The following is a 71,893-nucleotide window of genomic DNA, read 5'->3' as shown; positions in this document are numbered from 1 at the left end:
TCTGCGGGTGCTGCTTGATTCTGAGTGGGCTCTTTGTCTTGCTGGACGCCCCCTCTGTCTCCTCACGCAATTGGCGACATCCTGGTCCCTCCTGGGCCACAGCAGCATCCAAAAACCCTAACCGCGACCTTTGCAGCTAGCAAGGCTTGTTTGCGGTCTTTCTGCACGACTCTTCACGACGTGGGACATCCATCCTCCAAAGGGGAAGTTTCTAGCCCTTGTCGTTCATGCAGAATCCACAGCTTCTACCATCCGGTGGCAGCTTCTTTGCACCCACAGCTGGCGTTTCCTGGGCATCTGCCCACTCCCGACTTGATCGTGACTCTTGGACTTGGTCCCCTTGCTCCACAGGTACTCTCGTCTGGAAATCCATCGTTGTTGCATTGCTGGTGTTGGTCTTCCTTGCAGAATTCTCCTATCACGACTTCTGTGCTCTTTGGGGAACTTAGGTGCACTTTGCACCCACTTTTCAGGGTCTTGGGGTGGGCTATTTTTCTAACCCTCACTGTTTCCTTACAGTCCCAGCGACCCTCTATAAGGTCGCATAGGTTTGGGGTCCATTCGTGGTTCGCATTCCACTTCTAGAGTATATGGTTTGTGTTGCCCCTATCCCTATGTGCCCCCATTGCATTCTATTGTGACTATACATTGTTTGCACTGTTTTCTATTGCTATTACTGCATATTTTGGTATTGTGTACATATATCTTGTGTATATTTGCTATCCTCATACTGAGGGTACTCACTGAGATACTTTGGCATATTGTCATAAAAATAAAGTACCTTTATTTTTAGTATATCTGTGTATTGTGTTTTCTTATGATATTGTGCATATGACACTAGTGGTACTGAAGGAGCTTCACTCGTCTCCTAGTTCAGCCTAAGCTGCTCTGCTAAGCTACCTTTTCTATCAGCCTAAGCTACTAGACACCCCTCTACACTAATAAGGGATACCTGGGCCTCGTGCAAAGTGTAATTACCCCTTGGTACCCACTACAAGCCAGTCCAGCCTCCTACATTGGTTGTGCAGCGGTGGGATAAGTACTTGCAACTACTTACCACTTTGTCATATTGTACTTTTCATAAGAGAAAAATATACAAAACAAGTTCAGTGTATGTACACCTAACCAAAAAGTTTTGCTTTTCTCCTCTCACTTCTTTACTAAGTGCTGAAGAGTACCTCTAAAACTTTCATAAAGTTCTTCAAAAGTAAAAAAAGATTTTTTTTCTGTTCTTTAACCCCTTCTGTGCCGCGGACATAGTGGTTACGTCCTGCGGCACAGTGCTGCTGTGCCGAGGACGTAACCACTACGTCCTGGGCACACAGCCCAGAGGGAGCGCTCTCGCTCCCTCTGTGTGCTTCTCCCCACCCCCCAAAGTCAGGGATGGAAGAGGAAGCCCTTCCCCTTCCACCCCCGACCCCCCCACCCCCCCATAATGACGTCAGCGCGCGATCGCGCGCTGACTTCATTATGGGATTCTCGCCGCACAGGAAGCCATTTGCTTCCTGTGCGGCGACCGGAGAAGAGGTGAGTTCCTCTTCCCGGTGGGTGGGGGATTGGGGCTAAAGAGGCACCGGGGAAAAGGAAAGGCTTTTCCTTTCCCCCGGTGTCTCTTTGAGCATTCCTGCTGCCCGATCGCATTGCGATTGGGCAGCAGGAATGCCCACTAGACACCAGGGATTGTTTTTTCAAAACTTTATTTTGTGATTTTGTCTTGCGGGGAGCGGCCCCTTGGGCAAGGGTCGCTCCCCTTTAGGGGGCAATTACTTAGGCCATTTCTGCCCCCCTTGGGGGCAGATCTGGCTACTTTTTAGCCAGATCTGCCCCCAAGGGGGGCAGAAAACACTAGATCACCAGGGATTTATATTGTTATGTGTATTTATGTGGGGGGGGTGCCCCCTTGGGCAAGGGGCGCCCCCCCCCAAGGGGGCAGAGAACTGTTGGCCTTTTCTGCCCCCCTTGGGGGCAGATCGGCCTATTTTGTTTAGGTCCATCTGCCCCCAAGGGGGGCAGAAGCCACTTAGGCACCAGGGATTGTGTGTGTAGTGGATGGGGGGGCGCCCCCTTGGGCAAGGGTCGCTCCCCTTTGGGGGGCATGTCTTTTAGGGCCATTTCTGCCCCCCTTGAGGACAGATCAGCCTATTATTTTTAGGCTGATCTGCCCCAAGGGGGGCAGAAACCACTAGAACGCCAGGGATTTTTTTTTATGTGTTTATTTTTGTGGGGGGGCGTCCCCTTGGGCACGGGGCGCCCCCCCAAGGGGGGCATTGACCTGTTGGCCATTTCTGCCCCCCCTGGGGGCAGATGGGCCTATTTTTGTAGGCCCACCCGCCCCCAAGGGGGGCAGAAGCCACTTAGACACCAGGGATAGTGTGTGTGTGTGTGTGTGTGTGTTAGTGGATGGGGGGGGGGCCTTGGGCAAGGGTCGCCCCCCACTTTGGGGGCACATGTACCCAAGCCATTTCTGCACCCCTTGGAGACAGATCAGATTTTGTTTGTTTATTTTTGTTTGAGGGCTGTCCCCTTTGGCAAGGGTCGCTCTCCATGGGGACACACTACTAAAGGTATTTTCTGGCTTCCTTGGGGTAGACAGGCCTATTTTATTAGTAGGCCCATCTGCCCCTATGGCAGAATCCACTTAGGCACCAATTTCTAAATGTTTGATGGTGGGGTGTTTGTCAACTGAAGAAGTCTTTGCATTTGTGATAAAAAATGTTTTCCTCCTTTTTGTTCTAGTTCAAAGCTTTTGCTTTATTTGCTGTGGCTCCTTGAGGTTTTGGCGGTGGTTGACCTGCAGTTTGCACAGTTGCATGTTTTAGGTAAGTAAAAACAATTTACTCCAAAGGAGTATTGTTGCCATGCATGAATGACATGTTTGTAGGGGGTGTACTAAATGCAGGATTGTGTGTGAAATTGTCCTTAGGTTTGTGCACAATGATATTTGTTTTGTCTTATTTCTAATTTGCCTTTCTTTCTTTATTTTTAGTGGGATATCATTGGTGATTGCTGTGTAGTTGCTGGTGAATCAAGCTTTTTCAGGCAAGTGAGCGGTATAGTTTTTGAGTTTATAACTCTTACTAACAAAGCTACACTTTGTTACTTGTCTTACACAGTGCTGGTTGTTGGTGGTGAATTTGTCCAGTTAATTTTAGCAGGAGAGATCATGGCCAGCCGTAGGATGACTGCTCAGCAGGTGGTTGGTATGCTTTTTGAGTCACAGTCTGATCATGACTATGAGACGGACTCTGCATCTGAGGAGGAAGTCAGAGATTCTGGCAGTGTTGTTTCTGTTGGAGGGGAATCTTCTGATGATGAAGCCACACTCAGTGCAGATGAAGGGCCTGTTTTAGAGGAGGACATTGATGTGCCAATAGTGCAGCAACCTGGGGCTGAAAGGTTTCCCGTTATAAGACCTGATGTCTGGGTTGCCCCAAACATGGAGCAGCCAGAGTTGCCTGCCTTTACTGGTCTCCCGGGGTGTAACGCCAATACAGAGAACTTTATGCCTATCAATTTCTTTGAGTTATTCATGGATGATGTGTTTTTGGAAGAGATTGTGGAGCAGACTAATTTGTATGCGGAGCAGCATTTGAGGGACAACGCTGCTAGACTTAGGCCACACTCTAGAGCTGCCCAGTGGATTCCCACAAATTTGGAGGAGTTAAAAAAGTTTTTGGGTTTGACTTTTTTGATGGGGTTGATAAGGAAGCCGTCACTGGCTTCTTCTTGGTCTACTAGTCCCTTGATGGCAACAGCTATATTTCCAGCGACCATGAGTCGTAATCGGTATTTGCTTCTTCTTAGGATGCTGAATTTTGTTGACAATGCATTAGCCTTGCCACTAGATCACCCAGATTCTGACCGTCTTTTTAAGATTAGGCCTGTCCTTGATCATTTTGTAGATCGGTTTTCGGAGGTCTATGTTCCAGGCAAAGAGTTAAGTGTGGACGAGTCTTTGGTCCTCTTCAAGGGTCGTTTGGTTTTTAGGCAGTACATTCCTAGCAAAAGGGCACGATATGGAATTAAATTGTATATGCTGTCTGAAAGTAGGACAGGATATGTGTATAGTTTCCGTGTGTACACTGGTAGGGATTCCAATATTGACCCCCCTGGTTGTCCTCCCACTTTTGGAGTTACTGAGAAAATTGTGTGGGATCTTGGTAGACGACTGTTCAACAAAGGTCACCATTTGTATGTAGATAACTTCTACACTGGTGTGCAATTGTTCAAGGAATTGTTTAGAGTGGACACAGTTGCTTGTGGCACAATCCGTTCTAACCGGAAAGGCTATCCAAGGGAGCTTGTCTGTAAAAAACTTGAGAGAGGACAGTGCTGTGCCTTGCGGAACGAGGAGCGGCTAGCTTTGAAATTTTCAGACAAGAGGGATGTCTACATGCTAAGTACCATCCATGATGAGAGTACTTCCCCTGTGACTGTTTGGGGCCAGGTTGCTGAAGTGCGCAAACCTGTGTGCATTTTAGATTATAATAAGCACATGGGAGGTGTAGATAGAGTTGACCAGAGGTTGGAACCTTATACTGCTATTCGTAAGCCTTACGTTTGGTATAAGAAGTTAGCACTTCACCTCTTCCACTTAGCAACCTTCGATGCTTTTATTGTGTTTAGGGATAGGTCTCCGAAGTCAAAGATGACATTTGTGAAATTTCAGGAGTCAGTGATAGAGAGCCTTATTGTGGTGGAACAGGCCAGAGTTCCTAGAGAAGCAGTGGTGGAGGATGTGGCTAGATTGAAAGATCGCCACTTTGCTGAGCACATTCCTCCCACACCCAAAAAAGACTTTCCAGCTAAGAAATGTAGAGTGTGTTTTCGAAGAGGTATCCGGAGGGAGACTCGAATGTACTGCCCAGTTTGTCCTTCAAAGCCTGGGCTGTGTGTCGGTGCTTGTTTTAAGAATTACCACACCCAGAAGAATTTCTGGGAACAACCATGAGTGTAAACTCATGTCTGTTTTGTATTTTCATGTGTTTAGTTTCATGGTTAGCGTTTCTGTCATGTTCTTAGTTAGAGCTTTTGTGTTTGTAGTTTTGTAATTCTTTCTACTTAGTTAGGGGTTCCTCTGTTAAAAAAAAAAAAATGATGCCATTGTGGGTGGAGTGGGGCTTGGCTGAGAGTGTACATATTGACTTGCTGTTGGCTACTGCAACACACTGCCAGCCAAAAACCAGTCCACACACTCCGATCAGCTGGTGTGATTGTTGTATCAGGCATGTGGGTGTATGTAAGTGATGGGCCCTTGAGTGGCGCTGTCTGTCGATGTGAGTGTTGTAATGTGCTGGGCCCGTGGCTGGCGGTGTGAATGGCCTTGTGTGTGTCATGTATGAAAGTTGTGTGAATGGACTGTAAAGCGGTTGGTGCCTTGTCGCGGCTTTACAGCTCACGAGCTGTGAGCCATTGGTTCAGTTTTTTGCCTTTCAGTTACTAACAGTGCATTTCATTTTTGTGAAAGCTCTTGTTAGTAAAATTTGATCCACTGAACCACCACTCACCCTCGTGCCAAATCCAACCAGTATGTGTGGTAAAAATGACAAAACCTGCTCCGCTGTAATCAGGCGTCGCAGCACACCTGTGACACGCTAGGTGCCTCAGGTGGGACCCCGATGATGAAGCATGCCACCAACTTGGTTGGTGGGTGAGGGGTCTTTTTCACATAACCTAAGTGTGTTTCTTTTCAAAATTTTAGTGTTTGGCACATCACGGACGTATGTGGGCACATCAAAACGATATATTACAAAACTACCTGTGTTTGGGGGGGGAGAGGGCACCTATGTTTTTGGTCCTGTGTGCGGCCTTCATCTAGGGAAACCTACTAAACCCAGACATTTTTTAAAACTAGACACCCCAAGGAGTCCAGGGAGGTGTGGCTTGCGTGGATCCCCCAACATTTTCTTACCCAGACTCCTCTGTAAACCTCAAAATGTGCTTAAAAAAGCATATTTTCCTTACTTTTCTTCGTAGGATCACCACTCCAGCACAAAATTCCTACTCCCCAGTGTTCCCCTCAGCCTCCCAAGTAAAATGACACCTCACTTATGTGGGTCCCCAAAGCAGAGTCAGTCTAAAGATGTATAAAAGAATATGTCCTTATAAACTTGCTGTGCTATCCCCTCTATCTCTACAAGTTTTGGGCGTTATTCTGTTGCAGGCACCTGGCCCACCCACACAAGTGAGGTATCATTTTTATCGGGAGACTTGGGGGAACGGTGGGTGGAAGGAAATTTGTGGCTCCACTCAGATTCCAGAACTTTCTGTCACCGAAATGTGTGGAAAATGTGTTTTTTTAGACAGAATTTGAGGTTTGCAAAGGATTCTGGGTAACAGAACCTGGTTCGAGCCACACAAGTCACCCCATCTTGGATTCCCCTAGGTCTCTAGTTTTCAAAAATGCACAGGTTTGGTAGGTTTCCCTAGGTGCCTGCTGAGCTAGAGGCAAAAATCTACAGGTAGGCACTGTTTTCAATGAAAAAATGTGATGTGTCCACGTTGCGTTTTGGGGTGTCTCCTGTCACGGGCGCTAGGCCTACCCACACAAGTGAGGTATCATTTTTATCGGGAGACGTGGGGGAACGCTGGGTGGAAGGAAATTTGTGGCTCCACTCAGATTCCAGAACTTTCTGTCACCGAAATGTGTGGAAAATGCGTTTTTTTAGACAGAATTTGAGGTTTGCAAAGGATTCTGGGTAACAGAACCTGGTCTGAGCCACACAAGTCACCCCATCTTGGATTCCCCTAGGTCTCTAGTTTTCAGAAATGCACAGGTTTGGTAGGTTTCCCTAGGCGGCGGCTGAGCTACAGGCCAAAATCTACAGGTAGGCACTTTGAAAAAAACACCTCTGTTTTCCTTCAAAAATTTGGCTGTGTCCACGTTGCGCTTTGGGGCATTTCCTGTCACGGGCGCTAGGCCTACCCACACAAGTGAGGTATCATTTTTATCGGGAGACGAGGGGGAACGCTGGGTGGAAGGAAATTCGTGGCTCCTCTCAGTTTCCAGAACTTTCTGCCACAGAAATGTGAGGAACATGTGTTTTTTTAGCCAAATTTTGAGGTTTGCAAAGGATTCTGGGTAACAGAACCTGGTCCAAGCCACACAAGTCACCCCATCTTGGATTCCCCTAGGTCTCTAGTTTTCAGAAATGCACAGGTTTGGTAGGTTTCCCTAGGTGGCGGCTGAGCTACAAGCCAAAATCTACAGGTAGGCACTTTGCAAAAAACACCTCTGTTTTCCTTCACAAATTTGGATGTGTCCACGTTGCGGTTTGGGGCGTTTTCTGTCGCGGGCGCTAGGTCTACCCACACAAGTGAGGTATCATTTTTATCGGGAGACGTGGGGGAACGCTGGGTGGAAGGAAATTTGTGGCTCCTCTCAGATTCCAGAACTTTCTGCCACAGAAATGTTAGGAACATGTGTTTTTTTAGCCAAATTTTGAGGTTTGCAAAGGATTCTGGGAAACAGAACCTGGTCCGAGCCACACAAGTCACCCCATCTTGGATTCCCCTAGGTCTCTAGTTTTCAGAAATGCACAGGTTTGGTAGGTTTCCCTAGGTGGCGGCTGAGCTACAGGCCAAAATCTACAGGTAGGCACTTTGCAAAAAACACCTCTGTTTTCCTTCAAAAATGTGGCTGTGTCCATGTTGCGCTTTGGGGCATTTCCTGTCACGGGCGCTAGGCCTACCCACACAAGTGAGGTATCATTTTTATCGGGAGACGTGGGGGAACGCTGGGTGGAAGGAAATTCGTTGCTCCTCTCAGATTCCAGAACTTTCTGCCACAGAAATGTGAGGAACGTGTTTTTTTAGCCAAATTTTGAGGTTTGCAAAGGATTCTGGGTAACAGAACCTGGTCCGAGCCACACAAGTCACCCCATCTTGGATTCCCCTAGGTCTCTAGTTTTCAGAAATGCACAGGTTTGGTAGGTTTCCCTAGGTGGCGGCTGAGCTACAAGCCAAAATCTACAGGTAGGCACTTTGCAAAAAACACCTCTGTTTCCCTTCAAAAATTTGGCTGTGTCCACGTTGCGCTTTGGGGCATTTCCTGTCACGGGCGCTAGGCCTACCCACACAAGTGAGGTATCATTTTTATCGGGAGATGTGGGGGAACACTGGGTGGAAGGAAATTCGTGGCTCCTCTCAGATTCCAGAACTTTCTGCCACAGAAATGTGAGGAACATGTGTTTTTTTAGCCAAATTTTGAGGTTTGCAAAGGATTCTGGGTAACAGAACCTGGTCCAAGCCACACAAGTCACCCCATCTTGGATTCCCCTAGGTCTCTAGTTTTCAGAAATGCACAGGTTTGGTAGGTTTCCCTAGGTGGCGGCTGAGCTACAAGCCAAAATCTACAGGTAGGCACTTTGCAAAAAACACCTCTGTTTTCCTTCACAAATTTGGATGAGTCCACGTTGCGGTTTGAGGCGTTTTCTGTCGCGGGCGCTAGGCCTACCCACACAAGTGAGGTATCATTTTTATCGGGAGACGTGGGGGAACGCTGGGTGGAAGGACATTTGTGGCTCCTCTCAGATTCCAGAACTTTCTGCCACAGAAATGTGAGGAACATGTATTTGTTTAGCCAAATTTTGAGGTTTGCAAAGGATTCTGGGTAACAGAACCTGGTCCAAGCCACACAAGTCACCCCATCTTGGATTCCCCTAGGTCTCTAGTTTTCAGAAATGCACAGGTTTGGTAGGTTTCCCTCGGTGGCGGCTGAGCTACAGGCCAAAATCTACAGGTAGGCACTTTGCAAAAAACACCTCTGTTTTCCTTCAAAAATTTGGCTGTGTCCACTTTGCGCTTTGGGGCATTTCCTGTCACGGGCGCTAGGCCTACCCACACAAGTGAGGTATCATTTTTATCGGGAGACGTGGGGGAACGCTGGGTTGAAGGGAATTTGTGGCTCCTCTCAGATTCCAGAACTTTCTGCCACAGAAATGTTAGGAACATGTGTTTTTTTAGCCAAATTTTGAGGTTTGCAAAGGATTCTGGGTAACAGAACCTGGTCCAAGCCACACAAGTCACCCCATCTTGGATTCCCCTAGGTCTCTAGTTTTCAGAAATGCACAGGTTTGGTAGGTTTCCCTAGGTGGCGGCTGAGCTACAGGCCAAAATCTACAGGTAGGCACTTTGCAAAAAACACCTCTGTTTTCCTTCAAAGATTTGGCTGTGTCCACGTTGCGCTTTGGGGCATTTCCTGTCACGGGCGCTAGGCCTACCCACACAAGCGAGGTATCATTTTTATCGGGAGACGTGGGGGAACGCTGGGTGGAAGGAAATTTGTGGCTCCTCTCAGATTCCAGAACTTTCTGCCACAGAAATGTTAGGAACATGTGTTTTTTTAGCCAAATTTTGAGGTTTGCAAAGGATTCTGGGTAACAGAACCTGGTCCGAGCCACATAAGTCACCCCATCTTGGATTCCCCTAGGTCTCTAGTTTTCAGAAATGCACAGGTTTGGTAGGTTTCCCTAGGTGGCGTCTGAGCTACAGGCCAAAATCTACAGGTAGGCACTTTGCAAAAAACACCTCTGTTTTCCTTCAAAAATTTGGCTGTGTCCACGTTGCGCTTTGGGGCATTTCCTGTCACAGGCGCTAGGCCTACCCACACAAGTGAGGTATAATTTTTATCGGGAGACGTGGGGGAACGCTGGGTGGAAGGAAATTCGTGGCTCCTCTCAGATTCCAGAACTTTCTACCACAGAAATGTGAGGAACATGTGTTTTTTTAGCCAAATTTTGAGGTTTGCAAAGGATTCTGGGTAACAGAACCTGGTCCGAGCCACACAAGTCACCCCATCTTGGATTCCCCTAGGTCTCTAGTTTTCAGAAATGCACAGGTTTGGTAGGTTTCCCTAGGTGGCGGCTGAGCTACAAGCCAAAATCTACAGGTAGGCACTTTGCAAAAAACACCTTTGTTTTCCTTCACAAATTTGGATGTGTCCACGTTGCGGTTTGGGGCGTTTTCTGTCACGGGCGCTAGGCCTACCCACACAAGTGAGGTATCATTTTTATCGGGAGACGTGGGGGAACACTGGGTGGAAGGAAATTCGTGGCTCCTCTCAGATTCCAGAACTTTCTGCCACAGAAATGTGAGGAACATGTGTTTTTTTAGCCAAATTTTGAGGTTTGCAAAGGATTCTGGGTAACAGAACCTGGCCCGAGCCACACAAGTCACCCCATCTTGGATTCCCCTAGGTCTCTAGTTTTCAGAAATGCACAGGTTTGGTAGGTTTCCCTAGGTGGCGGCTGAGCTACAAGCCAAAATCTACAGGTAGGCACTTTGCAAAAAACACCTCTGTTTTCCTTCACATATTTGGATGTGTCCACGTTGCGGTTTGGGGCGTTTCCTGTCGCGGGCGCTACGCCTACCCACACAAGTGAGGTATCATTTTTATCGGGAGACGTGGGGGAACGCTGGGTGGAAGGAAATGTGTGGCTCCTCTCAGATTCCAGAACTTTCTGCCACAGAAATGTTAGGAACATGTGTTTTTTTAGCCAAATTTTGAGGTTTGCAAAGGATTCTGGGTAACAGAACCTGGCCCGAGCCACACAAGTCACCCCATCTTGGATTCCCCTAGGTCTCTAGTTTTCAGAAATGCACAGGTTTGGTAGGTTTCCCTAGGTGGCGGCTGAGCTACAAGCCAAAATCTACAGGTAGGCACTTTGCAAAAAACACCTCTGTTTTCCTTCAAAAATTTGGCTGTGTCCACGTTGCGCTTTGGGGCATTTCCTGTCACGGGCGCTAGGCCTACCCACACAAGTGAGGTATCATTTTTATCGGGAGACGTGGGGGAACGCTGGGTGGAAGGAAATTCGTGGCTCCTCTCAGATTCCAGAACTTTCTACCACAGAAATGTGAGGAACATGTGTTTTTTTAGCCAAATTTTGAGGTTTGCAAAGGATTCTGGGTAACAGAACCTGGTCCGAGCCACACAAGTCACCCCATCTTGGATTCCCCTAGGTCTCTAGTTTTCAGAAATGCACAGGTTTGGTAGGTTTCCCTAGGTGGCGGCTGAGCTACAAGCCAAAATCTACAGGTAGGCACTTTGCAAAAAACACCTTTGTTTTCCTTCACAAATGTGGATGTGTCCACGTTGCGGTTTGGGGCGTTTTCTGTCACGGGCGCTAGGCCTACCCACACAAGTGAGGTATCATTTTTATCGGGAGACGTGGGGGAACACTGGGTGGAAGGAAATTCGTGGCTCCTCTCAGATTCCAGAACTTTCTGCCACAGAAATGTGAGGAACATGTGTTTTTTTAGCCAAATTTTGAGGTTTGCAAAGGATTCTGGGTAACAGAACCTGGCCCGAGCCACACAAGTCACCCCATCTTGGATTCCCCTAGGTCTCTAGTTTTCAGAAATGCACAGGTTTGGTAGGTTTCCCTAGGTGGCGGCTGAGCTACAAGCCAAAATCTACAGGTAGGCACTTTGCAAAAAACACCTCTGTTTTCCTTCACATATTTGGATGTGTCCACGTTGCGGTTTGGGGCGTTTCCTGTCGCGGGCGCTACGCCTACCCACACAAGTGAGGTATCATTTTTATCGGGAGACGTGGGGGAACGCTGGGTGGAAGGAAATGTGTGGCTCCTCTCAGATTCCAGAACTTTCTGCCACAGAAATGTTAGGAACATGTGTTTTTTTAGCCAAATTTTGAGGTTTGCAAAGGATTCCGGGTAACAGAACCTAGTCCGAGCCACACAAGTCACCCCATCTTGGATTCCCCTAGGTATCTAGTTTTCAGAAATGCACAGGTTTGGTAGGTTTCCCTAGGTGGCGGCTGAGCTACAAGCCAAAATCTACAGGTAGGCCCTTTGCAAAAAACACCTCTGTTTTCCTTCACAAATTTGGATGTGTCCACGTTGCGGTTTGGGGCGTTTTCTGTCGCGGGCGCTAGGCCTACCCACACAAGTGAGGTATCATTTTTATCGGGAGACGTGGGGGAACGCTGGGTGGAAGGAAATTTGTGGCTCCTCTCAGATTCCAGAACTTTCCGCCACAGAAATGTTAGGAACATGTGTTTTTTAGCCAAATTTTGAGGTTTGCAAAGGATTCTGGGTAACAGAACCTGGTCCGAGCCACACAAGTCACCCCATCTTGGATTCCCCTAGGTCTCTAGTTTTCAGAAATGCACAGGTTTGGTAGGTTTCCCTAGGTGGCGGCTGAGCTACAGGCCAAAATCTACAGGTAGGCACTTTGCAAAAAACACCTCTGTTTTCCTTCAAAAATTTGGCTGTGTCCACGTTGCGCTTTGGGGCATTTCCTGTCACGGGCGCTAGGCCTACCCACACAAGTGAGGTATCATTTTTATCGGGAGACGTGGGGAAACGCTGGGTGGAAGGAAATTCGTGGCTCCTCTCAGATTCCAGAACTTTCTGCCACAGAAATATGAGGAACATGTGTTTTTTTAGCCAAATTTTGAGGTTTGCAAAGGATTCTGGGTAACAGAACCTTGTCCGAGCCACACAAGTCACCCCATCTTGGATTCCCCTAGGTCTCTAGTTTTCAGAAATGCACAGGTTTGGTAGGTTTCCCTAGGTGGCGGCTGAGCTACAGGCCAAAATCTACAGGTAGGCACTTTGCAAAAAACACCTCTGTTTTCCTTCAAAAATTTGGCAGTGTCCACGTTGCGCTTTGGGGCATTTCCTGTCACGGGCGCTAGGCCTACCCACACAAGTGAGGTATCATTTTTATCGTGAGACGTGAGGGAACGCTGGGTGGAAGGAAATTCGTGGCTCCTCTCAGATTCCAGGACGTTCTGCCACAGAAATGTGAGGAACATGAGTTTTTTTAGCCAAATTTTGAGGTTTGCAAGGGATTCTGGGTAACAGAACCTAGTCCGAGCCACACAAGTCACCCCATCTTGGATTCCCCTAGGTCTCTAGTTTTCAGAAATGCACAGGTTTGGTAGGTTTCCCTAGGTGGCGGCTGAGCTACAAGTCAAAATCTACAGGTAGGCGCTTTGCAAAAAACACCTCTGTTTTCCTTCACAAATTTGGATGTGTCCACGTTGTGTTTTGGGGCATATCCTGTCGCAGGCGCTAGGCCTACCCACACAAGTGAGGTATCATTTTTATCGGGAGACTTGGGGGAACATAGAATAGCAAAACAAGTGTTATTGCCCCTTGTCTTTCTCTACATTTTTTCCTTCCAAATGTAAGACAGTGTGTAAAAAAGACGTCTATTTGAGAAATGCCCTGTAATTCGCATGCTAGTATGGGCACCCCGGAATTCAGAGATGTGCAAATAACCACTGCTTCTCAACACCTTTTCTTGTGCCCATTTTGGAAATACAAAGGTTTTCTTGATAGCTATTTTTTACTCTTTATATTTCAGCAAATGAATTGCTGTATACCCGGCATAGATTGAAAACCCACTGCAGGGTGCAGGTCATTTATTGGCTCTGGGTACCTAGAGTTCTTGATGAACCTATATGCCCTATATATCCCTGCAACCAGAAGAGTCCAGCAGACGTAACGGTATATTGCTTTCGAAAATCTGACATTGCTGGAAAAAGTTACAGAGTAAAACGTAGAGAAAAATTTATGTTTTTTTCACCTCAATTTCAATATTTTTCTTTTTCAGTTGTTATTTTCTGTAGGAAACCCTTGTAGGATCTACACAAATTACCCCTTGCTGAATTCAGATTTTTGTCTACTTTTCAAAAATGTTGCGGTTTCTGCGTTGGTTTCATGCCCATTTCTGTCACTGACTGGAAGGAGGCTGAAAGCACAAAAAATCGTAAAAATGGGGTATGTCCCCGTAAAATGCCAAAATTGTGTTGAAAAATTGGGTTTTCTGATTCAAGTCTGCCTGTTCCTGAAAGCTGGGAAGCTGGTGATTTTATCACCGCAAACCTTTTGTTGATGCCCTTTTCAGGGAAAAAACCACAAGCCTTCTTCTGCAGCCCATTTTTCCCTTTTTTTGAAAAAAACTAAATTTTCACTGTTTTTTGGCTAATTTCTTGGCCCCCTTCTGGGGAACCCACAAAGTCTGGGTACCTCTAGAATCCCTAGGATGTTGGAAAAAAAGGACGCAAATTTGGCGTGGGTAGCTTATGTGAACAAAAAGTTATGAGGGCCTAAGCGCGAACTGCTCCAAATAGCCAAAAAAAGGCTCGGCACAGGAGGGGGAAAAGGGCTGGCAGCGAAGGGGTTAAAAATTTCTGAAACTTTTTCTTCCTTTTTCTGTCCCTTAAACTATTGTCTATCATGTCTGGTACAGGCCAAACTCTTGATCTGGCCAGCATAGCTTATGACAACCTTAGCTGGAAAGAAGCAAGGAGTCTCTGCATAGATAGAGGTTTAGGGGTAGGGAAGAATCCCTCAAAACAACTGTTAGTTAATATGCTCATGGAACAAGATAAGACCTTAGTTGGCACTTCTGGTGAGAAATTAGCTGATGGTTCCCACTCTGATTCTGGGGCACCCCCAGTAAAAGATTTGGAAGGGAACCTTCCCAACCTGACCCGTAGCAGGCCACCTAGCATAGCTGGTACTAATGTGACTTCACATCACAGTAAGAGTGTTACTTCTCATCACAGTAGGAGTGTTACTTCTGTAGGCCAGAATGTTAGACTGCCATCTGTTAGGGAAAGGTCTCCCTCTGTTCATTCTCACCATTCTTCTGTGTCAAGGCATGCCCAACCCACCCACCCTGATGACAGAGTGTTAGAAAGGGAGCTCAATAGATTGAGAGTGGAAGAATCCAGGCTGAAGCTCAAAAAGCAACAGCTGGATTTAGATAGGCAAGCCTTTGATTTAGAAAAAGAAAGACAGAGGTTGGGGTTAGGACCCCATGGTGGCAGCAGCAGTATTCCAAATAGTCATCCTGCAAAAGAGCATGATTCTAGGAATCTGCACAATATAGTTCCCCCTTACAAGGTGGGGAATGCCATTACCAAGTGGTTTGCTGCACTTGAGAGGGCCTGTGTTGTACAGGAGGTCCCTCAAAGGCAGTGGGCTACTATCCTATGGCTATCTTTCAGTGGAAAGGGTAGGGATAGGCTCCTTACTGTTAAGGAAAGTGATGGCAATAATTTTACAGTTCTTAAGAATGCACTCCTTGATGGTTATGGCTTAACCACTGAACAGTACAGGATGAAGTTCAGAGAAACCAAAAAGGAGTCTTCACAAGACTGGGTAGACTTTGTTGACCATTCAGTGAAGGCCTTGGAGGGGTGGTTACATGGCAGTAAAGTTTCTGACTATGAAAGCCTGTATAACTCAATCCTGAGAGAGCATATTCTTAATAATTGTTTGTCTGATTTGTTACACCAGTACCTGGTAGACTCTGATCTGACCTCTCCCCAAGAATTGGGAAAGAAGGCAGACAAATGGGTCAGAACAAAGGTGAACAGAAAAGTTCATACAGGGGGTGACAATGATGGCAAGAAGAAGGATGGTAAGTCTTCTGACAAGGGTGGGGACAAATCTAAAAATGAGTCTTCATCAGGCCCACAAAAACACTCTGGTGGGGGTGGTGGGCCCGAATCCTCTTCAAATCAAAACAAGGAAAAGAAACCATGGTGCTATTTATGTAAAATAAAAGGCTATAGGACAACTGATTCCAGTTGCCCAAAGAAAAGCGCCAAGCCTCCTACCACTACAACCCCTGCTGCTACACCTAGTGCCCCTAGTAATAGCAGTGGTGGTGGGAGCAAACCTACTAATAGCCAAACCAAGGGAGTAGCTGGGCTCACTTTTGGTAACTTAGTTGGGGTTGGTCTTGTTAGGGAGACCACAGAGGCTGTGTTAGTCTCTGAGGGGGCTATTGATTTAGCCACCTTGGTTGCTTGTCCCCTTAATATGGATAAGTACAAGCAACTTCCCCTAATAAATGGTGTTGAGGTTCAGGCCTACAGGGACACAGGTGCCAGTGTTACAATGGTAATAGAGAAACTGGTCCACCCTGAACAACACCTACTTGGTCACCAGTACCAAGTGACTGATGCTCATAACAACACCCTTAGCCACCCCATGGCTGTTGTGAATCTCAACTGGGGGGGGGGTGGGGGTTACTGGTCCAAAGAAAGTTGTGGTTGCCTCAGATTTACCTGTAGACTGTCTACTAGGGAATGATTTAGAGACATCAGCTTGGGCAGAAGTGGAGTTGGAGGCTCATGCAGCAATGCTGGGCATTCCAGGGCATATTTTTGCTTTAACTAGGGCTCAGGCCCAAAAGCAAAAAGGACAGGGTGACTTGGATCCTGGAAGAATGGACCAAGTGCTCCCTAAAGCTAGGGTTAGTAAAGGTAAAACACTAACTACTATCCCTCCCTCTACAGTGGATTCAACTTCTGAGGAAGAAGAATTTCCACCCTGTGCAGAACCTACACCAGAGGAGCTGTAAGCAGACACTGCTCAGCTTTTGGGTGAAGGGGGGCCTGCCAGGGAGGAGCTGAGTGTGGCACAGCATACCTGTCCCACACTAGAGGGTCTAAGACAGCAAGCTGTCAAACAAGCAAATGGGGATGTCAGTGACTCTCACAGATTTTACTGGGAGGACAACCTTTTGTATACTGAAGCAAGGGATCCAAAACCTGGAGCTGCCAGGAGATTGGTGATTCCTCAGGAATACAGAAAGTTCCTCCTAACTCTAGCCCACGACATTCCCTTAGCTGGACATTTGGGGCAAATGAAAACTTGAGACAGACTTGTCCCCTTGTTTCATTGGCCTAGAATGTCAGAGGACACAAAGGAATTTTGTAAGTCCTGTGAAACCTGTCAAGCCAGTGGCAAGACAGGTGGCACCCCAAAGGCACCCCTTATTCCACTGCCTGTTTTTGGGGTTCCCTGTGAAAGGGTAGGGGTTGACATAGTTGGCCCCCTTGACCCTCCTACTGCTTCAGGCAATAGGTTTATCTTGGTGGTAGTGGACCATGCCACCAGATATCCTGAAGCAATTCCTCTAAGGACCACTACAGCTCCTGCAGTGGCAAAGGCCCTCCTGGGAATCTTTTCCAGGGTGGGCTTCCCAAAAGAGGTGGTATCAGACAGGGGAAGCAATTTCATGTCTGCTTACTTAAAGGCCATGTGGAAGGAATGTGGTGTGACATACAAGTTCACCACAGCCTATCATCCACAAACAAATGGACTGGTTGAGAGGTTTAATAAAACTCTCAAAGGAATGATAAAGGGACTCCCTGACAAACTCCGCAGGAGATGGGATGTCCTGTTACCTTGCCTCCTTTTTGCTTACAGGGAGGTACCCCAAAAAGGAGTGGGCTTCAGCCCCTTTGAACTCCTATTTGGACACCCTGTAAGAGGTCCTCTAACACTTGTGAAGGAGGATTGGGAACAACCTTTAAAAGCTCCTAAGCAAGACATAGTGGACTATGTACTTGGCCTAAGATCTAGGATGGCTGAGTACATGAAAAAGGCCAGTAAAAACCTTCAGGCCAGCCAAGAGCTCCAAAAGCAATGGCATGACCAGAAGGCTGTTCTGGTTCAGTACCAACCAGGGCAGAAAGTGTGGGTCTTGGAGCCTGTGGCCCCAAGAGCACTCCAAGACAAATGGAGTGGACCCCACATTATTGTTGAGAAAAAGGGTGAAGTCACCTACTTAGTTGATTTAGGCACTGCCAGGAGTCCCCTTAGGGTGCTCCATGTCAATCGCCTGAAACCCTACTATGACAGGGCTGATCTCACGCTGCTCATGGCAACAGATGAGGGACAGGAAGAAGAGAGTGACCCTCTCCCTGATCTCTTCTCTTCCACAGAACAAGATGCTCTAGTGGAAGGTGTAGTTTTGGCAGATTGTCTTACTGCTGAGGAGAAAGACTACTGCATAAATCTCCTGGGTCAGTTTTCTGAACTCTTTTTACTGTGCCAGGCACCACTTCTTGGTGTGAGCACACTATAGATACTGGAGACAGCTTGCCTGTCAAAAGTAAGATCTATAGGCAGCCTGACCATGTCAGAGACTGCATAAAACAAGAGGTGCAGAAAATGCTTGAACTGGGAGTGGTTGAGCACTCTGAAAGTCCATGGGCCTCTCCTGTGGTACATGTACCAAAACCTCATTCCAAAGATGGTAAAAGGGAAATGAGATTTTGTGTTGACTACAGAGGTCTCAACCAGGTAACCAAAACTGATGCTCACCCTATACCCAGGGCAGATGAGCTAATAGATACACTGGCATCTGCCAAGTATCTAAGCACCTTTGATTTGACTGCAGGGTATTGGCAGATCAAGTTATCAGAGGATGCAAAAGCAAAAACTGCATTTTCAACCATTGGAGGGCACTACCAATTCACAGTAATGCCTTTTGGATTGAAAAACGCACCTGCCACTTTTCAAAGGTTGGTGAACACAGTCCTGCAAGGACTGGAAGCTTTTAGTGCAGCATATCTAGATGATATAGCTGTCTTTAGCTCCAGCTGGGATGATCACCTGGTCCACCTATGGAAAGTTTTGGAGGCCCTGCAAAAGGCAGGCCTCACTATCAAGGCTTCAAAGTGCCAGATAGGGCAGGGGAAAGTGGTTTATCTGGGACACCTGGTAGGTGGGGAACAGATTGCACCACTTCAGGGGAAAATCCAAACTATTATAGATTGGGTTCCCCCTACAACTCAGACTCAAGTGAGAGCCTTCTTAGGCCTCACTGGGTACTACAGGAGGTTCATAAAGAACTATGGCTCTATTGCAGCCCCTCTTAATGACCTCACATCTAAGAAAATGCCTAAAAAGGTATTATGGACAGCAAACTGTCAGAAAGCTTTTGAGGAGCTGAAGCAGGCCATGTGCTCTGCATCTGTCCTGAAAAGCCCCTGTTACTCCAAAAAATTAATTGCCCAAACTGATGCATCTGAATTAGGGGTAGGGGCAGTCTTATCACAACTTAATTCTGAGGGCCAGGATCAACCTGTTGCTTTTATCAGCAGGAGGTTGACCCCTAGAGAAAAGCATTGGTCTGCCATAGAGAGGGAGGCCTTTGCTGTGGTCTGGGCACTGAAGAAGTTGAGGCCATACCTGTTTGGCACTCACTTCATTGTTCAGACAGACAACAAACCTCTACTTTGGCTAAAACAAATGAAAGGTGAAAATCCTAAATTGTTGAGGTGGTCCATATCCCTACAGGGAATGGACTATACAGTGGAACATAGACCTGGGAGTACCCACTCCAATGCAGATATTTCCACTTAGACAATGAAGACTCATCAGGTCATGGCTAGTCTTATTGTCCTTCGTTTGGGGGGGGGGGGGGGGGGGGGTTGTGTAGGAAAGTACCATCTTGCCTGGCATGTTACCCCCATATTTCACTGTATATATGTTGTTTTAGTTGTATGTGTCACTGGGACCCTGCCAGCCAGGGCCCCAGTGCTCATAAGTGTGCCCTGTATGTGTTACCTGTGTTATGACTAACTGTCTCACTGAGGCTCTGCTATCCAGAACCTCAGTGGTTATGCTCTCTCATTTCTTTCCAAATTGTCACTAACAGGCTAGTGACCAATTTCACTAATTTACATTGGCATACTGGAACACCCTTATAATTCCCTAGTATATGATACTGAGGTACCCAGGGTATTGGGGTTCCAGGAGATCCCTATGGGCTGCAGCATTTCTTGTGCCACCCATAGGGAGAGCTGACAATTCTTACACAGGCTTGCCAGTGCAGCCTGAGTGAAATAACGTTCATGTTATTTCACAGCCATTTACCACTGCACTTAAGTAACTTATAAGTCACCTATATGTCTAACCTTTACCTGGTAAAGGTTGGGTGCTAAGTTACTTAGTGTGTGGGCACCCTGGCACTAGCCAAGGTGCTCCCACATTGTTCAGGGCAAATTCCCCGGACTTTGTGAGTACGGGGACACCATTACACGCGTGCACTATACATATGTCACGACATATGTATAGCGTCACAATGGTAACTCCGAACATGGCCATGTAACATGTCTAAGATCATGGAATTGTCACCCCAATGCCATTCTGGCATTGGGGAGACAATTCCATGACCCCCCCGAGTCTCCAGCTCAGACCCGGGTACTGCCAAACTACCTTTCCCCGGGTTTCACTGCAGCTGCTGCTGCTGCCAACCCCTCAGACAGGTTTCTGCCCTCCTGGGGTCCAGCCAGCCTTGGCCCAGGAAGGCAGAACAAAGGACTTCCTCAGAGAGAGGGTGTTACACCCTCTCCCTTTGGAAAAAGGTGTCAGGGCTGGGGAGGCACCAAAGAACTGCATCACCGGTCCTCTGGGTCTCCTCTCAGCACGACGAGCGAGGTCCTTTGAACTCAGCAACTCTGTCCAAGTGACTCCCACAGTCCAATGACTCTTCAGTCCAAGTTTGGTGGAGGTAAGTCCTTGCCTCCCCACGCTAGACTGCATTGCTGCGAACCGTGTGTTTTGCAGCTACTCCGGCTCCTGTACACTCTTCGAGGATTTCCTTTGTGCACAGCCAAGCCTGGGTCCCCGGCACTCTAACCTGCAGTGCACGACCTCCTGAGTTGTCCTCCGGCGTCGTTGGACCCTCTTTTGTGACTTCAGGTGAGCTCCGGTTCACTCCACTTTGTAGTGCCTGTTCCGGCACTTCTGCGGGTGCTGCTTGCTTCTGAGTTGGCTCTTTGTCTTGCTGGACGCCCCCTCTGTCTCCTCACGCAATTGGCGACATCCTGGTCCCTCCTGGGCCACAGCAGCATCCAAAAACCCTAACCGCGACCTTTGCAGCTAGCAAGGCTTGTTTACGGTCTTTCTGCACGGAAACACCTCTGCACGACTCTTCACGACGTGGGACATCCATCCTCCAAAGGGGAAGTTTGTAGCCCTTGTCGTTCATGCAGAATCCACAGCTTCTACCATCCGGTGGCAGCTTCTTTGCACCCACAGCTGGCATTTCCTGGGCATCTGCCCACTCCCGACTTGATCGTGACTCTTGGACTTGGTCCCCTTGTTCCACAGGTACTCTCGTCGTGAAATCCATCGTTGTTGCATTGCTGGTGTTGGTCTTCCCTGCAGAATTCCTCTATCACGACTTCTGTGCTCTTTGGGGAACTTAGGTGCACTTTGCACCCACTTTTCAGGGTCTTGGGGTGGGCTATTTTTCTAACCCTCACTGTTTCCTTACAGTCCCAGCGACCCTCTACAAGGTCGCATAGGTTTGGGGTCCATTCGTGGTTCGCATTCAACTTCTAGAGTATATGGTTTGTGTTGCCCCTATCCCTATGTGCCTCCATTGCATTCTATTGTGACTATACATTGTTTGCACTGTTTTCTATTGCTATTACTGCATATTTTGGTATTGTGTACATATATCTTGTGTATATTTGCTATCCTCATACTGAGGGTACTCACTGAGATACTTTGGCATATTGTCATAAAAATAAAGTACCTTTATTTTTAGTATATCTGTGTATTGTGTTTTCTTATGATATTGTGCATATGACACTAGTGGTACTGTAGGAGCTTCACTCGTCTCCTAGTTCAGCCTAAGCTGCTCTGCTAAGCTACCTTTTCTATCAGCCTAAGCTGCTAGACACCCCTCTCCACTAATAAGGGATACCTGGGCCTGGTGCAAAGTGTAAGTACCCCTTGGTACCCACTACAAGCCAGTCCAGCCTCCTACAGTGCCATGTCTAGTAGAGTAGTGTTAAAGGTTGAGATCTTCATATATAATTAACTTCCTTAAGAATCGTGGCAAGTGTGTCTGTTTCTGCCCTTGAAAACAGTGGAACACCTTCAGCCATATTTCCAACACCTGTATTGAAGTATGAAAGTTTACGGTTAGCCTCTAATCTGACATGTATATTTTGCTCCACAACAAGTTAAACTCTGATTTAACTTAAAAAGAGAACAAATAAAAACATTTAGTGTTGCAAAACAAGCATTGGCAAAATCAATAGATCTCACATATGCAGGGGTGGGTCCTCCGTTAGGTCGGAGGAGCATCGCCCCCGCCAGCAGCAGCAGCCAAACCTCTACAATACAGCAATAATGAACTATGTTTATTATTGTTGTAGTGCAGAAGGGGTGGGGCCACGGGCCCTGACGAGCACAGAGGGGGAATACTCAGTACTCCCCCTCAGTACGCATGTATGTTTAGCCGGCCGTCTCAGGCTGGGCAAACATACATGCGCACTAAGCTCTGTCCAATCCAGCAAAGCAGTGCTGGGTTGGAGAGAACAGGCAGACTCTCGCAGTCTGCCTAGGAGCACCCTGGCTTGGCACTCCCCCAAATCTGAACACTTGTGTCATGATGGTAACGTTTAGATTGGCCGCAGAGCAGGCTAGGAGCCTGTGCCTGTTGCCAAGGAAAGAGGTGATGCTTGGTGGTGGTGATGGCGGCAGCGCATTCAGGTAAGTTTTTTTTCTTCAATTATTAATTTTTCTTCACCCCCGCACCAGCCGCCCCCGCCACGCACTGCTCCTGCACATATGTAAACTATATTGATTTAGAAGGAGTGGAGTGGCATTGTGTTGCATGGCACTGTGTGGAGTGGAGTGTAGAGGAGTGAAATTTTATTAAGTGGACTTATGTTATGTTGCATGAAGTAGAGTGCACTGACTGAAGTGGAGTGCCTTGGCTTGGGGGAAGTGTCATTTTGTGGCCTGGAGTGTAGTGTATTGTCATTTAGTGGACTGGCATGGTTTGAAGTAGCATTGTGCAACATGTAAAAGAGTAGCATTGTGTGGATTAGAGTAGTGTGGTACATTGCGGGGTGGAGTGGCACTGTGTGGCTTGGAGTGTACTGGAGTGGCATTAAGTGGTGTGGAGTTGCACTTAGAGGAGTGGAGTACGGTGCCATTGTGTAGAACAGGGGGCCTTTAAACTGGGAGGTGGGTTCCCCTGGGGGGCCTCAAATGATCCCAGGGAGGTGAGGCACCAGGCTATGGCCAAGAGAAGCATTATGCTGAGAACCGTGCTGTGTCTTAAGCTGAAGAAAATGAGCAGTACATGCCTGACCAGAATAGTATGGTTGGCATCATGTATTTGATTGCATTTTTTATAACTGTAACACAAGTTATCTGCAATATTTAAAAAAGTTTAAACATTGCACATTTAATAGAATAATTGTGAAAAAATTGGTGTGGGTGTGTGTGTCTGTGTGGGTGTATGTGTGTGTGTGGGCCTGGGGTTAAAAAGTTTGAAGATCAATGGTGTAGGGTAGAGTGGCTTAGTGCTAGTGGAGTGGAGTTGGTATTGTGTGGTGTGGTATTAAGAGCGGTGTAATTGTGTGGTGTAGGGTGGCATTGTGTGGCTTGGAGTATAGTGGCATGGAGTGTAGTCATATTATGTGGTGTGAGGTGTGAAGTGGTGAGGCACTGAGTATAGTGAAGTGGCACTGTGTGGCTTGCAGTTGCATTGAGTGGAGTGGAGCCATACTGGAACCCACAGATATACATGGACTTATGAGAAAAAGATGAATAGCAATATTCCGGCCATAGACACAGAGGAGTACACCAAGTACAAAAGAGGACTACATGTTGGAATTTGAATAAGACACTATTAAGTCAATGCAACAGCAGCAGGACAACAATAAAAGGGCAAAATAAAATGCAAAGAGTGCAAAAGAAACACACAGACCCACCAGCCAAGACATAACCGACAACAAGCATCGAATGACAGTGCCTAGGGGCAGAGTTGAGCAATGAAAAGGGCAACTGCAGACCAAAAACGGTGGTAGGAGATGGTGGGGCAGAGAAGGAGCCCTGCTAAACAATAAATAACAAGGCATCAACTGGACTAGCAAGAACAGCTAAGGTCACACAACCAAGGGCAAAAAGAGGCCTACCTCTCTATGTGAAGAAAGTTACATAAACACAAACCAGGCTTGGCTACTATTGAGTCTCCAACAAGGTAAGTGCAAGAAATGCATCCCTGCAAGAGTGAGATACACACTAATGAAATATACTATCATGAGGTGTGAATAAACTGTCATACAGCATGAGCATTGATACATTCAGACAACAGTTCAGCTATATAAGTAAAGATAGATGCAAATGAAGCACCTTGCAGCTGATGCACGTCTCAAAGGAGTAAGTCTGTGTTGATTGCGGTAGATAGGATTGAGGTATATCCGGGTAGGCTGTAGTAGAGTGGACTGAGATACACTGGAATGGGGTGAATTGGGGAATAGTGGATTGGGGTATACTGGAGTAGATTGGAGTGGAGTAGTTTGAAGTGGGTTAGATTATAGTGGAATAGTGTAGGTTGGAGTGGAGAAGAATGGGGTATAGTGGAGTAGATCGAGGTGAAGTAGATTGTAGTGGAGTATACTGCACTAGACTGTAATGCCGTAGATTGGGGTGGAGTGGGTTAGATTGCAGTGGTGTGTGGTACATTGTTAGTGGGATTGATTGGAGTGAAGTGGGGTAGATTGGGGTTAAATACAGAGTGGTAAAGGGGATTAGAGTGGAGTGGGCTAAACTGTAGTGGAGTACAGTGGGGTGGATTGGAGTGAAGTAGAGTGGGGGTAGGTTAACATGGAGTGTGATACACTGGAGCAGAGTAGATTGGGTAATTTAGAGTATGGTAGATTGAAATGGAAGGTTTGAGTGGAGTGGCATAGATTGTAGTGCAGTGGAGTGGGGTAGATTGGGTTGTATTGAATTGGAGTGGAGTGGGGTAGAATGGAGTGTAGCGGTGTGGAGTGGAGTGGCGAGCCGTGTCATAGAAAGTCTTACAGTGGAGTGTCTTGGAGTGGAGTAGCACGGTATGAAGTGAGGCTTACATGGAGTAGAAAGGCATAGAGTGGAGCAGAGTGAAGTGATGTAGAGTGTTGTAGGGAGGAGTAGTGTAAAGTGGAGTGGTGTGGTGTTGCCCTACGTAGGAAGCTTATGCCCAGATGTTTATCCTGTGGTCACTGTGCCACTGAATTCAAGCTAGCCTGGCCCATAGGTGGTGATACCCTAAAAACGGTCCCAGAATGCTTGTTTATGGTCCAGGGAGGATCTGGCCTGGCATTTCAGGCTGGACTGTTCCTTGAGCAGTAGGGTAAAAACTGCTTTGCATATGGCAGGTTCCAAACTGGGGTGATATGGTGGCATGGTGGGCAAAAGAAATGTTGTAATGGGATGCTGTAATGGGATGCTGCCCGAGCAATTTCCATGGGCCGGGGTTAATTCAAGCATTCCATCCATCACCTTGTCGTTTTTGCATCCGGTCCAACAGCAAGCAATGAATAGGCTACAAACCCCAAAAGGTAAGCTGTATATATTGCAGAGGCAGTAAATGCACTGTGGGTAGTGCAGACCTAAGAATGGAGAGGAGGTGACCCCTAAGACATCAGACGTACGTACACTCCTAAATCCCATACATTCTTCCAGGCACCTGTGGAATTCAGCTTCCCAGAGTCCCAATAAAAACATAAAAAGAAAATGTAACGGGATATGTATAGTCTAACACACTAGCTTTGGTCCAGGTATTTTGTTTTTAAATCTCTGCAAAATCTGCGGCTGGATCTGTGGATTTTGCAGAGGTTTAAAAAAATGGTCTCCCAAGTTTCACAGTTATTTTGCCCCAGGGTTGGCCAGGTCCTCAGGGCATTATGGCTTAAAAATAGGATGGGGGCACACAGGATCCCCCTTACTAGTGCTTTTAGAAGCCCCAGAGACCACCACCTCCCCAGGGCTAAGCTTAGTAACTATGCAAGGGCTGCGCCTAGCCCCCACACCCTGGAGACCACCACTTCCGCAGGGCTAAAAGTAAAATAATATGATAGAGGTTAAATATAACTTGTGCACTCGCCGTGCACTGATAATTAACCCATATATTACAGCACTCATTACATCTGTTATAACAAAATTGATGTGTGGCCATAACATTTGTAGGAAAATGTTCGATGACATAACTGCATGGCGGGGCGGAGGTTCTAGTTACTGTAGCATGGCTGGGTGCGTTGCGCTGACTGTGGACTGTACGGCCTAATGGGGGAACAAAACCTCGTTGCAGCAAGCTGTACAGTTAACTAGTGCGCCAATACCGCGCAGGCCGGGCACCTCTTTATTTTATAACCTCCGCCCCGGACAACGTATGGTGTCACAGAGCAGGCAACAATGTAGGGGAGAGCCCCGGTGATTGTCTACTTCCCCCCAATGTTTTAGTGAACTACTACAAAAACATTCACCCTCGAACAAGGCATATGAATAACAATAACAACCAGGGATACAAAAGAAAAGAGAGAGAAAGGAAAAGAAGATAACAGCAGGAGTTATTGGCTGTACACGCACACCAGTCACTTTTCTTTTAAACACATGAAGTCTCTTAAGACTTTGGCTGGGTTCAGGGTTGGGCAGCAGGTGGTACCTTTCACTTCTCCCGCTCTGCTTCCGCCCTCGTGCGGGTCCCCGAAATGGGGAACAGGACCCTTCGAGATCTCTGCTGGGACCTCCGTCACTTCCTGGTCAGCATTTATCTGGAGAACTTGGCTGTGAAACGTAGCCTCCTTCAAGCTCTTCGCCACTCTCCTCCAGCGGGTCAGCTCCTGAATCGCCATCCCGAGGCTCCACCCTCCAGAACCACAACACATTCCGGGTCACCTGACGCCCCACTTTTGTGGCAGCAGCGATGGTCCCAGCGTTCTTCTCGACTATCTAGATGTCAGGTTCAAAAGGGGTACGGAACTTCCAACCTGGGTGGCGATCCTTCAGAATGACGGATTCCCCCACTTTTAGGTCAGAGTGCCATATTTATACTTTTTGATGCAAAACTGCGCTAACACAGTTTTGCGTCAAAAAATTTAGCGCTGTCTAACGCCATTCTGAAGCGCCAATGCGGGCGCCGTATTTATTGAATGGCGTTAGCCGGCGTTAGCCGACCGGCGCTGCCTGGTGTGCGTGAAAAAAAACGACGTACACCAGGCAGCGCCGGCGTAGGGGGAAAATGGAGTATGGGCGTCCAAAAATGGGGCAAGTCAGGCTGAGGCAAAAAAATCGCCTTAACCCGATTTGCGCCATTTTTTTACGACGCCCAACCCCCATTAACATGACTCCTGTCTAAGCAAAGACAGGAGTCATGCCCCCTTGCCCAATGGTCATGCCCAGGGCACTTATGTCCCCTGGGCATGGTCATTGGGCATAGTGGCATGTAGGGGGGCACAATTCAGGCCCCCTATGCCACAAAAAAAAAAAAAAAAATACTTACCTGAACTTACCTTAATGTCCCTGGGGTGGGTCCCTCCATCCTTGGGTGTTCTCCTGGGGTGGGCAGGGGTGGCAGGGGGTGTCCCTGGGGGCAGGGGAGGGCACCTCTGGGCTCATTCTGAGCCCACAGGTCCCTTAACACCTGCCCTGACCCAGGCGTTAAAATCCGGCGCAGATGCAGGGTTTTTTGCCCCGCCCACTCCCGGGAGTCATTTTTGCCCGGGAGTATAAATACCACGCACATGCCTGGGAGTCATTTTTTTAGACGGGAACGCCTACCTTGCATCTCATTAAAGCAAGGAAGGTGTTCACGCCAAAAAATGACGCTAACTCCATGAACTTTGGCGCTAGACGCGTCTAACGCCAAAGTATAAATATGGAGTTAGTTTTGCGTCGAATTTGCGTCGAAAAAAACGACGCAAATTCGGCGCAAATGGAGTATAAATATGCCCCAGAATGTTTCGCCCTTCTCCTCTTGCTGGCCTAGACATTGGTCTGTTTTCGCTTCTCCTGCGTCTTGAGTATATCCAATTCAGTAGGTTGCCACTGCTCATCAGTGTATCTGCAGTCCTGTGGTGGCGAATGAAACATCAACGCTGCCGGGGCACACCCCGTCGTGCTATGGGGTGTCTGCCGGTATGCCCTCAGGCATATCTTGGCGTTCTCTTGTTGACTTACTCCAGTTCGTAAAGCGGGGTTCAAGGTCCACATGAAGTGCTCAACATCCCCGTTTGCCTGGGGATATTGAGGGGTAATTCACCAGTGTGATATGGCGAACAAAACCTGAAACTCCTGGCCGTGAAATGGAGGACCATTGTCCATTGTTATGTCCTCCAGCAGACCCAGGAGAGCGAAAACCTTCTCCAAGACAGGATGGACATGCTCAAATGCCGTGGACGTCACCAGTTCCACCATCGGGAACTGGGCGCACAAGTCAGTCATGACAGCCGTCAGCCAGCCATCAGGAAAACTACCAAAATCCAGGCTTACCCGGGGCCATGGTTGAGTGCTGGGCGGTTTGGTCATCACTGGAGCAAGGACGGGATCTCGAGCGGTGATCGCACAGGGATCACCTGTTGGTATCAGGTCATCTACCATGGCGTTCATCCTGGGGAACCACACCTTCTCACGCAAACAGTCTTTGCTGTCCCCTGATGACCCTGGTAAGCTAATTCTACAACTCTAAGGTGTAGACTGCGGGGTATTACTAAGCGCTGGCCCTGGAGAGGAAGACCTTCTGGACTCACAGAGAGCTCCAGCCTTCACACTCCAAATCCACTGCATCGTCTTGCGCTCCTCAGAGTCAAAATCGTACTTCTTGTCAAGGAAACATTTGCATGACCGATTGGCTCAGCCGATGACTGCATCTCGGATTAAGGCGTCAGTGATCTCCGTCACCATCAGCGCTGTGGGACATGCTAGGTTCACAATCATGTTTACGAAACTCTCTGTCCGTCCATCCTCCTCCTCTTCTTCTACCTGCGAGCGTGGCCGCAACGGATGGCGTGATAAGTAATCTGCAGGATTGTTGACTACAGGCCAGTAGACAATGTAAAACCGGTAGGGCTGGAGGAGCACCGCCCACCTTTCAATTCTTGGCGGGGCAATTCGGGCCGTGCCCGCAAAGAGGGATACCAGTGGTTTGTGGTTGGTAACCATCATAAATTTGTGCCCTCAAAAATACAAGTTGAAATGCTGACAGGCCCGTCGTATGGCCAGCGCTTCCAGCTCAATTTGCGCATACCGGGCATCCGTTGCCGAGAGGGCCATGTTGGCATAGGCCACTGGCGTCCACTGCTGGTGGCTCTGTCCTGCAGCAATACGGCTCCGAGCCCAATGGGGCTGTAGTCCACCATGACTTCCGTTTTCTTGTGCGGGTGGAAGTATGCCATGACCACAGAGTCCAACAGTGAACTTTTGACTGCTTGGAACGCCTTGTCCACTTCTATGCCCCACTCCCACGGGGTGTTGGCCTTCGCGAGCTGTCGAAGAGGTTCAGAAAGTGTGGCCAGATTGGGGATGAACCTCCCATAGTACGTTGCCATACCTAGGAAGCTCCTGACTTCAGTGGCGTTGTGAGGTAAGACTGCTCCTTGGATGGCCTCTAGTTTCTTGGGGTCAACCTTCAGAAGTTCCCTTGAAAAGATGTAACCAAAAAAAGTCAATGGAGTTGTGGTACAAGGCGCATTATTTCCGGTGCAACGTTAGTCCTGCTTCTGCTAACCTCTGGAGAGTGGCTCTCAGCTGTTTTTGATGTTCCTCTAACGTGTTGGAGAAAATTAAGATGTCGATTAATGACGCCGGTCAAACCGGATAGTGTCTCCCGTATGGCATTGTGGAAGATATGCACGGCCGAAGAGCCCCCAAAGCTAAAGCACTTGTAACGTCGCAGCACCACCTGGTTTGAGAATGTGGTGACGTTACGGCTTTCTGGGGTTAGCTCCCGCTGATGGTATCCCGAGTATAGGTCCAACTTAGAGAACCACTAGGCCCTGTTAATATCCACAACAATATCATCCATGGTGGGTGTGATGTGGCGTTCTCAATTTATGGCAATGTTGGGAAGGCGCATGTCCACACACAGGCGAATGGTGTCAGGCTGCTTAGGCTTTGGGGCGATGACGAGTGGCGAAACCCAGGGCGTCGGGCCGGTCACCTTCTCTATGACCCCCACTCCTCAATTGTCTGTAGTTCACTCTCCACCTGGGGTCGTAAGTGGAAAGTCACCCGCCAGTGCCTTAGGGCAATGGGTCGTACTGCAGGATCAACATGTAACTGGAACTACTTTCCTTTCAGTTTTCCTAGCCCCTGAAACACCTCCGGGAAATGGGCCAGCACCGCCTCAGCCAGGGAGTCGTGAACTTGCTGGGCGAAAAACACTAGCTCCAGGTCTTCCACCGTGTGGCATCGGAGAAGGGTTCCTTTCTTCCCTTCCAACACATGGCATTTGGCATGTGTCGAACGGCGCTCACTACCAACAGTAACCTCTATCGCCCCTCGCCGGGGTAACGGGTCCACGCCCCTATAGGCATATATCTTGGTCCAGCATGGTGTGAGCTCTGGTGGGGGAGATATCTTGCTGTATTGTTCTACATCCATAACGTTTACTGACACCCCAGTGTCTATGAGCACTGTCGTGCCATTTACCCTTATGGTACACATGGGGGTGGTCTCTACCTCTGGTCCAACCTGTCAGCAAACGAAACAACAAATATCTCCTTATCTTCATCATCCTCGTATGGTTTGTTGCCTGGGTATGCGTCAACCGCCACCATCCCAGTGCCATCGTCTGGCGTAACTTTCTTTATTGCCGCCTTCCGGGCCAACATGGTCACGGATCTGGGCCACCTCCCTCGGAAAACTTTTGCAAAATCGTTGGGCTTATCACATTTGGAGAAGTTCTTTCCCTTGGCAGGGCATATTCCTGGTATCCTGTGCTCTAGACCACAGCTACCGTACCTCTTTTCCTCCAGTCTCGGTGGTCGAGCCACATGCGGCTGATTGTAGCATCCTTGGACGGCGTCAACCCGTTCTTCCTTTACTGGGCCCAATTTGGCCTGGCCTGGTGCCGGAGCAGATCGCGCTAGGGCAGCATCCATGTCCTCTGCGTCTATTGGACAGATTGTGTGACCTTGCAAGGATAAGTATTTCATCCAGCGATATGCCTGTATAACATCACGTTTGGGGAGGCACCGACAGACGTACAAGCTCAAACATACAGGCAGCAGCGGTATTCCTGAGCACCCTCTGACATCAGGGGGAGCGAAGACAGACGGGGATGCGCAGACAGACGGGAATGCGCAGACAGCTAGAACACCGGAAGAGAAATGCTTTTGCATTTCTCTTCCGACCGGGAGGTGGGGCGGGAGGGACAAGAAAGGAAAGACCTTACCTTTCTTGTCTCTCACAGCATTTCTGCTGTTCGATCGCAATCGATTGGGCAGCCGAAATGACCACTAGACACCAGGGAATTTTTTTTTAGGTACTGTCAATAAGGGGAGCAGCCCCTTGGGCAAGGATCGCTCCCTAGGGGTACATATTATTTTTAGGCCATTTCTGCCGCCCCGGGTGGCAGACAGATCTAATATAATTAGGCCGATCTGCCCCCGGGGGGCAGAAAGCCCCTAGACACCAGGGATAATTTTTTTGTTTATTTACTTTTTTTATGTGTGGGGAGCAACCCCTTAGGCAAGGGTCACTCCCCGGGAGCCAAATTATTTTTAGGCCAATTCTGCCCCACCTGGGGGCAGAAACCACTAGACACCAGGGAATTTTATTTTTTTAGCATGCTGACACATAAGGGGAGCGGCCCCTTGGGCAAGGGTCGCTCCCTAGGGGCCCATAATATTTTTAGGCCATTTCTGCCCAGTCCCACCAACCCCATGGGGGCAGATCCGCCTAATATAAGCCCCTATATATATTTTTTTTTTATTATTTTTTTATATGTGGGGAGTGACTCCTTAGGCAAGGGTCACCCCCTGGGGGGGCAAATTATTTTTAGGCCATTACTGCCCACAGGGAGGCAGAAACCACTAGACACCAGGGAATTTTTATTGTTTTTATAGTTACTCAGAAGGGGAGTGGCCCCTTGGGCAAGAGCCGCTCCCAAGGAGGGGCAAAACATTTGTAAGCCATTTCTGCCCCCACGGTGGCAGATCGGCCTAATATAATTAGGACGATCTGCCCCCAGGGTGGGCAGAAAACCCCTAGAGACCAGGGATAACTTATTTTTTTGTTTATTTTTTATTTTTTATGTGTGGGGAGCCACCCCTTAGTCAAGGGTCACTCCCGGTGGGGCCTAATTACTTTTAGGCCATTCCTGCCCCCCCCCACCCCCCCAACTATTTTGGATCTTGGTTTTACGTTTGGGCCATGAGAGCTTGATAACTCTCAAAAGTGTGCCACTTGGAATGTTGAGGGCTGCGCTTTTTGGACTTTGGGACGCTGCCATTTAGAAACATCCACAACACCTAGACACATCTGAAAACTAAGGCCCATATTTATACTTTTTGACGCTAAACTGCGCTAACGCAGTTTAGCGTCAAAAAATTTAGCGCCGTCTAACGCCATTCTGAAGCGCCATGCGGGCGCCGTATTTATGGAATGGCGTTAGCCGGCGCAAGCAGACCGGCGCTGCCTGGTGTGCATGGAAAAAAACCACGTAGACCAGGCAGCGCCGGCGTTGGGAAAAAATGACGTTAGGGCGTCTTAAAATGGGGCAAGTCAGGTTGAGGCAAAAAAATCGCCTCAACCCGATTTGCGCCATTTTTTTACGACGCCCAGACGCCATTTCATGACTCCTGTCTTAGTAAAGACAGGAGTCATGCCCCCTTGCCCAATGGCCATGCCCAGGGGACTTGTGTCCCCTGGGCATGGTCATTGGGCATAGTGGCATGTAGGGGGGCACAAATAAGGCCCCCCTATGCCACCCAAAAAAAATAAAAAAATATAAAAAATTATACTTACCTGAACTTACCTGAATGTCCCTGGGGTGGGTCCCTCCATCCTTGGGTGTCCTCCTGGGGTGGGCAGGGGTGGCAGGGGGGGTCCCTGGGGGCAGGGGAGGGCACCTGTGGGCTCATTTTGAGCCCACAGGCCCCTTAACGCCTACCCTGACCCAGGCGTTAAATAGTGGCGCAAATGCGGGGTTTTTTGACCCGCCACCTCCCGGGCGTGATTTTTGCCCGGGAGTATAAATACGACGCATTTGCGTCGCCGTCATTTTTTTTTACGGGAACGCCTTCCTTGCATCTCATTAACGCAAGGAAGGCGTTCATGCAAAAAAATGACGCTATTTGCCCATACTTTGGCGCTAGACGCGTCTAACGCCAAAGTATAAATATGGCGTTAGTTTTGCGCCGAATTTGCGTCGAAAAAAACGACGCAAATTCGGCGCAAACGGAGTATAAATACGGGCCTAAACATCTAGTTGATTCCAGGATAGTGTGCTTCGCATACACCCCACACCATTTTCTTTCCCACAATGCCTTGCAAACCTCCAACTTTGCTGGGAATCACACATTTCTACTACATTTTTGTGATGGAACCTTCCGGAATCTGCAGGAATACACAAACCTCCTACCTCTCAACATTGTCTCATCTATACCGATAAAAATTATGCTGCATTTGTCAGACAACATTTTTTTTTTTTCAAACTGCCTTTTTGGACCCGCTTTGGTTCCCCCTCGATTTCCACATGTTTTTGGCTCTTCCCTATCACAGGCACTTGGCCCACCTACACAAGTGAGGTATCATTTTTAACGAGAGACTGAGGGGAACATTGGGTGGTAGGAAATTTGTCCCGGTGGGGTGATCCCAAACAGAAATGTTGGAAAATTTAGGCCCATATTTATACTTTTTGACGCTAAACTGCGCTAACGCAGTTTAGCGTCAAAAAGTTTTGCGCCGGCTAACGCCATTCTGAAGCGCCATGCGGGCGCCGTATTTATTGAATGGCGTTAGCCGGCGCAAGCAGACCGGCGCTGCCTGGTGTGCGCGAGAAAAACCACGTACACCAGGCAGCGCCGGCGTAGGGGGAAAATGGCGCATGGGCGTCTTAAAATGGGGCAAGTCAGGTTACGTCGAAAAAATCATCGTAACCCGACTTGCGCCATTTATTTTCGACGCCCATCCCCCATCAACATGACTCCTATCATTGTAAAGATAGGAGTCATGCCCCCTTGCCCAATGGCCATGCCCAGGGGACTTCTGTCCCCTGGGCATGGTCATTGGGCATAGTGGCATGTAGGGGGGCACAAATCAGGCCCCCCTATGCCAAAAAAAATTATTAAAAAAAAAAAAAAAATACTTACCTGAACTTACCTGAATGTCCCTGGGGTGGGTCCCTCCAGCCTTGGGTGTCCTCCTGGGGTGGGCAAGGGTGGCAGGGGGGGTACCTGGGGGCAGGGGAGGGCACTCTGGGCTCATTTTGAGCCCACTTGTCCCTTAACGCCATGCCTGACCCAGGCGTTAAAAAGCGGCGCAAATGCGCCGTTTTTAGCCACGCCCACTCCCGGGCGTCTCTTTTGCCCGGGAGTATAAATACCACGTAAAGGCCTGGGAGTCATTTTTTAGACGGGAACGCCTCCCTTGCATATCATTAACGCAAGGAAGGGGTTCACGCTAAAAAATGACGCACATTCCGGGAACTTTGGCGCTATACGCCTCTAACGCCATAGTATAAATATGGCGTTAGTTGGCGTTAGTTTAGCGTCGAATTTGCGTCGAAAAAAACGACGCAAATTCGGCGCAAACGGAGTATAAATACGGCCCTTAGATTTTTTAGCTAAATGTGAGGTTTGCTGAGGATTCTGGATAAGAAAACATTGGAGGATCCACGGAAGTCAAACCTCCCTGCACTCCCTCTAGTGTCTATTTTTCAGAAATGTCTGGGTTTGGTAGATTTTCCTAGATGGCTGCTGAATCCAGGAACAAAAACGCAGGTGCCCCCCTCCCCACCAAAACAGGTTGTTTTGTATTTAATAATTTAGATGTGTCCAGATAGTGTTTTGGGGCATTTTCTGTCGCAAGACCTAGGAGTACCCACACAAGTGAGGTACCATTTTTATCGGGAGACTTGGGGGAAATGCACAGGTTTGGTAGGTTTCCCTAGGTGCCGGCTGAGCTTGAAGACAAAATCCAAAGCTAGGCACTTTGCTAAAAACAGCTCTGTTTGCTTTAGGAAAATGTGAAGTGTCCACGTTGTGTTTTGGGGCATATGCAGGTGCTAGGCCTACTCACACAAGGCCTACTCACACAAGTGAAGCACCATTTTTATCAGGACACTTGGGGGAACGCTGGGTGGAAGGAAATTTGTGTCTCCTCTCAGATTACAGAACTTTCTGTCACTGAAAGGAGAGGAAAACATTTTTTTTGGGACAAATTGTGAGGTTTGCAAAGGATTCTGGGTAAAGGAACATGGTGAGTGCCCCACAAGCCAACCCATTCTGTAATCCCATAGGTGTCTAGTTTTCAGAAATGTCCTGGTTTGCTAGTTTTTTTTTAGGTGCTGAATGAGCTAGGGGCCCAAATCCACAAGTAGGCACTTTGCAAAAAACACGTCAAATTTCAATGTAAAAATGTGATGTGTCCATGTTACGTTTCCTGTCGCAGGCACTTGGCCTACCCACGCAAGTGAGGTACCATTTTTATCAGGAGACTTGTGGGAAAACAGAATAGAAGAACAAGTGTTATTGGCCTTTGTTTTATTCAACATTTTTTCTTTCCAAATGTAAGACAGTGTGTAAAAAAGACCTCTATTTGAGAAATGACCTGTAATTCACATGCTAGTATAGGCACCCCGGAATTCAGAGATGTGCAAATAACCACTGCTTCTCAACACCTTATCCTGTGGCCATTTTGGAAATACAAAGGTGTTCTTGAATCCTATCTTTCAATCTTTATATTTCAGCAAATGAATTGATGTACGCCCGGAATAGAATGAAACCCCATTGCAAGGTGCAGCTCATTTATTGGCTCTGGGTACCTAGGGTTATTGATGAACCGACAAGCCCAATATGTCCCCGCAACCAGAAGAGTCCAGCAGACGTAACAGTATATTGCTTTCAAAAATCTAACTTTGCAGAAAAAAGTTACAGAGTAAAACGTGGAGAAAAACAGTTTTTTTTTTTTTACGTCAATTTTATTATTTTTTATTTATGTTGTTATTTCTGTAGGAAAACAGTGTAGGATCTACACAAATGACCCCTTGGTGAATAATAAATGTTGTCTACATTAAAATGGGGTATGTCCCAGTAAAATGCCAAAATTGTATTGAAAAATGAAAAAATTTCTAGCTTACGCGTTAAGAATTTTCAATTCTATTAAGGACACGGAGGCGAGGATTATGCTTTCTCTTTCTTTACTGAAAATTCACAGCAGCCAATTAAAACACGTTTAAACAAAAAACAACATTTCCCAATGTGCTCTAGTGTATAAGTCACATGCACCAATCAACCATCGTGACCTTAGTCCATAAAGTCCATAACCTTGTACGTCATATCCTCTTTCTTTGCTTCAACCAAAACCAGTAATTTCTTTCACACGACCTCAAAGCCTTTAGATGATATCAAGTCTCATCTAGGAAGGAAGAAGCCCACGAAGGAGACCAGACTGAACATCAAGTCGGTTTTTCAAGAACGTAGACAACTGGATGGAGAAAATAACTTCAGGAATTCTTCTGATCCGTTCCTGAGAAATAATAATAAAAACCAACCGGTAATATCTTCAAACTAATGGTAACAACCATTTAAAATCATTCACATCTTATTATACAATATAAAACGTGGGAGGGTAACAATGAATTAAACAATTTTTTAAGATCAACAAAATTATCCATATTCATGATAGGGTGGGATAATCCTCGCCTCCGTGTCCTTAATAGAATTGAAAATTCTTAACGCGTAAGCTAGAAAATTTTTCATTCTATATCAGGACCGGAGGCTCGGATTATGCTAGTTCAAAGCTGACCCATAACAACAGAGGCCACATCCAAAACAGGCTTAAAATAAAACTTACGAAAAGTACTTTCAGACGATCAGTCTGCAGATTTCATAATGTCTGTTAAACTAGAACCTAACATAAAAGACTTAGATGCCATTGCTCCTCTTACTGAATGAGCTCCAAAATGGCTAGTATCAATACCTGCTTCATTCATAAGCCATCTTAACCACCTCGCAAGAGTGGCCGAAGCACTGGTTTAAAAGGTTTCTGAAGAGCAATTAGTACTTGCCCATTCATGTCCTGTCTATGTTCTTCTGTAGATATTTCATAATCTTTAAGACACTGTACCACACATAATTTTGAATTATCTGGAAGCCAAGGGTACGTTACTGACCTGCAATTATTCTTGGTCCTTCTGGAGATAATAAAGGTTACTCCTTCCGGAGAATAAAGTCTCCCCGATAAATCTAGGGCTCTCACATCTGAGACTCTCTTGCAAGAGACTAAACATAGTAACATAGTTAATTTAGCTGACAATTGTTTCCGGGATAAGTACTTGTTACTGGGCCAAGAATCCAAGAATTTTAACACAATATTCACATCCCAAAGTACAGAGTACTTAGGCTGAGGAGGATTCGAAAATCTGATACCCCTCAACAGCTTACAAATTAGCGGATGTTCACCTACCTGTTTACCTTCTATAGGTGGATGACCTGAAGAAATTGCCGATCTAAAATTGTTGATTGTCCTATAGGCCAAACCTGCCGAGGCTAACTCAGCCAGAAAGTTAATAATCATATCAATACCTGACCCCATGGGATTAAGATCTCTTCCATTGCACCAACTAACCCATTTACGCCATGCCGAAGCATATCTCTTGTGGGTGCTCTTTGCCCATGCTCGCTTGATAAAGCCTTCAGCCTGTTGCGAAATTCCTGGGGCTTTCCATCTAGTCCTGAAATCCTCCAAGCCATCAGAGTTAAAGTCCCTGATACAATTAAGGGATGTTGATGGCCCTCCGGACTGAGCAAGAGGTCCAGACGAGGAGGAATTAGAAGTGGAGGCGCACATGCTAACTGAAGGGCAATAGGGAACCACGGCTGAGACCTCCACAACGGGGTCACTAAAATCAGTTCTGCCTTCTGTCTCCTCACTTGAGCCAAGACTCTGGGTATCAATAGGAACGGCGGGAATGCATAGCACTGGAACGAGTTCCAATTCTGTAGAAAAGCATCCGTTGCCGAGGCTTGAGGATCCGGCCTCCAACTGAAGAATTTCGGAACTTGGTTGTTGAGGCGAGACGCAAAAAGATCCATCTCGCAGGAACCCCAAGCCTGGACAATATGTTGAAATATCTGTGGATCCAATTTCCAATCGCTGGGATCCGTCAGATATCTGGAGTTCCAGTCCGCTACTATGTTCTGATCTCCCGGAAGATACTCCGCCAACACCACTAGTCTGTGTCTCAGGCAATAATGCCAAAATTCCTTGGCAATCTTGTAGGAGGCTGGACTGGCTTGTAGTGAATACCAAGGGGTACTTGCACCTTGCACCAGGCCCAGTTATCCCTTATTAGTGTATAGGGTGTCTAGCAGCTTAGGCTGATAGATAATGGTAGCTTAGCAGAGCAGCTTAGGCTGAACTAGGAGACGTGTGAAGCTACTACAGTACCACTTAGTGTCATATGCACAATATCATAAGAAAACACAATACACAGTTATACTAAAAATAAAGGTACTTTATTTTTATGACAATATGCCAAAGTATCTTAGAGTGTACCCTCAGTGAGAGGATAGGAAATATACACAAGATATATATACACAATAGCAAAAATATGCAGTATAGTCTTAGAAAACAGTGCAAACAATGTATGGTTACAATAGGATGCAATGGGGAAACATAGGGATAGGGGCAACACAAACCATATACTCCAAAAGTGGAATGCGAACCACGAATGGACCCCAAACCTATGTGACCTTGTAGAGGGTCGCTGGGACTATTAGAAAATAGTGAGAGTTAGAAAAATAACCCTCCCCAAGACCCTGAAAAGTGAGTGCAAAGTGCACTAAAGTTCCCCTAAGGACAAAAGAGTCGTGTTAGAGGAATAATGCAGGAAAGACACAAACCAGCAATGCAACAACTGTGGATTTCCAATCTAGGGTACCTGTGGAACAAGGGGACCAAGTCCAAAAGTCACAAGCAAGTCGGAGATGGGCAGATGCCCCGGAAATGCCAGCTGCGGGTGCAAAGAAGCTTCGACTGGACAGAAGAAGCTGAGGTTTCTGCAGGAACGAAAAGGGCTAGAGACTTCCCCTTTGGTGGACGGATCCCTCTCGCCTTGGAGAGTCGTGCAGAAGTGTTTTCCCGCCGGAAGGACGCCAACAAGCTTTGCTACACGCAAATCGTGCGTTTGGCGTTTTTGGACGCTGCTGGGGCCCAGGAGGGACCAGGAGGTCGCAAATTGGACCTGCAGAGAGAGGGGACGTCGAGCAAGACAAAGAGCCCTCACTGAAGCAGGTAGCACCCGGAGAAGTGCCAGAAACAGGCACTACGAGGATGTGTGAAACGGTGCTCGCCGAAGTTGCACAAAGGAGTCCCACGTCGCCGGAGACCAACTTAGAAAGTCATGCAATGCAGGTTAGAGTGCCGTGGACCCAGGCTTGGCTGTGCACAAAGGATTTCCGCCGGAAGTGCACAGGGGCCGGAGTAGCTGCAAAGTCGCGGTTCCCAGCAATGCAGCCCAGCGAGGTGAGGCAAGGACTTACCTCCACCAAACTTGGGCTGAAGAGTCACTGGACTGTGGGGGTCACTTGGACAGCGTCGCTGGATTCGAGGGACCTCGCTCGTCGTGCTGAGAGGAGACCCAAGGGACCGGTAATGCAGCTTTTTGGTGCCTGCGGTTGCAGGGGGAAGATTCCGTCGACCCACGGGAGATTTCTTCGGAGCTTCTGGTGCAGAGAGGAGGCAGACTACCCCCACAGCATGCACAAGCAGGAAAACAGTCGAGAAGGCGGCAGGATCAGCGTTACAGAGTTGCAGTAGTCGTCATTGCTACTATGTTGCAGGTTTGCAGGCTTCCAGCGCGGTCAGCGGTCGATTCCTTATCAGAAGGTGAGGAGAGAGATGCAGAGGAACTCGGCTGAGCTCATGCATTCGTTATCTAAAGTTTCCCCAGAGACAGAGACCCTAAATAGCCAGAAAAGAGGGTTTGGCTACCTAGGTGAGAGGAAAGGCTACTAACACCTGAAGGAGCCTATCAGCAGGAGTCTCTGACGTCACCTGGTGGCACTGGCCACTCAGAGCAGTCCAGTGTGCCAGCAGCACCTCTGTTTCCAAGATGGCAGAGGTCTGGAGCACACTGGAGGAGCTCTGGACACCTCCCAGGGGAGGTGCAGGTCAGGGGAGTGGTCACTCCCCTTTCCTTTGTCCAGTTTCGCGCCAGAGCAGGGGCTAAGGGGTCCCTGAACCGGTGTAGACTGGCTTATGCAGAATTGGGCACATCTGTGCCCAACAAAGCATTTCCAGAGGCTGGGGGAGGCTACTCCTCCCCTGCCTTCACACCATTTTCCAAAGGGAGAGGGTGTCACACCCTCTCTCAGAGGAAGTTCTTTGTTCTGCCCTCCTGGGCCAGGCCTGGCTGGACGCCAGGAGGGCAGCTGCCTGTCTGAGGGGTTGGCAGCAGCAGCAGCTGCAGTGAAACCCCAGGAAGGGCAGTCTGGCAGTACCAGGGTCTGTGCTACAGACCACTGGGATCATGGAATTGTACCAACAATGCCAGGATGGCATAGAGGGGGTAATTCCATGATCATAGACATGTTACATGGCCATATTCGGAGTTACCATGGTGAAGCTACATATAGGTAGTGACCTATATGTAGTGCACGCGTGTAATGGTGTCCCCGCACTCACAAAGTTCAGTGAATTGGCTCTGAACAATGTGGGGGCACCTTGGCTGGTGCCAGGGTGCCCTCACACTAAGTAACTTTGCACCCAACCTTTACCAGGTAAAGGTTAGACATATAGGTGACTTATAAGTTACTTAAGTGCAGTGTAAAATGGCTGTGAAATAACGTGGACGTTATTTCACTCAGGATGCAGTGGCAGGCCTGTGTAAGAATTGTCAGAGCTCCCCATGGGTGGCAAAAGAAATGCTGCAGCCCATAGGGATCTCCTGGAACCCCAATACCCTGGGTACCTGAGTACCATATACTAGGGAATTATAAGGGTGTTCCAGTAAGCCAATGTAAATTGGTAAAAATGGTCACTAGCCTGTCAGTGACAATTTGGAAAGAAATGAGAGAGCATAACCACTGCGGTTCTGATTAGCAGAGCCTCAGTGAGACAGTTAGTCACTACACAGGTAACACATTCAGGCACACTTATGAGCACTGGGGCCCTGGGTTACCAGGGTCCCAGTGACACATACAACTAAAACAACATATATACAGTGAAAAATGGGGGTAACATGCCAGGCAAGATGGTACTTTCCTACACAACTCCCCCCCAAACGAAGGACAATAAGACTAGCCATTACCTGATGAGTCTTCATTGTCTAAGTGGAAATATCTGGAGAGTCCATCTGCATTGGAGTGGCTACTCCCAGGTCTATGTTCCACTGTATAGTCCATTCCCTGTAGGGATATGGACCACCTCAACAATTTAGGATTTTCACCTTTCATTTGTTTTAGCCAAAGTAGAGGTTTGTGGTCTGTCTGAACAATGAAGTGAGTGCCAAACAGGTATGGCCTCAACTTCTTCAGAGCCCAGACCACAGCAAAGGCCTCCCTCTCAATGGCAGACCAACGCTTTTCTCTAGGGGTCAACCTCCTACTAATAAAAGCAACAGGTTGATCCTGGCCCTCAGAATTAAGTTGTGATAGGACTGCCCCTACTCCTAATTCAGATGCATCAGTTTGGACATAGAATTTTTTAGAGTAACAAGGGCTTTTCAGGACAGGTGCAGAGCACATGGCCTGCTTCAGCTCCTCAAAAGCTTTCTGACAGCTTGCTGTCCACAATACCTTTTTAGGCATTTTCTTGGATGTGAGGTCATTAAGAGGGGCTGCAATGGAGCCATAGTTCTTAATGAACCTCCTGTAATACCCAGTGAGGCCTAGGAAGGCTCTCACCTGAGTGGTAGGGGGAACCCAATCAATAATAGTTTGGATTTTCCCCTGAAGTGGTGCAATCTGTTCCCCACCAACAAGGTGTCCCAGATAAACCACCTTACCCTGCCCTATCTGGCACTTTGAAGCCTTGATAGTGAGGCCTGCCTTTTGCAGAGCCTCCAAAACTTTCCATAGGTGGACCAGGTGATCATCCCAGCTGGAGCTAAAGACAGCTATATCGTCCAAATATGCTGCACTGAAAGCTTCCAGCCCTTGCAGGACTGTGTTCACCAACCTCTGAAAAGTGGCAGGTGCATTTTTCAAACCAAAAGGCATTACAGTAAACTGGTAATGTCCTCCAATGGTAGAAAATGCAGTCTTAGGTTTAGCATCTTCTGACAATTTGATCTGCCAATACCCTGCAGTCAAATCAAAAGTGCTTAGATACTTGGCAGATGCCAGTGTATCTATGAGCTCATCTGCCCTGGGTATAGGGTGAGCATCAGTTTTGGTTACCAAGTTGAGACCTCTATAGTCTACACAAAACCTCATTTCCTTCTTTCCATCTTTAGAATTGGGTTTTGGTACCAGTACCACAGGAGAAGCCCATGGACTGTCAGAGTGCTCAACCACTCCTAGTTCCAACATTTTCTGAACTTCTTGCTTTATGCAGTCCCTGACATGGTCAGGCTGCCTATAGATCTTACTTTTGACAGGTAAACTGTCTCCAGTATCTATAGTGTGCTCACACCAAGAAGTGGTGCCTGGCACAATGGAGAAGAGTTCTGAAAATTGTCCTAGGAGATTTATGCAATTATCTTTCTGCTCAGCAGTAAGACAATCAGCCAAAACTACACCTTCCACAATAGCATCTTGTTCTGTGGAAGAGAAGAGATCAGGTAGAGGATCACTGTCTTCTTCCTGTCCCTCATCAGTTGCCATGAGCAGGGTGAGATCAGCCCTGTCATAGTAGGGTTTCAGGCGGTTGACATGGAGCACCCTAAGGGGACTCCTGGCAGTGCCTAAGTCAACCAAGTAGGTGACTTCACCCTTCTTTTCAACAATTGTGTGGGGTCCACTCCATTTATCTTGGAGTGCTCTTGGGGCCACAGGCTCCAAGACCCACACTTTCTGCCCTGGTTGGTACTGAACCAAAACAGCCTTCTGATCATGCCATTGCTTCTGGAGCTCTTGGCTGGCCTGAAGGTTTTTACTGGCCTTTTTCATGTACTCAGCCATCCTTGATCTGAGGCCAAGTACATAATCCACAATATCCTGCTTAGGAGCTTTTAAAGGTTGTTCCCAACCCTCCTTTACAAGTGTGAGTGGACCCCTAACAGGGTGTCCAAAAAGAAGTTCAAAGGGGCTGAAGCCCACTCCTTTCTGGGGTACCTCCCTGTAGGCAAAAAGGAGGCATGGTAGAAGGATATCCCATCTCCTGCGGAGTTTTTCAGGGAGTCCCATAATCATGCCTTTGAGAGTTTTATTAAATCTCTCCACCAGTCCATTTGTTTGTGGATGATAGGGTGTTGTGAACTTGTAAGTTACACCACACTCCTTCCACATGGCCTTTAAGTATGCAGACATGAAATTGCTTCCTCTGTCTGATACTACTTCCTTTGGGAAGCCCACCCTGGAAAATATTCCCAGGAGGGCCTTTGCCACTGCAGGAGCTGTAGTGGTCCTTAAAGGAATAGCTTCAGGATATCTTGTGGCATGGTCCACTACCACCAAGATAAACCTATTTCCTGAAGCAGTAGGAGGGTCAAGGGGGCCAACTATGTCAACCCCTACCCTTTCAAAGGGAACCCCAACCACAGGCAGTGGGATAAGGGGTGCCTTTGGAGTGCCACCTGTCTTGCCACTGGCTTGACAGGTTTCACAGGACTTACAAAATTCCTTTGTGTCCTCAGACATCCTAGGCCAATGAAACAATGGAACCAATCTGTCCCAAGTTTTCATTTGACCCAGGTGCCCAGCTAGGGGAATGTCATGTGCCAGTGTTAGGAGGAACTTTCTGTACTCCTGAGGAATCACTAATCTCCTGGCAGCTCCAGGTTTAGAATCCCTATGCTCAGTGTACAAGAGGTTGTCCTCCCAGTAAACTCTGTGAGAGTCACTGACATCCTCATTAGCCTGTTTGACAGCTTGCTGTCTGAGACCCTCTAATGTGGGACAGGTTTGCTGTGCCACACTCAGCTCCTCCCTGGCAGGCCCCCCTTCATCCAAAAGCTCAGCAGTGTCTGCTTCCAGCTCCTCTGGTGTAGGTTCTGCACAGGGAGGGAATTCTTCTTCCTCAGAATTAGAATCCACTGTAGAGGGAGGGATAGTAGGAAGTGGTTTGCTTCTACTAGCCCTAGCTTTAGGGAGCACTTGGTCCATTGTTCCAGGATCCAAGCTTCCCTGTCCTTTTTGCTTTTTGGCCTGAGCCCTTGTCAAAGCAAAAATATGCCCTGGGATGCCCAGCGTTGCTGCATGGGCCTCCAACTCCACATCTGACCAAGCTGATGTCTCCAAATCATTCCCTAATAGACAGTCTACAGGTAAATCTGAAGCTACCACAACTTTCTTTGGACCAGTTACCCCCCCCAGTTGAGATTTACAACAGCCATGGGGTGGCTTTGTGTTATGTTGTGAGCATCGGTTACTTGGTACTGGTGTCCAAGTATGTGTTGTTCAGGGTGCACCAGTTTCTCAATCACCATTGTGACACTGGCACCTGTGTCCCTGTAGGCCTGGACCTCAACACCATTTATTAGGGTTAGTTGCTTGTACTTCTCCAAGTTATGGGGGCAAGCAACCAAAGTGTCTAAATCAATAGCCCCTTCAGAGACTAAAGTAGCCTCTGTGGTCTCCCTAATCAGACCAACCCCAACTAAATTACCAAAAGTGAGCCCAGCTACTCCCTTGGATTGGCTATTAGTAGGTTTGCTCCCACCACCACTGCTATTAGTAGGGACACTAGGTGTAGCAGTAGGGGTTGTAGTGGTAGGAGCTGTGGTGCCTTTCTTTGGACAACTGGGATCTGTTGTCCAATGGCCTTTTATTTTACATAAATAGCACCATGGTTTCTTTTCCTTGTTCTGATTAAAGGAGGATTTGGACCCACCACCCCCACCAGAGTGTTTTTGTGGGCCTGATGAAGACTCATTTTTAGATTTGTCCCCACCCTTGTCAGAAGACTTACCATCCTTCTTTTTGTTGCCATCTTTGTCACCCCCTGTATGAACTTTTCTGTTCACTCTTGTTCTGACCCATTTGTCTGCCTTCTTTCCCAATTCTTGGGGAGAGGTCAGATCAGAGTCCACCAAGTACTGGTGCAACAAATCAGACACACAATTATTAAGAATATGCTCTCTCAGGATTAAGTTATACAGGCTGTCATAATCAGTAACTTTACTGCCATGTAACCACCCCTCCAAGGCCTTCACTGCCTGGTCAATGAAATCAACCCAGTCTTGTGAAGACTCCTTTTTGGTCTCTCTGAACTTTATCCTGTACTGTTCAGTGGTTAAGCCATAACCATCCAGGAGTGCATTCTTAAGAACTTGGAAATTATTAGCATCATTTTCTTTTACAGTAAGGAGCCTATCCCTACCTTTTCCACTAAATGATAGCCATAGGATAGCAGCCCACTGCTTTTGAGGGACATCCTGTACAGCACAGGCCCTCTCAAGTGCAGCAAACCACTTGTTAATGTCATCCCCCTCCTTATAAGGGGGAACTATCTTGTGCAGATTCCTGGAATCATGCTCTTTTGCAGGATGACTATGGGGAATACTGCTGCTGCCACCATGGGTATCTAAACCCAACTTCTGTCTTTCCTTCTCTAATTCTAAAGACTGTCTATCCAACTCCAGCTGTTGCTTCTTGAGCTTCAGTCTGGTTTGTTCCACTCTCAATCTATTGAGCTCCCTTTCTAACAATCTGTCATCAGGGTGGGTGGGAGGGACATTTCTAGATACAGAGGTATGATGGGAATGAACAGAAGGAGACCTGTCCCTTACAGAGGGCACCCTAACAGCTTGGCTACCAGTATAATGTGAGAGCACACCATCAGTATGGTGTGATTCAACCTCTGTACCAACTATGCTAGACAGTCTAGTAATGGGCAGGCTGAGAAGTTTCTTTCCTGAATCTTTTCCTTGGGGAGTCCCTGGATCAGATTTAGAACCATTAGCTACTTTTTCTACAGATTGGGCACTTATGGCCTTATCCTGTACTCTAAGCATGTTAATTAACAGTTCTAAGGAAGGATTCTTCCCTACACTCAAACCTCTCTCTATGCAGAGACTCCTTGCTCCTTTCCAGCTAAGGTGATCATATGCAAGTTTGGACAGTTCAACATTTTTTCCTGTGACAGACATTTTTTAGAGAGAGTTAAAGTGATAGAAAAAGAGAAAAAAGTTTTCAGAACTTTTTGGAAAGACAGAAAAAACTGTTTAAACTTTTAAGAACTTTTTGAAAGTTTAGAAGTACTTTTCAGCACTTAGAAAAGAGTGAAAAGAGGAAATGCAAAACTTTTTGGCTATGTGTATATACACTGACCTTGTTTTGTATATTTTTCTCTTATGAAAAGTACAATGACAAGAGTGGTAAGTAGTCTCAAGCACTTATCCCACCACTGCACAACCAATGTAGGAGGCTGGACTGGCTTGTAGTGAATACCAAGGGGTACTTGCACCTTGCACCAGGCCCAGTTATCCCTTATTAGTGTATAGGGTGTCTAGCAGCTTAGGCTGATAGATAATGGTAGCTTAGCAGAGCAGCTTAGGCTGAACTAGGAGACGTGTGAAGCTACTACAGTACCACTTAGTGTCATATGCACAATATCATAAGAAAACACAATACACAGTTATACTAAAAATAAAGGTACTTTATTTTTATGACAATATGCCAAAGTATCTTAGAGTGTACCCTCAGTGAGAGGATAGGAAATATACACAAGATATATATACACAATAGCAAAAATATGCAGTATAGTCTTAGAAAACAGTGCAAACAATGTATGGTTACAATAGGATGCAATGGGGAAACATAGGGATAGGGTCAACACAAACCATATACTCCAAAAGTGGAATGCGAACCACGAATGGACCCCAAACCTATGTGACCTTGTAGAGGGTCGCTGGGACTATTAGAAAATAGTGAGAGTTAGAAAAATAACCCTCCCCAAGACCCTGAAAAGTGAGTGCAAAGTGCACTAAAGTTCCCCTAAGGACAAAAGAGTCGTGTTAGAGGAATAATGCAGGAAAGACACAAACCAGCAATGCAACAACTGTGGATTTCCAATCTAGGGTACCTGTGGAACAAGGGGACCAAGTCCAAAAGTCACAAGCAAGTCGGAGATGGGCAGATGCCCCGGAAATGCCAGCTGCGGGTGCAAAGAAGCTTCGACTGGACAGAAGAAGCTGAGGTTTCTGCAGGACAAAAAAAGGGCTAGAGACTTCCCCTTTGGTGGACGGATCCCTCTCGCCTTGGAGAGTCGTGCAGAAGTGTTTTCCCGCCGGAAGGACGCCAACAAGCTTTGCTACACGCAAATCGTGCGTTTGGCGTTTTTGGACGCTGCTGGGGCCCAGGAGGGACCAGGAGGTCGCAAATTGGACCTGCAGAGAGAGGGGACGTCGAGCAAGACAAAGAGCCCTCACTGAAGCAGGTAGCACCCGGAGAAGTGCCAGAAACAGGCACTACGAGGATGCGTGAAACAGTGCTCGCCGAAGTTGCACAAAGGAGTCCCACGTCGCCGGAGACCAACTTAGAAAGTCGTGCAATGCAGGTTAGAGTGGCGTGGACCCAGGCTTGGCTGTGCACGAAGGATTTCCGGCGGAAGTGCACAGGGGCCGGAGTAGCTGCAAAGTTGCGGTTCCCAGCAATGCAGCCCAGCGAGGTGAGGCAAGGACTTACCTCCACCAAACTTGGGCTGAAGAGTCACTGGACTGTGGGGGTCACTTGGACAGCGTCGCTGGATTCGAGGGACCTCGCTCGTCGTGCTGAGAGGAGACCCAAGGGACCGGTAATGCAGCTTTTTGGTGCCTGCGGTTGCAGGGGGAAGATTCCGTCGACCCACGGGAGATTTCTTCGGAGCTTCTGGTGCAGAGAGGAGGCAGACTACCCCCACAGCATGCACAAGCAGGAAAACAGTCGAGAAGGCGGCAGGATCAGCATTACAGAGTTGCAGTAGTCGTCTTTGCTACTATGTTGCAGGCTTGCAGGCTTCCAGCGCGGTCAGCGGTCTCCTTCAGGGGAACCCACAAAGTCTGGGTACCTGTCGATTCCCTGGGATGTGGGGAAAAAAGTACTCCAATTTGGCGTGTGTAGCTTATGTGGACAAAAAGTTATGAGGGCCTAAAAGCGAAGATCCCCAAATAAACAAAAAAATCCCTGGAACAGGAGGGAAAGGCCTGGCAGCGAAGGGGTTAAACACCTCGCTTGGATCTGTGACGCTCGCGCATGCGCAACACCGCGCTCGGGGAGCGGAGCCGGACGCACGAGGAGAAACATTAGGAAAGCAGCTGAATGAACAAGCCCCCTCTGACGTAGGGGGGGCAGACTCGGACGGGGAGCGTCAAGAGCAGACGTCGTGACAGCTCCGAGCGCGACGCTGGTGGTTTTCAGCACATGGCGCGCTGGGCGGTGAAACAATAAAACTCACTAATGCTAGGGCGACTTTAAACGTCTGTAACTAATTAAATATTAGAACAGCCTTTAAACGTTCATTCCCTCCCTTCAGTGTTAAACCAATGTCTGTTTCCCGTGACCATGAGCCGGGTGTTCACCGCGATGGCTTCTGGGTATGCAGATTTCTATTTCCAGCGGCACGCGCCCATAGAGCACCAGCGTCACTGCCGGGGGATGTTTTCCTGCATTGCTCCGCCCCTCGGTTGCTCTCCTTCCGGAGGAAGCGAAGAGCGCGCGGGTGATCACTGACCGCGCGAGCGCCTCGTTTACATTATTGTTATTAATTAGACGCTCATTTCCATGACATCCCAACTCATAAATCTCTCTTTACTGGTTCGTGAGCTCCTGCATGAAGAAACTCTCCTAAAAATCCCATCCGGTTGTCATCGCCACACGAGGTGCGCATGAGCCACGGAGATGGGCAAGGTTACGCAACATACGATGGAGTTCCGACTCTTCTCTTGATGAAGAAAATAGACCCTTATAATGGTAGGGCAACCTCCAAAATTTAAAAAGAAAAAATATTACGAATTCCTCACAATACACAAGTAAAGCTACTGCTTTCATTATACATGACTATTCTACCCCGATTCTGAGGAAAGTGCTCACCGCGCAGGCTTCTGGGTATGCAGATTGCTGTTCGCATCACCACGTCCCCAGGATACACAGGTCACGTCATCCTGCTACAGGCTCCGCCCCTTCCTCATATCCTCCTGCTACAGGTTCCGCCTCATCCTTACTTGAGGCCCAAACAAAGGATCCATTTCATCCGCCGATCACTGGGGCAGTCTGCGCATGTGCGGGGGGCGTGTTCGGACACTTCCGGTGACAAGGGCAGTCTGCGCATGTGCGGGGAGCAGTATTCAGCCACCAACGGTGACAAGGGCAGTCTACGCATGTGCGGGAGAGTAGTGTCCGTCGCCTGCCGACTGACTGGGACAGACTGCACGTGTGCAGGAGATCAGTGTCTGTCCACTTTCAGTTACTCGGGCAGTCTGCGCATGTGCAAGGCTGTCTGCTTACTTGCAAGATAGTAGTTTAGTTACTTCCGATGACTGGTGTACTATGCGCATGTGCGGAAAAGTAGTGTCTGCTCAATCCTGGTAGGGTTACTGCATTGGATGGCAGAGGAAAGGTGTCCCCTTCTAGGTCAGCAGTGGGAAAGATAGCACAAGCAGTGGATGATGACATCACTTCCGGCCTCTCCCTCTGTGTCCTGTCTGTGCAGTTATCTTCATCTTCAGACCCTCACAAAGCCCCCCATAAGACCCAAAATCTGTACCTGCCCCCCCCCCAGGAGGAGGAGAGAGCCTGGAAATGTCTGCACAGGTTTCTGCTCAGGTAGGAGATTGTCAGCACCTTCTGCTGTGTTTGTAGAAATAGACTGAATAATCCTGGAGGAAATCTCTGCCAGGAGCCGGGCTGAGCTGGGGTCTTCTACCCGGGGGCCTCTGGGGGGCTTTTCTTCCGGCCCTGGGGGTGTTTGTGGTCATCATTTGTGTTAAAGAGGGGATCTGTGCACTGCACTGCACCTTACTGCACTGTGAGGAATCTGTGCACACTGCACTGCATCTTACTGCACTGTGAGGAGTCCATGCACTGCATCTTACTGCACTGTGAGGAAATCTCTGCCAGGAGCCAGGCTGATCTGGGCTGTTCTATATGGGGACCTCTGGGGGGCTTTCCTTCCGGGCCTGGGGCTGTTTGTGGTCATCATTTGTGTTAAAGAGGGGATCTGTGCACTGCACCTTACTGCACTGAGGAATCCGTGCACTGCACCATACTGCACTATGAGGAATCTGTACACACTGCACTGCATCTTACTGCACTGTGAGGAGTCCATGCACTGCATCTTACTGCACTGTGAGGAAATCTCTGCCAGGAGCCAGGCTGAGATGGGTGCATCTGTGCGGGGACCGCTGGGGGGCTTTCCTTCCTGGCCTGGGGGAGTTTGTGGTCATCATTTGCGTTAAAGAGGGGATCTGTGCAGCGTACTGCATTGTGAGGGATCTGTGTACAGTGCGCTGCATCTTGTTTCACTGAGAGATCTGTGCACTGCATCTTACTGCACTATGAAGAATCTGTGCACTGCACTGAATCGAACTGCAGTGTGAAGAATCTGTACACTGCACTGCATCTTACTGCACTGAGGAATCTGTACACTGCATCTTACTGCACTGTGAGGAATCTGTACACACTGCACTGCATCTTACTGTACTATGAGGAATCTGTGCACTGCACTGCATATTATTGCACTGTGAGGAATCTGTGCACTGCACTGCATCTTACTGCAATGAGGAATCTGTGCACTGCATCTTACTGCACTGTGAGGAATCTGTGCACTGCACCTTACTGCACTGTGAGGAATCTGTGCACTGCACTGTGAGGAATCTGTACACTGCATCCTACTGCACTATGAGGGATCTGTGCACTGCTCTGTGAGGAATCTGTGCACTGCTTCTTACTGCACTGAGGAATCTGTGCACTGCATCTTACTGCACTGTGAGGGATCTGTGCACACAGCTCTGCATCTTACTGCACTGTGAGGAACATGTGCACACTGCACTTAATGCACTATGAGGAATATGTTCACTGCACTGCATGTTACTGCACTGTGAGATATATCTGCATGATACACTCCATCTTACAACACTATGAGGAATCTGTAAACACTGCACTGCTCTCCTCATTGTGTTGCTTGCCCAATCCCTCCGCTGCCTCCTGTGTTGTCCTTTGCCCTACATCCTCTCCGGTGTTATGTTGCTTGCCATGCCCCTCCAACCAGAAAAAAGCACTATGATGTGTGATGGCCGCATAACAGCACTATTTTTCTAACATTTAATTAAGCTGTGCAGTACCGCGCGCTGGACAACATAGCTAAAAGACATTGACAAAGCCAATCGGTCTCACGTCAGCAAGACCTACTGGCTTTGCTAATGCTTGTTGAAGGTAAAGGCTAAAGCCTGATACCTCGCTAAAGTAATTCATTTCTTTTATGAGCTCTGGAAGACACTTTGTTGGGTTGCTGAAGAACACCAAGATGTTGTCTGCTTGTATGGAAAGTTTGTGGTTATGCCTGACAATTTGTATTCCTGTAGAGTTAGTGTTGCACCTCACTTTCTCTGCTGTTTAAACTATATATAGAGTGAAAAGCAGAGGAGAGAGAGAGGGCCGCCCTGTCTTATGCCCCGAGTACGTTTAGTGGCAGTGACATGGCTAGGTCTGTGCTCCCTTTTCTGTTTGGATTGCTATAAATGAAGACGGCATTGCAGCTGCAGTCTGTGATGAGGACCACATTGCAGGAAAGATTTTGTGCACTCCAAGGCGCCCCGGGGGAATACCTGAACATCTCTCACTCGGAACTCCTGATAACATCTGGGTGATGACGAGTTCAAGAGGTGGGGCGTGAGGCTAGGAAGACGCCATTGACACCGAAACCGAACAGCCAGCCGACGAAGGGAGCAGCAAGAAGACACCAGAGGCACAAAAGAGGCCGGTAATTGCAGCGGAAGAAGACGTAGGACACAACCAAGTGAGGAGGGAACAGGAGAGTCCAGCTGAGGAGGGGAGATGACCAGTAAGTGTCAGGAAGACATCGGACTGCCAGAGAAGCTGGGAGAAGAAAACGGAGGACACCTGAAAGGCGCCTGTTCCTAACACATCCCATGAGGGATGTGGCTATCAAAGGTACGGTCCTTTCTGAGGGGATGCTGGCATACTGAGGCTGGGGAAGTGTGAGGGCAGAGGTGGTTGGGATTTGGAACATATGGGGAAATAGTGCATGTGGGGAGAAGCACTAAAACACGGACAGACATTGTGGTTAAAGGCTAAAGCCTGCAGTACATAAACTCACCCAGGGACCTACCACTCTGCATGAGCATGGAGACTGCACCACTGGGCACCGCCCAAGCCTACCCCTTACCAGTGCCTACCCACCTTTAGTAAACCATACAGTAGAAATACTTACCTGACCACTAGTTTTCTGTTCTCCCAAAGCATGTCGGTCTGAAGAAAACACCCACAGAGGCTCATCTTCCTTCATCTAGAAGAAATAACAAAGAAGAAAAATTAAGCACCGTGACAAAGGGAGAGAGAGCAACACTGTAGAAACAAAATAAATCTGAGAGATGAAAGGGGACTTAAATAAAATGTGGTTGTTGATAGTAAAGAACTTCTGCCTAGACTCCTCTACCGGTGACATACTCGTTGATTTTTATGCTTCTCTTTGACCTTGATCAGTGCTCCGCTGCCCTTTAGCTAGATTTGCTGAGTGAAAATACAATGCTCATGGCAATGGGGGAGGCTTCAAGCTGCCATAACATGGGGACAATAAAGTGTGAGTTTTCTGCACCTCCCTGTCATCAGCATTCCTGAAGCAGTCATCAGAGACAGACAGAAAGGCAGGACTGGCCTTAAAACTTGCTTATCTTGAACACTTTCTACAAGGCATTAGTGCTTAAGAAGAGTGTGTTAGAAGTCCTTTGCTAAAAAGGCCCTCTTGTAATTTCTAGAGCTAGGTAGTCCAGTCTCCATCCTCCTAACCCCCACATGAACTCAGTGTGTGGGGGTCAACCCATGCACACACAGACCCACTGAACTAAGTACACAGACTCATGCCTACACAGACCCACTGACCTAAGTACACAGACTCATGCCTACACAAACCCACTGACCTAAGTACACAGACTCATGCACACACAGACCCACTGACCTAAGTACACAGACTCATGCACACACAGACCAACTGACCTAAGTACACAGACTCATGCACACATGGACCCACTGAAGTACACAGAATCATGCACGCACAGACCCACTGACCTAAGTACACAGACTCAAGCACACACAGACCTACTGAAGTACACAGACTCATGCACACACAGACCCACTGAACTACACAGACTCATGCACACACAGACTCACTAACCTAAGTACACAGACTCATGCGCACACAGACCCACTGACCTAAGTACACAGACTCATGCATACACAGACCCACTGACCTAAGTACACAGGCTCACTCACACACAGACCCACTGACCTAAGTACACAGATGCTTGCACACACAGATCCACTGACCTAAGTACACAGACGCATGCACACACAGACCCACTGACCTAAGTACACAGACTCATGCACACACAGATTAACTGACCTAAGTACACAGACTCATGCACACACAGACCAACTGCCCTAAGTACACAGACTCATGCACACAGAGTTCTACCACCGTATCTGGGTTACACACTCACTACACATACATACACACAGCCCTACACCACATCTGTGCTACACACTCACTACACATACATACACACACAGTCCTACAACGCACTACATAAAACTGCACAAATAGATGTATAGGAAATTCAGTATTGTGGAATCAGTTGGGGAAAGCATGGAGCTGAATGTAAACACACCCACTCTTGTGCCCTGCCTCGTGAAAATGCTTTCCGGGGTTGAATGTTTGGCCTTTGGCTGCTCACTGCAGGTTTGTTATTTGGAATCTCCAGGTAAGGGATGCCTTGTTCTCTGTGGTTGATCAGCACATTGTCTCCCTCACTCCCTCTCTAAATAAACCCACTGTCATGTCTTCATGAAGGCTTGAGTTATCCAACAAGATTAGAACTCTAGGAAGTGAGTCTGTATCTCAAGTTCACTCATTTGACAGACATGTACCCTCAGCAGGTCCTTCGCTGTCAATACCCACAGGATTTGGGACCAACTATCAGTTCATACCCAACCCAATTTCTCCTAGAAGTGCTCAAACCAGAGCACAAAAAATGCCTCTTGACTAACTTCTATATTTTATCTTTTTTTAAGGCCGAACTCTAGGAGACCCTGGGTTTCTTTTCTTCCCTTCCTCTTTTTCTTCTCTCTTTCTTTTCTGCCGTCTGATTATGTCTCGTCCCAGGATGCACTTCCCATGACCGATATTGCATGAATGATCAGAATTAAGATTTCCTCAAGTATTCAGTGTTATAATAGCGCTCAATTTTTTGTTCAAAGTAGTTTATTGAGTTTTTGAGATATAATAAAATACAAAACAACAACAGTAGTAACCAATCAGTGATAGCAAAAGATAACAAAAGGAAACTGTTATTGCTAGACATGTGTATCTGTTAATCAGAACAGGACTCTGTAGGAATTAGAAAGTTAAAATAGTACAGTAGGTTGCAATTAGAATCAGAGAAGAATGGGTATGGTTGAGTTACACATGTCCTATAGTTATAGGTTGGGTAGATGATATCAAGGCCAGTAGAATATAGTGTGGGAAGTGCTGTAGGATCAGGAGAAGAAAACTAATCAGTATTGAGAGACATAATAGTTTAATGTGGTGTTTAAGATGTCTGTGGCAAAAGGATTTCCTCAGGGTGTATTGTCCTGCGTGAAAAGGACAAGGGTTCTCCAAATGCATTGCAATATGATTGGCTGGGATCTATTGTGTGATTGTGTAACATGAGTACTTCCTAAATACAGTACCCAGGCCCACCAGGTATTGTGCAATACATTTTTTTTATTTCCATTCTATCAGGATTATCTTAATAGCTATGGTGAGTAGGAGGTCAAGAAGTGATAGGTCGATTTCTGGGAGGATAATAGGAGGAGTGGCAAGGAGTGGGCTTAATGCCACAGCTGGGAAAGATAAGTTTATTGGCTTCTTAAAATTCTTTTGAAGTTGTGTTGTGATGTTTTGCCAGAATTCTTGTAGCTTTGGGCAGGAGAAGAACATATGTTCTTTGTCGGCACTGAGAAGGTCACAAGACCAGCATGAGTTAGTGTCCTTTAGACTAAGACAGCGTAGCTTCTCGGGTTCCAGTATAGAAAGTGCGTTACAAAAAAATTAGTTTGGTTGAGGGATGGTATTAGTTGGTGTTTGAAAAGGTTAGGACCTATTTGCATCCAGAATTCTGGTTTGGGGGGGGGGGGCTAGCTCTTTGGAGGAGAAGAAGGTGAACCATTTATGTGCGAGTGTTGAGTGGCATAAAGTCTTGGTGACTGGTGAGTAGTTTGTATAATTTTGAGGCTGTATGTCCAGTTTTGAGGAGGGTTTGGAGTTTAGGTATCAGGTGTCATGATAAAGGTAATCTATTGTCGTAATGCCTTTACAAGCCCAAGAAGGGACTAACGTTAATGATTTTGGAGTATGGATATTTTCTTATTGTACCAGATGTAAGTGCAAAAAGATTTGTAAAACTTAGTGTTGAGGATCGAATCCAATGACAGGATGGCAGATACAGTATCTTTAATGATTTTCTGGGAAAACTTGGTTGGGATGCGAGACATCGTTGAGGACGAGAGTGGAAAAGGGTGGCAGATTGTGGCTTCAGCAGGTAGCCAGATAGGTGTACATTCAGTATTGGTGTCAAACCAGCGTGCACCTTGAGTGACTAGAAAGGCTGTCTGTTACGTGTACCAGTTAGGGAAATAGCATCCACCTAAATCCCTTGATGCCCTTAGCTTTTTCAAACTAATTCTAGTTTTTTTGTTTTGCCAGAGAAAGAAAACGATCGCTTTGTCGACGCTTTGGAAAAAGTCTGTGGCTATTCGATTTGGGATCATACTACTGAGGAAGTTGATTAATCGAGAGGCCATCATTTTAATGGTCTCCAGTCTGATATGTGTTTCGGGGACCATGTTGCTAGTAGTTCTTTAATTTTGGCTTGGGTTTTATATTCAATGGATGTGACTGATTCTTCGAGATTATAGGAAAACCAAATACCAAGGTACTTAATGGAGGATTTCCATTGGAAATTTGTAGGGCCAATTACCGATGGATGACAGTGGATATTAAGAGGAAGGATCTCTGTTTTGTCTTTGTTCAGGGAGTATCCGGAGTATTGGGTAAATTGATTCACAATAGAGAGTAGTTCCAGTATAGCTGATTCAGGGGATTTTGTAAAAATCAAAATGGGTGCAGCGCCACTTCCGTTAAATCTGCCTCTAAGGCTTTACTGGGCCGCTTAGATCATAAATAAACTATAAGTAGCGATGGTGATTCAGCGCTGCCAGGGCGTGATAGTTAGATGCGATATGCAGTGAAACAGTAGAGGATGTCAGACCTTTGTTATGTGAGCATACACCTCGAGGCCAAGTCAACAGAACTGGGTCATGCTCTGTCTCTTTTTATATGTTCTAGGCATTCATTGTAAATAGGTCTTAGATACACAAATCCTGCAGGTCATTTATTACATATTCGATTTTTTTTAAACTTACAGTTCGATCGTTCACTTGCTGGGGGGAAGGTTGGGAGCACCTTCCTCATGTATCCAGATGCTCTGGGCAGGTCAGGAGTGTCGGGCAGGCTGTGTGGTTGAAGCCCTTCCGTCTCGTTTCTATCCAAGGCTTGCAAGCGCAATATCTCTGTCATTTCAGCTAAATTCTGGTGGGTTGAGTGATGCGGTTGTGCTAAGCCCTCCCTAATCTGCTGTTTGTATGCGCGGTCTCTGTTTCGGAGGGATACACCGCAACTGTGGTTCTGTCTTTTTCTTATCACTCAGAATGAACGCATTGGGCACTGTGGACAGCGCGCTGGGCTCCAGGTAGGTCGTGCGTACCGAGCGGGTTGGGCCAAGTGATCAGAGCAGTTTTGGCGCATGCACCGCCATCTTGGGTTCCAAGGAGGCACGCTGCAGGCAGATTAGGCCGACATATCAGCGTTGTGGTGAGTCTTCTTGGCGATCATTCAATGTAGGGCAGTTGCGGAATGCCTTCAAATGTTTTTGGGGTTCATAGAGATGTTTTGGGCCAAGTTTGCAGTCATGTTGTGCAGCAGGCTCGGAGCAGCTCACAGGAAAGCCGCTATATGCTGACCACGCCCCCCCAATAGCTATCAATTATATTAAAGACACAGAGGTGAGTATTATGTATTACTTTCCTTGGTTTGTCTATTGAGCAGCCAAGTTAAATGTAGTAACAAAAAGACTGCCATTCCTACAACCCACTGGAATTCCTCACTGCAGCAGTCTGAACTGGGTGCACTGTCGCGTCTCACTACCTGTGCACTTCTTCTGTTGGTTCCTCACAAGTACCTACCTGTGCACCTCCTCTGTCGCTACCTCCCAGGCGAGCTTCTAAAAATGAAGCTTGTGATACCTGTACTTCCAGCCATGGCCGTTGACTATCAGACTGTTACCTGATGTCTTCTCTGTGCAGGCATTGAGTTGATCCCCGCGTTTTGACTAACAGTGAGCCTGCAGAGTGAATGTGCAGACATAGGGTGTGAGGGGCACGTGATGGAAAGGAAATCAGGTGAGCAGGGATATAAGAAATGCCCAAAGGCAGAAATGCTGCATTCACCTGTTAACAACGGACACCTCCTCCCGCTCTGCCAAAGGCCTCTCTGGCCACAGAGAAGCCTCCTCGGCACTAAACGGACAGTGCTAAGGGCCTAATTTAGGTATTAGAGGAGGGGTTAATCCGTCACAATGGTCACGGATATCCAGTCCGCTGAAATCGAAATCCCATTATTTCCTATGGGATTTAGATTTCGGCAGACAGGATACCCATCCCCATTGTGATGGAGTAACCCATCTGCCAATATCTAAGACAGGCCCATAGTCAAATACCCTTAAAAGGAAGAAAAAGCAACAGTTGTTTAATATGAACACATCTGTTGGCTACGGGACATGTCAGGTCAATTACTGATTGTGATGGCTTCAATCTATTAATAGCTAAATGGCTGATAATGCCGTTGTTTGTGCCCCTTGTCTATGTGCATGATGTAAAGGTACGTATTCCAGTGAACCCCTCCTTCTGGAAGGAGCTGCAGCTTAATGTTGTTTGTGCCCCTTGTCTATGTGCATGATGTAAAGGTACGTATTCCAGTGAACCCCTCCTTCTGGAAGGAGCTGCAGCTTAAAGCAAAATAAAATCCAAAATGTATCTGCTTTAGGAAGAACTAAAGAATCTCTCTGTGTAAAGTATCCGGGCCAGAGCGAGGCCGTGGAAGCTGCACTAGTTTCAGGGAGATGGACCAATATTATGGAGATAGAAAATCCACCTCAACTCACGACTCCCAGGGGTTCCTTTGCTATATACTTCCAGAAGAATTACCTTTATCATATACTTCCTGAAGAGTTAACTTGGTTATATACTTCCTTAAGAGTTTCCTTTGTTATATACTTTCTGTAGAGTTTGCTTTGTTATATACTTTCTGTAGAGTTTGCTTTGTTATATACTTCCTGAAGAGCCCTTTATTATGTACTTCCTGAAGAGTTTCCTTTCTTATATACTTCCTAGGAGTTTGCTTTATTACGTACTTCTTGAAAAAATTACCTTTCTTCTACACTTCTTCAAACTAAAGTAACAGCATCATGTCCCCATCCATCTCTCTTTCCACAAACTGTTCTTGTTTAGATTAAATCTTGTCCATGTGCACCTTCCTAAAGCTGTACCTGTAGCATGTGCATGCTCTGTGAGCGCCCCTCCTTTGCCAAGTTACTCTGTGAACACTGGTAAACGTCCGCTTCTTCTGAAGTGAAGAAGATGCAATGTTCTCAACAGAACATTTAGCTAAATATTTGTATATGATTAAATGCCCCTTGATAAGTTTCAACAATGATGAAATAATGACTTTTGCAACCAGATAAATATTTTGTATTCATGTTCCTTTACGTTTCCATTTAGTGATTTTAAATCTCTTTACATCCAACAGGAAACAAGCTCTGAATGCGCAAAATGATTATGAATAATGAAAATAATATTGTAAATCTGAAAAAACGGTCAGAAATGATGAGATCCAGTATTCAGGAAAACATCAGTGCAGTCGGCGACTGAGAAACCTGCACATAAACTGATCCTGGAAGAAGCAGACAAGAGCAGTTCAGTGAATGTACGAGTCTGAGCTGTGCACCTCCACGCCACAAGACGAAGAAATGACCTCTAGAAAATGAAGGCAACAAAACTGACAAACCTTCCAATGGAGTGAAGCTAGACAACTGAAGGGCAAAGGAAAGAAGAGTTCTGCCGTCTAAAATACAGAGCACGGTCCCAATTTGCACTGACCAGAAGTGGGGTGAATCTTTACCCGCAAGCGTCCAAAACCATTATCCAATCTAAAGACAAAATCACTCAAAAAGAAGCCTTGCACATATTATGAGCGTGGCCATGTCGGCCCATCAGGAAACACAGTCATGGAATGTAGTTAAATATATACCAGATCCTGGGACACTAACCAAGAAAGACAAATCATACGCCTGCAGCAAGAGCTTTTGTTTGTCATCAGAACTAAAGCACCCTCAGCAAATGCACACATGTGAAAAAAAATACAATGAATGCGTTAATATCGTCAGTCATTCAGCACTCTTAAAAGGTCATCAACGAACACGGATGGGAGGAAACCCATACCATTGCAATGAATGTGAAAGAAGTTTTAGTGATTCTTCAAATCACATGGCTCATCAGCGAACACACACAGGGGAAAAGCCGTTCAAGTGCAGTGAATGTGTGAAGAGCTTTAGTCGATTACTCGACCTACAAAGATATCAGCGAACATACGCAGGGGAAAAACCATTTAGATGCAGTGAATGTGTGAAGAGCTTTAGTCGATTAACACTCCTAAGAGAGCATCAGCGAACACACACAGGGGAAAAGCCATTCCAGTGCAGTGAATGTCTGAAGAGCTTTAGTCGATTATCAAATCTACAGAGACATCAGCGAACACACACGGGGGAAAAGCCATTCCGGTGCAGTGTATGTGTGAAGAGCTTCAGTCGATTATCAAACTTACAGAGCCATCAGCGAACGCACACAGGGGATAAACCATTCAAGTGCAGTGAATGTGTGAATAGCTTTAGTCTGTTATCAATTCTACAAGTACATCAGCGAACGCACACAGGGGAAAAACCATACCATTGCAGCGAATGTGTTAGTAGTTTTAGTGAATTTTCAACATTAAGGAGGCATCAGCGATCACACACAGGTGAAAAACCATACCATTGCAGCGAATGTGGAAGTAGTTTTAGTGAATCTTCAACATTAAGGGGACATCAGCGAATACACACAGGGGAAAGGCCATTCAAGTGCACTGAATGTGTGAAGAGTTTTATTCGATTATCAGCTCTCCAAAGACATCAGAGAACACACACAGGGGAAAAACCGTACCATTGCAGTGAATGTGGAAGTAGCTTTAGTTACTCTTCGACATTAAGGAATCATCAGCGAACACACACAGGGGAAAAACCATACCATTGCAGCGAATGTGGAAGAAGTTTTAGTGAATCTTCGACATTAAGGGTTCATCATCGGATACACACAGGAGAAAAGCCATTCAAGTGCAATAACTGTGGAAAGAGCTTACGTACTTTATCACACTTAAAAAGGCATCAACGAACACACACTGGGGAGAAACCATTCAATTGCACTGTGTGTGTGAAGAGCTTTAGTCACTCAGCACTCCTAAAAAAGGCATCAACATACACACTTGGGGAAATCCATTCAGATGCTGCGAATGTGTGAAGAGTTTAAGTCAATTATCAAACCTGCAAACACATCATTGAACACACACTGGAAAAGACCATTCAAGTGCAGGAACTGTATAAAGAGTTACAGTCGCTTAGCACACCTCCAAAGACATTATCGAACAGTCACGGGAAAAATCAAACAACTCTTAAGTTTCTGAAGTCTTGACGGTTAAGTAAAGATTGAATCTTTACCACTAAATAATTCTAGCTCTTAGAAGCTAGAATCCAGAACTATCAACTCCCTGCTATACATTTCTGGAGCCTTGACCCTGGAAATGGAATCTGGATTGAGAAGAAAAGAAACAAAAATGATATTCAAGTTTGAGTTTATAAGCAAAAAGGAACTCTCATTTTATAAACTCTACGGATGAATCCAACGACTTAAAAAGTATGTGCTGCCTCGTGAGTAAAGAATAAACATTTGTGATGCAGTTGATGCTTCCTCAGACCACAAATAAGATAGGTTGCAGCTTTCTGAATCATCTGAAATGTGCTTTTGGAGCCGCCAAATAGACAGTGTTCTTATAACTCAGTCTTGTATAGAGGTAGGAGTTGTCCAATAAAATATTCATGCGAGAGGAAAGAAAAATAAACATCTTCAGTAGCCAAAGGTGGTAGAAACTAATGCATCCACTGAATTATTTTTATCAAAGTGCCAAATCCCTGCTGCTGATTTCCTGCAGGTGGGAGTGGTAGTTTGGGACGAGGTCCCTTTCAGGACTTGGAAATGAAAGTGTACTTACTGTTAAATACCAGAAATAGCACAGCACATCTATGCCGCCAATGTTCTGCCCTCCTTGCATGTTTCGTATTGAAGGTTTTTTCAACCAATGAGAGTCAAGCATCTCAGCACTTGTGACTAAAGAGAGACCACTTCTGCTGGATACTTTTACCTGATGATTCCTCACCTATCGCATAATGCCCAGGTGCCTGTCGGGATCAGGAATCTTCAAAGGCTGTTGCATTGCCAGTAGGGAGCCTGGCATTGCATTGGTGTCAAAGCTGGCATCCAATGACTTCACTGAAGCCAATAGTGTTCATGCCAGCACAAGGACATCAGTTCTCTTTTTTCTACCCGTTTGCCGCAGATCCGGAGCTCAGTCTCTCAAAAAGTCTTACGTTTTCTCACAGAAATGTTTCCAACAAGTGTAGTACCATATGTCCTTCCAAGAGATCGGGGTTCAGGCCCTGTAGGGATTGGGAAGGACAGATGCCCTTAACAGATCCCCAATTCACCTGCCCCTCGTGCCTGGGTTCAAACCACAGCTCCTGGTCCTGTAGCTCCAGCCAGAGCAAGCACCCAAAGGACATCAAGGACCATGAGGCGAGGCTCTTCATGGCTTGGGCCAGGGACAAGAAGCAAATTTGACACCCCTTCCAACCACACTAAAGGTCAAAAAAGAAAAGCTCAAGAGGCAGACCATAGCTCAGATGTAGACATCATGAATTCAGGTATACATTTTCAAACAATATAGACATTCTTGCTTAGTAGAGTCCCCTGTCAATCTTATTAATGGTAATGAAATTTAGTAACAATAAGTTCTGAATATATCATACAAATAAATTTGACAACAAGAGTGTTTTGCTCTCTAGTTGGTGCACAGAACTGGGGCTTTTCCAAGGCCAAAAATTATTTACTACACCGTCTGGTATTATAAGTGTTTCAAAAATAGAATTGGGTAGGAAAATAACGATAGTACACTGGTAATAATTGAGAAAATGTAAGGTCCCTAGGGTTGGAAAGAACAGCAGCGTGTGGATTGGTCCCGATTCTTAATACATTTCATTACCATCAACAAGATGACTGGTGTTAAAATGAAAATGTACCCCTGGTCTTTGACCTTTACAGCAAAACCCAGTTCAAATATATGTAGCTTTGGAAGCTGGAGACTGTATGGTGTCACTCGACCAGCAGGATGCATACCTCCACATCCTGATCCTGCATTTGCCCCCGACGCATCAGCATTTTGTAGTGGGTTCTACACACCACTAGTTTGTTGAGCTCCCATCTGAGTTATCCACTCGAGTTTTCACAAAGATGATGGCAGTGGTTACAACCCATCTCTGAAGGTCAGGTACACCTATTTTCCATACCTGGATTACTGGCTAATCAAAGTTGGATCATCGGAGGCAGTATCTCCCAATCTACAGTCAAGAGTAGCCCAATTGTTCAACCTGTGTTTCTCAACAAATGAGCCAAAATCCCATCCAACGCCCTCAAAACAACTCCACTTTATAGGAGGATGGCAGACATTCGGGGTAAATAGTTGCCTCTTTCGAGCACAATGTGAAAGTCCCAGCTCTGAAGGTCCTTTGACTGCTAGGTCTAATGGGTTGCTGCATTCTCCTAGTCCTGCCTGCACGTTGACATATGAGGGCACTGCGTTGGTGCCTCTGCGGGCAGAGGCTACAGTATGGGGGAGACCTATTGGACTCTATCATAACCTCAGTGCTGCAACATATGTGGTTTACTGGGGAACGAGGTGAACTTGAGTTGCAAGATGGCCATTGCTCCCCGTTCAGTCGTGGCTTCAGTAGAAATGTATTTTTCTACTTCAGGGTGAGGAACTTGCCTAGAGGATCTGGTGATCAGAGTTGTTTGGTCCCTGGAAGGACAGGGTCGGTTGGAACTGCAGGCAATGTAGATGGTACTGAAGGCCTCCGTCTCCTCCATCCATGGGCAGTCTGTCCAGATCCTGGCAGACAATTCTGCAGCAATGTGCTATGTCAATAAGCTAGGAGGAATAGAGTCTCATTTCTTTTGCCTGGAAACATTGAGACTGGTCTTGGGCAAACCACCAAGGGATTTGGATCACCACCGGCCACCTAGCGGAGTGTCCCTGAATGTCAGAGCTAACAGTCTCATCTGGTGTTACCTTGTTGACCATAAGTGACATCTGCTTTGGACATTAGTCCAGGTCATCTTACCCTGGTGGGGTACCCCTCAGATGACTTGTTCGCTTTTTCAGAAAATGCTCAATGCCAGCAGTTTCTGTCCTCCTGTATTCTTTCATGGGAGCCTGGGGGGACACTTTGAATTCAGGTGGAACTTTCAACTGCACTACACATTTCCTTTGATTTCCTGGATTCTGTGGAAGTTACACAGGTCCTAAGTCTTTCTCACCGCCCCAGATTGGCCAAGGGGAATGTGGTATGAAGACCTTCAGCACTTCTCCATATGTCCACTTCTGAAGCTGCCATGCAGACTACACCTTTTCTGCCAGTCGGCGGGAATGGTGCCACATCCCAATTTCCAAGGCCTTCTCCTTCATGCCTGGAGATTGAGCTGGACATCTGAACTCCATGTAACTGGCACCAGAGGTGGTAGACATCCTCTTGTCAGCATGTTGACCCTCCACCAAGTCCATCAGAACAAGAGGTTAATTATTAATGGTGACAATCTTTCTGGGGTATGCTCTACCTGCAGATTCCTCATTGACCCGTCTACCTCCACATTTGATGGATGTGTTAAAGGGAGAATTAATAAGATCCCAATTTCATTTTGGTACTGGATGACTCTGTCAATGTTACTCAGTCTACTGGCCTCGAAGCTGGGGAAATAAATGGATGAAAACGGCGGTCCTTGTGCCCTAAATGGTTTTGATGACATCATCAGACTCCACTTCCGGACCTGATGCGAACCAACACCCCCTTACCGGCAATTTGAGAGGTTAGAAGTTTCCAGATCCAGACTGGCACCTCTACAGGTGAGGAATCTGCAGGCAGATAAGAGTATCCACCAGAAAGATCGTTACCACAGGTAAGTAACTTTTTTCTTCCTGCCTCAGGGCTATCTGCATGGCATGGTGGGAGTTCACTGAGAATTGTCTTCTCCAGCGGGGCTGAGACCACTGGGGATGTTTGATTAATTAATTTAAATAGCTTGTTGATTGATGATAAATCTGTCCCTAGCCTTCAGTGTGGATGTGCAGAATAAGTACCGCTCTGACATCCAGTTGTGTGACTTTAAGGCAACAGATAAAAGGAAAACAGAATTGCATTTTGCAAGCTGCTTTTGTCAATTTATTGTTGTCCTTAAAATGAAAATAACATTTGTTTTTTAAAAAGCTAATGTGAGAAGCTGTAAATATGTAATGTCTTTCCTCCTAATACACATGACCTAAGTGTTCTGTAATAATTAGCAGAAAGTATGAAACATACTGAAACTAGAGCAGAATTGACAAAGGTTGAGAGTTTTAGGTCATAAATTTACGTCATTGGTATAACAATTCATGTAATCCATAGGTTGGATAGTTAGTCTATCTTTGGATATTTCATCAAACGTATAATAATTTGTGGACATCAGATGTGTGGTATATGTTTTGTGCAGCAGTTCCTTGTTTGCCTTCTACTGTTTATGAATTGATTAGCTAATGTTAATTTGCATTTTTGTAATTTGTGTATTTTTCTGTACTATGGATGTAACAATTTCATGGAATATACATTAATGTACATTCATTCTAAAATAAATCTTGATTGGCTCATTCACTCACATTCTGTCAACTCTTATTTATGAAGACAACACTGAAATGTATGCCTAAGACCAGGGGTCTAGAGGCCCATGGAGGTCTGTGAAGCCACTCAGGGGATCCGTAACTGCTCAGAAGCAAATAATGTTAAGAGATTAATAAATTGTACGTAAGAAGAGACACACAATGTACAACTTATTTTTTTAATGTTCCGTAAATGTGAAACATTTGAAATTGGAGGCTGAAAATTAACTTGCTATCCTCAGATTGCGAGACTTGTGAGAGCAGTGCAAGTGCATCAGACAGAATATAGTATGGACGATGAGTGGCCTCAGATGGATCTGTGGGAGCAGTGCAAGTGCATCAAACAGAATATAGTATGGACGATGAGTGGCCTCAGATGGATCTGTGGGAGCAGTGCAAGTGCATCAAACAGAATATAGTACGGACGATGAGTGGCCTCAGATGGATCTGTGGGAGCAGTGCAAGTGCATCAAACAGAATATAGTACGGACGATGAGTGGCCTCAGATTGACGTGTGGGAGCAGTGCAAGTGCATCAAACAGAATATAGTATGGACGATGAGTGGCCTCAGATGGATCTGTGGGAGCAATGCAAGCGCATCAAACAGAATATAGTATGGACGATGAGTGGCCTCAGATGGATCTGTGGGAGCAGTGCAAGCGCATCAAACAGGATATAGTATGGACGATGAGTGGCCTCGGATGGATCTGTGGGAGCAGTGCAAGTGCATCAAACAGAATATAGTATGCACGATGAGTGGGACCAATGAATTACAAAAGCTCATACCTTCCTATTAAAATGTTGCTTGTTTATGTTTGTTTGTGAATTTAATAAAAATGTAATCATTTTTGTATTTGTTTGAAGAATGTTTGTTTCTGTGTATTTTGTGCATTGTTTTGTGGTTCAAATGATCAAAGATGCTTAGGCAAGGGTCGCCGGCTTCCACTAATGACTCAGTGTGTGTCTCCAGATTTCAGTGATGATGCAGGGGCCCATCGAAGTCAGAAGGTTAAGGACCACTTGTCTAGGGTCAAAAGCCTGAGTTAACAATGTTGGTCAGTCACAGCTTAAAGTGGAGGGCACTGACTCATAGACAAAGGATTTGTCTTGAACCTGATGATCACCTCTTACTCATCCTCATTGATCGCAGTAGGTGAACTAGATCAGGTCCCCTCCTCCCTTGTTCAGACGGACCCCTAGCTGGGTGAGTTCATCTCTCATTTCAAAATCAACATGCAGCACTTATAAGAGAACACTCTCCACAAACCTAGCCTACTCTGACCCTTCTCCGGCAGCACTTGTAGGAGACTTGTGGGTGAACACCAGATTCTATGTCATACCCAACCTATTCCATTCTTCTACAGCTCTAGTAAAAGACTCATAGGTGAACATCTCAGGCAAATACAACAAAACTGGGACTGCCGACTGAGCGGATCACAGCCCCTAAGTGACTGTTCCTAGAGATCGACCAGGGCTAGTTTGTCCCATGTGTGGGTGGAAACTTCACAGGTTTGTGTGCAAAAAACCTGATTGTTCACAGGGGCAAGGGCACCTTGTTCTGGAAGGGCATGGCTGCTGACTACATTTGACCGGGAGTGACCTGTCAAATTATTGATAGTTTAGAGATCACTAGTATACCGTATGCTGTCAGACTCTTCAAGGTGGAAAAGAAACCTTCTTTAGGCAGCTGCAGCTAGATCTGACCCTGGGAACAAACCAAACTTTAAGCAACTTGTTTTCCCCTGGTTGTCCTGGTAGATCATTAGAAGATCCTCCATTAGGTGAATCTGTTCTCATACCCCAATAGAATAGAAAAATCTGGTTCACATATTGGAGTAGTCAAGGCTTATTTCAGGAGGTAATAGGAGTTGAGCTCAACAAAAGTTATTGCAAGGATAACTAGATGAATCCATGTTACTGGGAGATAACTTTTCTGAGTTTTGTTTTAACCTATCAGCGCATTCTGTGAGTTTTAGTCTTGGTTCATTTGAATTCAGCTAATTGGGCCAATACACCTGATAACAATGTTATGTAAAGCAAAGTCTAGGCAGGAAAAGTGGTGTGGTGATGCCATGTTAGTGATGCTTGCGGGCACGTTACTTTAGCGACTAGTCCTTCTGCCTCTGCCCTGTAGCCTAGTAATGCTTCATTTATTTCATTTGTTTTCTTTTAGAAAGTGGGCACATTCGTGGTGCTGTTTTATTTGTTTTTATCTTGTTGTTCTTAGCTTAGGAACATATTCATATTTTCAGCACAAAGTTTTCTCGTTCTGTACTTTTTCTAAGAGTGAGAAGAGATAGGATTGTCGGCACAAGTGGTACACTGCGTCTCTAACATTTCACAGAAGCACACGTGGTTTCACACAGGACACTTTCTCAGAACATTAGCTGTTTTATTATAAAACATTGCTCTGTCCCCAACACGTTAGAGGGAGGTTCCAGCCAGACGACTGCCACTGTATGCTGATTTACTTGCTACAGCTGTTTGCTGAGACTACCGGTTTACTGACCTATATGGGGAAGGGGTCACCATAGGCAACAGGGTTCTTCATATTTCAGGTACGGGGATGATGTCTTCGGGGGGGGCGTGGTGCTGAAGAGTGGATTAGAGCTTATCCTTACATTAGTAGCATAGGTAGGAATCACACACTTGCAACGTGACAGTATGGTGGGACTTTTCTTGTGTTTCATGTTCCTTGTCACCATTTTATTCTTAGTATGTGTTATCATCCTCGCTATTGCAGTTCATGCCTTTTTATCCAGGACACAGCTGATTCAATAAATCTTTATTGAACCATTTCCTGCCTTTGTTTGTCTGTGCATGTGTGAGCTGAATGTAACTGAGAGAAAAGGATGAGATCTGACCCACCACGATTTCCCTGAGAAGTCACAGTGTCATGCGTCCGGCTGCCACAAGTCACCCCATGCTCACGGGCATAGGTGAGGCTCTGTTAGCTAACCAGACTGGGCCGACAGCTGTCACATGGTGTGGGATCGAACTCAGGTCTCCACTATTCAGGTGAAGCTGGCGCCTCAAATCCAGCAGCCTGGTTGGTAAAATGAGAACCAAGGCGACAGCGGTGTCCATGTGGACATGAAGCCACCTGATCACCTTACGTATGAGAGTAATTTTACACAGCATACTTCATGTCCTGCTAGAACTGTTACTTTTAAAAAGAATAAATATTTATGGATAGGGAGGGCAGGTAGAACTGGAAATACCATATAAATAATGTCCTAGCAAACTGTGTAGTCAAAGGTTTATAGATCCTAGAATATGAATCTCTATACAATAAACCATCTGATGGATGAAAAGCAAACACTGTAGGGTTGGTCAAAAGTCCCTTGCACAATATTCACTTGATAACGTACATTTAATTTGAGCATACTAGCACACACAGAATGCTTTCTTATGCAGGAGGCCTGTCTACAGAGTCACCTGATAAGTGTTATAAGTGACAGTATTAAGTTGCTACTGATGCAATATTTGATTCTGGTGGGTTATAGGGATCCCCCATGGTGGTTCTCCGTTAGACTTAGACATAAGTGACTACTGCCCAAAGACTGGGTCTTGGCACTACCAGTGATTGGTGGCAGCTGACTATAGTAGTGTGTGATAAGCCTTTAAACATGACCCCCTGATGCAGACTGGCCTCTGGCTCTTCCTTGCAAATCTGTGCAGTATTTCATGACTAGGATTTGGGTTCCTCTGTGTGTAAGTAGCCCTAAAAGTGTAGGGTGCTTCATAGGGTTACCATTAGTGTTGGGGTGGGAATGTCTGGTGCACGGTGTCCATTTGTGTTCCCTTGCCCTGAGTGCCTAACTGTGACCATCTGGAATCCCAGTCAGGGTTTTATCATGTACAGTGGTGGTGGCAGTGTACAGAGTTTTGTGAATCAGCAGTCGCTGGGATAGCGCAGTGGTGTGGGAAGAATGTAAATAATCAGTTGTGTTACATATTGGATTCCTTTACATTTTCTCTGACTCCCCTCCACTGGCCAGCCTCAAGACAACCACACAGAACTGAAACAGACGTATTGTTCATGTGTCATTGAGTAGCACTGCAGCCCCGCTTACATCAACATGTCATCCTAGCGTTCCACTAGCAGTAGTTTTAAAAAAACGTAGCCAATGCTCCATAATCCACAGCAAATAGTTGTCGTCGGGACTCTCTGGCTCTCTGCTCTGAAGAGTCTCCTCAGCCCAGTGGGTTCCTCCCTGCGCAGAAGGCTGTCTCTGGCTGTTTAACAGATATCAAGCGCCACTGCACAGCGTTAGGTGGATTTGTAAAGCACACTGTCACCCACGAGGGGATCCTGGCCAGGGTGTGTGTGTTTGGGGGGTAGTTTTTCCACTTCATAATAACACTGCGTTTTGCTAAGAGCAATGCCAAGTCTATACATTTCATACTTTTCATTTTTAGAACATGGACAAAGGCCTGGTATATGGAATTATGGATGTCACAGCCACTAACTTGGGATACCATATTAACTATTAATTAATTAAATAATTAAAAATAGGATGGTAGTGAGCTACAGGGCCACATAATGAGACCAAAATTGGCATTATCCTTAAAACAACTAGAGGAGGCACCAGGCAAAATTATTTTGGGTGTTGTGTAGCCCATGTTCAATACATTAAGTCTAATGCATTTAGGGGTTGATATTTTGGATGGTTAGATGAGTATCTTGTTCCATTCCATGTCATTCAAGGGTCAAGCAAAGCTTAGATCAGGACCCATCCAAGTGTCCTATGAAGGCGCTATATAGCTATCTAATCGATACACATCCAAATGTCATATGATTGCAAGAGTCCCCTGCTGCCCTCCTGGAACGCGATTCTGGTAGCTTGCCTGCGTCTGGATAGACAAGCGAGAATCAGGGACACAGATGTTATCCCCCGTCCCGCTGACTCCCCACTGCGTCTGTTTGGTCAGATACTGTCTCTGCTGTGGCTAACATTCCTGCTGCCCCTGTGGAGCTGCTCCCGGCGGTTCAAACCTGATTTACCTGTGTGCTGTCTGAATGGTGCGGCTGAATGGCACACCTGACCTCGGCGAGTGAGGAATGTGATAGTGATGGTTGCACATGCGTGCTTGGGAAGGTGCAATCAATTGTTGCGGGGTGATTGCTGAGTTCTGCGCTTGAAGCACCATCACACTACCTCCCCAAGAAGCACGTGACTGCTGGCCAACCCTACTGCTGGGAGTCAAGAGCTGAAGGTGTTCTACTTGATCCAATTTGCAGAGCCATGGGAGGATGTACCCATGGGCATCAGAGGCAAACAACCCCTGGCCTCGTAGCCAAGGCCCAGTAGCCCGTTTGTTCTGAGCCCACTCTTGTGAATGAGCTCTGACGATCAGTGAAGCGTTAGCTGCATTCCTCCTCACCTGTGCTGCTCCTTATATTACCCTTTCCCTCTAGTATTGTTTATGAAGCCAGTTTCACTCACCCAACACAAACCGGGCTGTGGAGTATTTAAAGACCTTGAATACCAACTCCCTCCATGCAACTTTGGAACCACAGACAAGAGTGCTTGTAGTCTGTTACACCCTTGTTGTCAAATAGTATTGACTTGTCACATTGGTGTCCCTCTGTCTCTCACATTAAAATACATCATTTTAATTAGAACGTGAACCCTCACCCACCCTCAGCTGGAACGCTTCGTTATAGTGTTCCTTCTCATCCCATAACACCGTTATTATGGCGTGGGCTACAACTCTCCGAAGGCGTGAGCTCTGGAGAATGGACAACTTGTGTGTGCAATGGTATGGGTATGGGTATATGACTTCACTGACCTCTGGTCAGCGTTTGCATCGCTCCCCCGCTCCCCTGTTGCTGCTGCTGCCCTTCGCTCTCTGAGCCTGCCTGGCTCTGTGTGTTCGATGTCCTCATCCACCCACAGGCTCCCACCGCCCCTCATCCCGGTGGCCTAGTAGTGGCCTTTTGTCTCTCTCTCTGCTGCCTGCTGCCTTTCTGTGCCTTTTTGCCTTTCTTTCTGTTTTGTTCACTCTTTTTCTTTGTTTTTCCTCCTTACCTCTGATCCCAGAGTTTCCCCTGCCACCCCACCCCCTCCCAGCACCATGTTTTCCTGCCCTCCCGCTTCCCAGCTGAATGATCCATCCCAACTCCTTCCCCTTCTTAATGGCATCTGCTGTGTGGGCGCGCAGTATGCTGTGTGGGACTTGTAATACGCTGCATTCCACTGAGGTCTCCATCGAACCCCACACGAGCCGTATTGGTGCACTTTCTAGACTCCCTGACATAGTGAAAGGTATCAGCAGGTTCCTGTAAAAAGAGCACATGTGTGACTGGGCACCCGATATTCTTGGACAATGATCACACTGGAGGGGGGTCCTGGGCCCTCTTAGAAGCAAGGACTCTAAGTAAGCTACCTTGTGACCGTCTAGGCTATGAATGTGGCTAGACAGTATCGGAAGGACTTACTATTGTGATCCCTCCGGAGATGTCAGGGATGAAAACAGACAACAGAGATGACAACTGCATGTGAAAGCCGAGTAGTGGACAGTCCAGTGGGTTGATGGCCGTGCCGGCAGGTTGTTCCTTCCTTTAAATTTCCCTGTTTGATCCAACCCTAGAAATCGGCTCATGTGGCCCACGTTGCGGGTGGAGT

General features: G+C 46.8%; 1 protein-coding gene and 1 long non-coding RNA gene across 3 annotated transcripts; one reads left to right on the top strand and one right to left on the bottom strand.

Moving 5' to 3' along the window:
* Positions 1 to 35,920: 35,920 nt before the first annotated feature.
* Positions 35,921 to 49,113, bottom strand: LOC138287293 (uncharacterized). Its single transcript, XR_011202189.1, has 2 exons — positions 48,914 to 49,113; positions 35,921 to 36,266 (listed from the first exon to the last, which is right to left on the bottom strand). It is a non-coding gene; the product is annotated as an uncharacterized lncRNA (long non-coding RNA).
* Positions 49,114 to 49,389: 276 nt separating this feature from the next.
* On the top strand, positions 49,390 to 65,260 carry LOC138287292 (zinc finger protein 135-like). 2 transcript variants are annotated; one of them, XM_069227648.1, is made up of 2 exons: positions 49,390 to 49,645; positions 58,962 to 65,260. In XM_069227648.1, the coding sequence occupies exon 2, from the start codon at positions 59,402 to 59,404 to the stop codon at positions 60,761 to 60,763; it is 1,362 nt and encodes a 453-aa protein (XP_069083749.1). In that variant the 5' UTR covers positions 49,390 to 49,645; positions 58,962 to 59,401; the 3' UTR covers positions 60,764 to 65,260. The 2 variants fall into 2 exon arrangements, with proteins under 2 accessions (XP_069083749.1, XP_069083750.1); XM_069227649.1 differs by lacking the exon at positions 49,390 to 49,645 and adding an exon at positions 51,694 to 51,991.
* The last annotated feature ends 6,633 nt before the right edge of the window (positions 65,261 to 71,893 follow it).

The sequence above is a fragment of the Pleurodeles waltl genome, chromosome 4_1 (assembly GCF_031143425.1).
Source record: "Pleurodeles waltl isolate 20211129_DDA chromosome 4_1, aPleWal1.hap1.20221129, whole genome shotgun sequence".
Lineage (NCBI taxonomy): Eukaryota > Metazoa > Chordata > Amphibia > Caudata > Salamandridae > Pleurodeles > Pleurodeles waltl.
The sequence above is the reverse complement of the archived record's forward strand: the minus strand, read 5'-3'. Positions and strand labels throughout refer to the sequence as shown.

Excerpts from the sequence above, each read along its gene's own strand:
- LOC138287292 (XM_069227648.1), top strand. The coding sequence starts at position 59,402 with ATGAGCGTGGCCATGTCGGCCCATCAGGAAACACAGTCATGGAATGTA.